This window comes from Poecilia latipinna, unplaced genomic scaffold, assembly GCF_001443285.1.
Source record: "Poecilia latipinna isolate Pla-1442-1.1 unplaced genomic scaffold, P_latipinna-1.0 Scaffold3141, whole genome shotgun sequence".
In the NCBI taxonomy this organism is placed as follows: Eukaryota; Metazoa; Chordata; class Actinopteri; order Cyprinodontiformes; family Poeciliidae; genus Poecilia; species Poecilia latipinna.
Window position 1 is genome coordinate 1 of NW_015115757.1, and position 58,162 is coordinate 58,162.

Consider the following 58,162-nt stretch of genomic DNA (forward strand, 5'->3'; position numbering starts at 1 on the left):
CTGAGATTAGCATCCAGCCTGTTGGTAGGAGGCTTATTCCTATAATGTCACAGAAATTAGCATTCTGAGACATTCTGAGAAAAACATCAGGCTGTTGCTAGGAAAAGTGCAGAGAAATATCAAAAAGTTAAAAATTGTGAAAAAACAAAGCAATTCTACGAGGTTTTATCAACCTTCAGCCATTCAATCATCTCTCAGTTTTCAAAGACAATGAACAAATATTGGTGCATTTAAGCTGAAGTAACAGAGATGGCCAAGCAGAGACCTCCCCAACACGTGCACTTCAAATATCCAACACAAAGCTTCAGACCCCCAGGCCTGTCGCCATAAGACATAAAAATAAACTCAATAATTACATTTGAATGATTTATATTTATTCCTCTTTTCTCTCTTTCTGCCAAAAACTAGATGATAAAAGTCTTCAGGTTGGTCTCAACGAGCCTTTTTCTTAAAGGATAATTTTGTTTACAGACTTCATAATTATTACATAACAAGATTAAAATTTATCGCAATAAATTCTGGGATAAATTTATTGTCCACTGAAATTTGCTATTGTGAGTGGCCTTTTGTTTCTATTACAAATGTCTGCAAAACTTTGACAATATTCCCCTCATGATGAAAAATCATAATACATTTTGCTGGATGATAAAATGTCTTAGAAGTTATTGCGATTAATGATAATATTGTTGTTCTGATATTTTCAAGTAATATAATGGCATCATAATGTAAGAAAACATTCTTAAAAATCAGTAAACTTTAAATTCTAATGAATATTTAACACTGGAGCTGAAAAACTCTTTAAACATCCAAAATAATAAACAAACCATCAGAAACAACAAATGAAATGAATCAACAAGTCCTTCAAATTGTCAAAAAAAAGGACCTGCGAACCAAACTGAAGACTTTTATCATTCAGATTTCGCTAAAAAGAAATCATGCAATTGGAAATGACTGGGCTTGTTTTAATTTATCATGCGATTAATTGATTAATTGATTATTATGACAGGTCTCACGATGGCTGCGGAGTCTGGTCAGTATGTGAACACAAAGACGGAGGTCAGGTGTGTTTTTGTTTTTATTCACCGTAACTCCATAACTTCAGCAAATAAAGACACAAATATAATATATATTTATATTATAATAATTATATTATAATATAATATAAACAGAAAAAGCATCAAAAAATTTGTACGAAACAACTGGAGTGCAAAAAGATTATATACATTTACCCATTTGTCTTTTTTTAAGACTTTATAGTTGGCGTTTAGGAATTAATAATAATGTTTTTTATATGAATTTTCCTGTCAGGTTTAAACATTTTTAACTCAAATAATGTGTGATTCCTGCCGCAGAGCCTCTACCATCAGGCTTTTCTGGGGGAAATCATGAATTTCTGCTCAAAATATAATTTTTTTGTTAACATGATGTATTTTTCTGAGGCATCAAATTGTGAGTTTTCATTCTCTGTACAAGAGACAAAGACTTTGAATATTTCACTCAGTGTTTGATAAATGAAACGAGAGACAAAAATATAGATTTTTTTTACACAATCATGTATTTTGGATGTTTCTGTAAATGTCTGACAGTTGGAGGTTCCTCTCTTCTGTCTTTTATTTTGATGTATTTTTCCAGCCTTATATAAACTTCTGAGCAACTCGCTTTGGAAACGAGATTTGCACTTGAAACAAACGCATGAAAATGGGTAAAAGTCCCGCAGAGAGTCAGCAGTTTGTTCTTCAGAGAAACAGAGAGGGAGAAAGTAAGGGTAAAATCTGTGAGAAACGGAGGAGATAATGCACTAAGCTGAGGGAAATGGATGTAAACACACACACACACACACACACACACACACAGAGAGAGAGTCAGGTCTGCTTCAGTAATCCTGAGCACAAAGATGAGCAGAGTTCTGACATCAGCACCTCTTAAAGGACGCTGTGTGTGCTTCAGTGTGTGTTTCAGCGTATGTTTGTGTTAAAACCATTTTCTCTGCTTCTTAGTCAAAAAGCTTAAAACGGGAGGATGATGTCATGCTCCGACACACGCGGTGGCTCCGCCGTTCCGCTCAGAACATCCTCCCGCGCTTCATTTACTCAGCCGCTCCCCAAGCTTTCAGCCGCAACGCCAACACAAGCTGGGTTTACCCAGCTGGTGCCGACGGTCCAGACTGAACGGCAGAACCAGACCTGACAGCAGATACTCAAAAATAAATAAAAACTATATACATTAACACTAAGGTAGATAAAAATGAAAGAAACGGATGGATGGATGGATGGATGGATGGATGGATGGATGGATGGATGGATGGATGGATGGATGGATGATCAGAGAATATTGATTACTGACCATATAATCCATATTAATATCAGATATTGATATCGGCCCAAATGTTGCTTCCCCAGAAAGGAACCAAGGACTTAAAATGGTCTAGTCAAAGTTCATACTTCAACCAAGCTGTTGAACATGAGAAACACAGACGATCATTAACTGTTAGAAAAATAAACATTTATGTCCAGAAATCCTCTTTAGGCTCCGTTTTCTGAGTCGCTCTAATCCATCAACTTCTAAGAAATCAGGCTAACAAAACGACCCCAGAGAGTAAACAGAGCTTCCCTTCTAATAAAACCTGAGAAAAACACAGAATGGAACAAAAACAGAATCACTGTTACAAAGTGATGGAGAGCAGCAGGAAGATCATGTGAAGTGGGAACAGAAAAGAAGCAAACAGACTTAATCCTCAGAATATTTATCGTCTTATTTGAATTCCCGACCCAAACTCAGGGGATAAATTCGACTAATTAACATGACAAAACTCTTGTTCCAACATCTGCAGCTGCCATTTTGTCTCTGCTTTGAATTCCCTCTTTTCGTTTAACTCGTGTTCAGCCTGAATTCCTCATCAGCTGTGCAGTAAACCCCGCTGAGAGGACGGCCGACATGAGGCGGGACAAATAAAGCTCATTTCAAACATGCTGCTGCTCTGCTGTTTTCGCTTCCTGATGAATTAATAATAAAAAGTACATATACACATATAACAAATGCTAAATTCCTCATAAAACTATAAAGTAAATACAAAATAACAGATGGACGGATGGCTAAATCATTGGTAAAATGGATGGATGGATGAACTAGTGGATTTTAACTTCAGTTGAATTCCTCATCAGCTGAATTGCAAAATACTCAGTTGATATCAGCTAGCATCAGGCTAATATTATACTGACATCAGGCTAACACAAGGCTAGCATCATGCTAACATCAGGCTAAAATCAGGCTGACACCAGGTTGACATCATGGTAACATGAGGCTAACATACCGCTGACATCAGGGTGACATCAAACTGACATCAGGCTAACATAACGCTAACATCAGGCTAACACCAAGCTAACATAAAGCTGACATCAGGCTAACACCAAGCTAACATAATGCTGACATCAGGCTGACACCAGACCAATATAACGCTGACATCATGCTAACATCAGGCTAACATAACGCTAACATCAGGCTAACACCAAGCTAACATAATGCTGACATCAGGCTAACATCAGGCTGACAACAGGGTGACATTAGCATAACATCAGGCTGACATAATGTTAACATCAGGCTAACACCAGGCTAACATAACGCTGACATCAGACTAACATAAGGCTGACATCAGGGTGACATTAGCTTAACACCGGGCTAATATCTGGCTGACCTCATGCTAACACCAGGCTAACATAACGCTGACATCAGACTAACATAAGGCTGACATCAGGGTGACATTAGCGTAACACCAGGCTAACATCAGGCTGTACAGATGACTCTGATTTCCTACATGCTCCGGCTCCGTAGCGCAGCACTTCACCGGCTCTCTTGGTTTCCTGATCAATTATTTACCCATTCTCTATTTTTACTCTCCTGCTCGTGGCTGGAGGTTCCAGCTTTTGTTTTTGTGTCTCTGGCTGTTGGGGAGTGAAGTGGCTGGAAGGTAAACACATCCAGAGTGCATCATCACCTCCGCAGGATCTCCACACACAGGTTTAACAACGCTACAGTAAATCTGAGCTGTATCTCCGTCTGGAGGCTCAAACTGGGCCGGGCCAGCGCTCGACCCCATGATGGATCATCTGCTAACTATTTCTGGAGCTAATTAGGCTGAAACTTTTATGTGAAAAGTCTGGATCTGATAGAAGAGGAGACAAATTCTCATCTTCATCTGGTAAAAAACAAACAAATTGGCATTTTCTGTTTAATAAATGATTAACTAAAACGGGATTTATGTGATTTTTGAATCAAATAAATAAAAGCTATGAAAAACGGTTGTGAAACAAGATGGCCGTCATGGGTGTGCCATAGTTTCCATTGAAGTTTGGTGAAAAAAATTCCAGTTTTTCCAAAAAATGAATTCTTCACAAACCACAAATTCAGTTAATCAATAAAACTGATTTATCTCTGGCAGTTCCAGGCTCATTACTGCAAGAAAACTCCAGGTATTAAACCCCAAAATGCATCTGCAGTGTGTAAAAACGACGGCCTTCACTGCACCACAGCTTCACATTCTTCTCACACTTCCTGCGCTCCGTTTTCTTTCAGTCTGTAGATAACATCTCTCAGCCTTGCAACTGTAATCCAATCTTCTGTCGTAAACTCTGCAGCTTTAATCAACCGATCGATAAAAAGAAGCAAAGCAAATTAATCTTTTATTGGCGGTCAGATAAAATAAAACATTGAATCTGTCATGTTTGGTTCTGAATGACTCAAGGTTGGCTCCCTTCCTGACATTTCTCACTCTGACGAAAGTCATAATCCATACCCGAGACTCTCTCCTCAGACACTCTGAAAATAAACTGCTTTTCCTGCCACTTAATGCACAATCAAGACGTTCATTATTAATTATCTTTGTTGAGTTTTATGGTGTTGAGATGAACTCAATACAATTTAAAACCACATTTTCTTCAGCAGCTGTGATGACCAGTCTGTGGGGTTCAGACCTCATTAAAAATAGTTTGCTGAATCTGACAAGTGGAATAAATTACATCCGTGTTTTTGGTTTGACCACAATGTGACATCCATCAGGATGAAGGACGACTTGTTTTCTGCTTCATCTGAACATATTTAACGAGCATTAATGAATCATAAAGTGGGCGTACTCAGATGGACTTTACTTCAATAGCAGAATTTTTTTTTCTAAAAGTAAGAAAATATTACTTACTTTTAGTAAGTAATGTAACATTAGTAGTAGTAACATTTTACTAAACATTTTAGTAAAATGTTTACTAAAAGTGAACATTTTAGTAAAATTTATGTTTTTAAGAAAACATTACTTAGCTAGCTCAGTCAAAAACTGAAATAAAACAACAGCTTTCATATTAAAGATTTTTCACGTTACGCTTTATATGATACGTGGGTTAAAATTTAAAAACGTGTAGGTGAAAATTCAGAAAATGGGGGTTGAATTTGGAAATGTGGGTTATATTTTAAAAAGATGGGTACAAATTTGTAAAGGTGGGATAAAATTTAGAAACTTGTGGATTAAAATTTAGATACCGTATTTTCCGCACTATAGGGTGCACCGGATTATAAGGCGCACCTTCAATGAATGGCCTATTTTAAAACTTTTTTCATTTAAAAGGCGCACCGCATTATAAGGCGCATAGAATAGACGCTACAGTAGAGGCGGGAGTTATGTTATGCATCCACTAGATGGAGCTGCACTAAAGTGAATGTCAACAAAACAGTCTGACTCAGTCAGCGAGGACAGGGGCCGGGGCGTGGCCGATTGGGCCGGGCGTGGCCGGACTTCACCCTTCTCCATTCATGCACAGCATGTTCCTGGAGAACATGGTGCTAAATGACCTGCAGATGACCTGATTCTAGGCGGTCGGTAGGTAGATAGGTTAGTCAAACTTTATTAATAGATTACAAACCAGCGTTCTGACAACTATCACAGCATGCACCGCACACTTATAGTGCACCTTATAGTGCGGAAAATATGGTACATGAGTAAAAAATTTGGAAATTGAGTTAAAATTTAGAAATGTCACTTAAAATGAGGAGACTTGAGGGTTAAAATGTAGAAACTTGTGGATTAAAATGTGGAAACTTGTGGGTTAAAATGCGGATGGCTGTGTGTTAAAATGTGGAAACTTGTGGGTCTCCCAATATTTGTGGGCAATGCTTACTGCTCAGGTTAAGAAGAAACCAACCAACTTCATGAAACTCCACCACTTCTGGCAAGAAGTCTGGTCCAAAATTCAGAATTGCAACAGACGCTTGTTGTCGGCTACCAAGTGTCCACCATAAATTCAAATTTGTGCACCTAACTCTTGATTGCGGCTATACATCAATCAGGCATAACATTATGACCACTGAGGAGTGAAGCTCACTTATCATCTCCTTCTCTCTGCATCCGTTTTTGCTTTCAGATCATTTACAACTCTTTGGAACATTTTGTTTACATGCCTACTATTAGTAACTTTTTGCCTTTATAAGCTCACACAGGAAGAATGCTGACACGGTTAAAGACGGAAAACCGATGATCTTTTCCAAAACTAAAGCGTGTTAAACATTACGGCTTCTTCTGTCAATATTTAATTCAAATCAACAGATTTCACCTCCGGGCGAACCTACGCTGAAAAGGCTGCCGACTGCCGCCCTCACCCCGGTGAAGGTGGTCGTTACACGGACACCAAGGGCAGTCTCTCCGGCTGACCCACCGGTGGTCCAGAACGGGCTGGCTAGTTAGCAGCCGTGCTAACCCGCCAGCTCGTTAACCGGTCACCGGTGATCACTAACACGTTATGGCATACAGCGTAAAAAAAATAATAACAAAAAAAAAATCACGGGGACGTCACTGCGCGTGAGATTAGCACGAGATATCTCAGAGGCACGCGCACACATTCACGGTATCAAGTTTCACTAATTAAAAAAAAAACAAACACACACCCAGCCAATACCAAGCTGCACGAGAGATTCTACTGATAATTACCGCACGCGCGCGCAGCACCACAAACACACACGCGCCAAGAGACGCACGCTCACCGGTCCGTGTGGCTGTGAACCCGCACGGTCCAGTCCCGGTCCGCTCTTACCTCCTTCCTGGTCCGGTTGGAGACAGGCCGGAATGTTCTTCTTCCAGCCGGGCATGATGCACCTCAGGGCGGTTAGGGAGTCCAGGGCGGCCCGCTAGCAGTCACACACCAGCAGCAGCGGCGGCAGGGACAGCAACATGGCTAGTTAGCAGTAGCTTCAGCTGCTTCACCTCCCTCTCTCTCCTCCTCCCACTCCTCCTCTAGGTCTCTCTACCCCCTCCCTCTCTTGTAACTCTACCCCTCGAGCCGCTGTGGTCTCCGGGGGAGCACGAGAGAGAGGGTGACGTGATGACCGTGAAGGAGAGCGGGGCGGACGGTTTGTGAAGCCGCCAGCTCCGCGGTCTGCTCCGTTATCTCCACAGATGGAGCTCGGACTGGTCCAAATTAACGCTCCATTTACCGGGCTGTCAACTGGTTTCCCAACACCGCCGTGCACGCGCATCATTCATTCGTGGCAGGATAAGGAGAGAGGATGGAGATCGATGCAAAGATAGACGAAGCACGAACCTGCCCTTTAACTCCTATAAAACAAACTTACACACTGTGTAAAATGTACATATTATTCGCCAAAGCAGTTCGCTCTACTTTTATTATGATAATGTAATGATCAATAATTTTCCAGGTGTTTTCTTTTGACTTTTCACTGTTTCAGTTAACTCTTTGCTCCAGACAGTAGCATAAAACGTGACTCTGCGTTATATGCGAGGCATAGGGGTGCTGAGCTTGAAGGGGCACCAGAAATGGAGGAAAAGTTATTTCTAGGTGGCATTTTATGTATTTTACAGCACCCAGAAAGTATGTAGTTGCTCCCCTAGCTCCAAACCGATAGGGTCTGTTCTGAGCTGTTTATTATCATTCAGCATAAAAAAGACTCCTAATCTCAAGGGATGAGCCAGTGTTGTTGTGTCTACACTGCAGTAGGTTTCTGTCCTATTTAAAGCATCAAATGGAAACAGTAACTGCTCCCCAGAATCTTGTGGGTACATAAATCTCTTTAACACCTTAGCAACAACAATTTCCTTACCAAGACTGAGTTAAATTTAATCAGGGTTAGGACAAACAGTTGTCTGTCTGGACTAGGAGTGGACTTTACATTAAAGCAAATGGAAAAGTTTGATATTATGCATTCAAGACATGGAATAGACTCATACAGATCTAACAACATAAAAAAAACAATACCTTTTCAGCACATTCATGGATGAGAAATTTAATATTATAAATATTTGTAAAAGTTGCCATCTCGGCCCACTGGGAAATGTCCCGGTGCTGCCAACAGCCAGTCCGCCCCTGGATGGATGGATGGTTGGCTTCTGTGTATTTAAATATTCGATCTGTTTTAACATCTTTAACTTAGCCGTTAATTACATGTAAATTATGAGAATTTTTGGAGCAAAACTTGTAATCCCCCAAACAATGTCCTACCTATTTCAGCAACTGAAACAAGTTTGTGTTTTCCACCAGGTAAACCAGTGTATGTCTTTAAGTTTTTATTATTTGATTGGTAATATCATATGTAACATGTGTTTAACTCTAAATCTGGGTTACTGTTGGCTAATGTTGTTATGAAAAGCATTATAGAAATATTGTTACATCCTAAAATATTTTTCCCTCAGTAATTTTTGCCAAAAGACATTTTGGCAAAAGAAAATCACCACCTCTTTCTTTCCAAAAGATGTTTTAGGCAACAAAACAATCACTTTTAGTAAAAAATGACCTTTGCTATTAACTTAGGGAGGTGATGATGTGACTTTCATTCCTTTATAAACCTGTTTTCATGCAGCTTAATGGAAAAAAAATACTAATTATGCAGACACGTTCACACTCATCTCTGCTAATAACCATAATTGTGTGTTTATTCACTTATGAAAGCATGAGCAGAATTATATCAGTGATTTATATCTCAGAATTTATGAAATTTCTCACTAATGTGTCATTATAAAGCTTTAGGAAAGAAACAAAACTTGCATGCAAATATCAGCTGTTTGTAATAATAATCATCATATTAGCACTTTAAGGCAGCTTAAGCTTTTAAAACTAAACAGTGACTAAAATATTTATTTCACAAAATACTTGCAGCAGTTTTCTCGCTCTGTTTTATTCCACCCAGCTGAGGCTGTTTTGATAAAATACAGTATAAATTAGATTAAATGTCAGTATCTGTTACAACTCAGCGTGTGTTTTCCACACATGATGCAGGGAGATAAAATACGCAGATCCAAGAAGACACAATGCTGTTTGAAGATGCGACGCTAATGAATCTGCAGAGACCACACACACAGAGCTGCACAGCGGCATTTGAAGTCTGGATCCTGTCCGGACTCGCCTCTGAGGAATTCAGCCTCCAGCTCCACTCAGCTGGGAAGTAAAGGGCCATTCTGCCAAAAACGACGCCTCTTAAAGGCAAGGTATGGAAGAAATGAAAATAAGGATGGAAGACGAAGTGAATCACAGCATTGTTTCTATTTTAGGTTCAAATTTCGTTATGCTGAAAAAAGAAAACAGGTGATCCAATTTAATTAAAACAAGTTAAAAGTAATGAAACTAAGTTTATTCAAGTAAATATATAAAAAATTTAATAAGTTGTCATGTTAAATAAACACTGCAAAAACAAATTATCTTACGAAGTATTTTTGGTCTCGTTTCTGCTGAACATTTGAGATAAGACAAAACTAACTTACAAGTAACTTTTAAGCAAAATATATGAACTTGTCAAAAATCCTTAATATTGATGAAAAAGAGCATGTTCCACTGGCAGATTATTTCACTTATAACATTGGAAAAATGTCTTGTTATAAGTGAAATAATCAGCCAATGGAACAAGCACTATTTGTTAATAATAAAATAAATAATTATAGTGATAATTAAGGTTATGTTAATTTTTAGTGAACTCATTAGATTTCCTGTGTTTCTGAAGGTCAAAATCCAGAAAATAGTTAAATATTTACAACAAAAGAGTTTGTTATACTTTAAAAAAAAAACTATTTTGAAGTGTGTTGTAGAGATAAAGCAAAGCTGAAGCCTGCATGAGTAATCAAACTAAAGATTAATTAATAATTAGACTCGCTGTCAGAGCTACTAACTAGATATTCAGCATATAAATTAATAAACATGAAAACCTGCTCACTGTATTAATCTGAAGAGAAATCCTGTTGATGCTCTGGTTCCTCAGAGAGGTATTCCAATCTTTAGTAAGCAGATTTAAGGTTTGATTGTGAAACACTGAATGTATAAAGTCGGTTTTAATACGTTTTCTGTAGAAAACTTATTTAGTTTAGAAGAAGAAAATGATCCGCTAACTCAAGTTTTGTTGATAAATAAAATTCGACATAATCAGCGTAACAAGTTCTCCATCATTCCAGATGATACTTCCCAAAGAATGGATGTGGTCCTAATCTAAACCCCTGTGGAACACCATAAGGAATTTGAATAAGCTTGGAAAACATGTTTTTGATTTACAGTAATTGGGATCTGTCCAATAAATAAAACTTAAACCAATGTGAGCATCTTTAGTTCAGATTTGTTAAAATCTTTGCATTAAGAGCTTGCCTTCATTGAGTCACTAATTAAGTTTTTACAGATAAAAGAGTAATTTTTTTCATTTCATATAACAAAATACTGGGGTTGTTTAAATCCTCCATCATGTAAATTATGATCTTCAGCTCATAATTAGCTAAAATAAGTTTCTTAAAGCAGAAAAAGTCACCATTGTGTCTGCAGTGGACTGGATCTGATGGTTTGACAGGAGGAAGAAACCAAAACCCCCACTGGATCAAAACAAACAAATAAAAACACCATATTGTTCGCAACGACAGCAGTGATTAACTGACAGCCTTCACTGTGACAAGCATCCATCTTTGCTCCCAGCAGAGTTTTCCAGAGATGGATGGGGGGAGAGAGAGCAGGAAAAGACCCAGTGAAGTGGAAGAATGGGTCTCTGCAGGCTACGAGACAAAAAGCAGAGAATGACCTCAATATGAATAGAAATACAGACAGAGACATGTGACTGTCTCACAGGGAATCCATGCGATTTTACTGCCCTTCAGAATAAGAGTGGAATTAATGGCAGGCAAATCCTCCCAGTCAGTAAAACACAGGTGGGTTCACCTTAAACTGGGACGTGTGTTCTTGTGACCGCATTAAATAAACTGGACTCTCTGGTTTAGTGATCTATTGGTTCCAAACTAACAAGCTCAGAGGGATTCTTTGAGTCAATAGGTAACAGAAGTCATACATGGCGTACCTCAAGGTTTGATCCTGGGGTCCCTTTTATTTAAGAGCTCCCGGCTAGCTCAAGTTATGAAAAGTAAAACGATTAGTAACCATATGATACTCAGCTCTACAGTACAATGTCACAGGGTGACTCCAAACCCGTCTAAACAGTGAACAGGAAGTGCCATAACTTTCTCTGGATGAACAGAAACTGAAGTCATTATTGTTCAACCAAAAGAGGAACGATCAAGAGTCAGCACAGCTTCAGTTGTTATTACAGCTGGAAACTAGAGATCAGGCCCAAAATCTGGGTGTAGTGATGAACTACTGGACCTTTAGAGTCACATAAAGACGGTTGCAAAGTCAGCCTTCTATCACCTGAAAACTGAGTTGTTTTAAGTCAACACTAAAAACCTACCTATTTGAAGTTGCCTTTGATTATTGGTAACTGGAAAGCTGATCATCATATCTGATGTTTATCTGCTGATGATAGCATTTGACTAACTGTAATGTGTATTGATTATTTCATACTGTATTATGTTTCTATGTTATAAAGATCTTTGAACTGCCTTGTTGCTGAAATATGCTATACAAATAAACTGACTTGATTTTAAATATCTGCTGGATTTTCCATTACCATGGTTAGCATGAAGCCTCTTTTCTGCACAGTAAAGTCTGTAAGAGTAACTCTGTCTCTTGATTTGGACCATCAGCTGGTGATGGATGACTTTTCTGGATGTTCTTGATGTTTAGCCTCAGGCCTTCTTCTTGACATTTCTCCAGATTCCCTGAGTGGATTAATAAGATTTGACAAAATAGGAGAATATCCAAATCCTTTTCCTTCTGTTTCTGAGCAGTCGCCAAAAAGCCAAATTAAGTATGGCTGATGAAATAAAACCTAAAATATTTATTAGTTTTTAGATTTTAGCTCCCTTAAATCTCTTGGTATTTTATTTTATTTTTTCTTAATAGTGCTGATTTTAAGCTTTGTATGTTTTATCCAAAATGCATTGAAACCTAATCAGGGTGTTTACTGGAGAAATTATTTTCTTTTGTTTGAGTCTTTTATGAGTTTGTTTAACTAAATAGAATAATTTATTTTTTCTGCAGTTTTGAACATGCTACTATTACAATTTGATTCAATTTATAATTATATAAATCTATTGTGTTGAAAATCTTTAAAGATTTCAAAGGTTTTCCATTATAAATGCATTTTGAGATTTATAATGGAAAGAAAATTTACTTTAACTTTACACAAAGAATAAAAATGGAACAGAATCACTTTTGCTGCTAATTTCTGACTTTCCCATAGTTTTAAGTAGTAACAGATACAGGGAGAAAATCAATAAAGAAAACAAAACATAGACAGTAACTAATAAAGCTGACATTTAAGGTGTAAAGATTTATAACATTTGTAAAGATTTGTTATTTTTGGTGAGGATTGAAGTCAGTAAAAACATAAAAATTTTGAAGAAAATCTGCTGAAATCTTTAAACAAGCTTTTTGTGTCGAAGAGAACCAGAAATCTCTTGCGTCCAGTTTCTCCATCTTCCCCCTGAACATTTTGACTCATTAGATGACATCCTTTTGTGTATGGTTACCATGGTTTCAGGTGTTATTCTCGTCCATGGCGAGGGAAACGGAAAGGACTCGGTGTCAGTGTCCTTCTGGTCTGTGGTGACACGACAGACGCTTCATGTCTCGGCAAATATCCACCCGCGGTTCTCATCTCCAAACTCCGCCACGTCCAACAAAATCCTGTTTAATGTCTGGGAAGATAATTACAGTGACTCATCCCAGCTTGATTTTCCCCTCGTCTTCATCAAACAACTAATGAGAGCAGAATGACAGAAAAATAATCCTCTTCTTTACACCTTCATCATATTATTTAGCATCTTAATTTCGTTCCTGACATGAATCTGAGGGAGTGTTTGTGATGCAGCTGCAGCCAAATTTCAGAGATTATTGCCAGCTGCTGTTGAAGCCTTAACACAAAGTCATGTGCAAACATTAGCATACATATAGTAGATGGATACACCTACACTGGAATCACAGCCTGCATATGTCAGCAGCTGCATTATGTGTCAACATAGAGAGCGCCCGGGGTTCGTAAGCATCCCACGCCGCTGATCTGTGACTCATCACATGTTTAAACTTTTGTCCTTTCTGAGGAGCCTCATTCACATAAAGCCAAACTTAACCTCAAACCGAACCAACGTCCACATCCAGTCTAATCCTTTTGTAATTTCAGTTTCATTTCATCTGAACACAAAACTTAAAACCAACCATAAGCAAACAATCTAAACTTTCTTTATCACAACCAGTTTAGATCTCATCTGAAAACCAGAACATTTCTTAGGAATGTTCTGCTGAGTCATTGGTTGCTATGGTGATTCAGGGCATTACTGGGGAAAAAGAGGGAGGGGCAGAACACACATCATTACCATGGTAACCGCTAACTGAAAGCACTAACCCTAAAAGCACTACACCAACACGGTATTTAGCAGAAGCTAATGCTAATATGCTAACTTCAATTCAAACTCTGCTCTTGAAAGACTGTAACCGTCAACAACCAATTAAAATTTTAGATTGTATTTAACGTATTCTATAATGGTCTTAGATGTTGTATTTATATTTATATTTTGTTCTCTACTATCTGAGTTTTATTTTAATATGAATATGAAGAGAGGAAATGGAATCACTTCAAAATAAGAGCATGAATATAAATGTTTAATAGTGTGTTGAAAATGTTCTGAAATGTGATTTTTGTCAACAATTACACCTTTAGTGACAATTTGAAGCAAACTTATGCTGAATGTAAACCTTAAATCCATTCATAAACAAGAAAACCTCAAAGTCACCATGATTTAACAACCAGGATCATAATTAACACAAACAAATCCATTCCTAAATCTAACCTAATAAAATGTTTAACAAAACTTTCCCTGAGTCTTATGTGGATCAAATTTTTGAGAAAGATTTTTTACATCACAGATTTAAGCAAGAGAACTACTGCTTGATTACACCTACATCTTAATTTAGACTTTAATAAATTATATTAAAAACATAGGCTTCACTTTCACTAGATCTGACCTGAAATATTGTCCCAAATTAATTTTAAACCAAACTTTAAACCTGATATAAACAAAAACTTCCATATATACACCTTCTCAAGGTAAGTGAAACTTTTCCTCCTCCAAACCTAAACCAGAGGTCTATGAAATGTTAAGATGTTCCTTTTTTTAGGGTTTTATTTCCCTCTGCAACGGGAACATGACTGTCCAAAGGAATTTATGTCTCTGCAACATGACTAATACAGGTGCACACTAACACCCACAGCATGAACAGCATCCCTAATTTGTCTCCTGCAGCTACAAACCCACTGTGGATGTGTGTTTGTGATGAATCATTTGTGAGCCGAGGATAATGTCCTAAATAAATAAATCTGCACACACAGAAAGCTGCAGCATCTCTCTGCAGCTGTATTTGATTTTCTTTCTGTTTACTGATCCGGTGCGCGACAGACGCTCTCATTGATGACATTTTCTATGACTACACCTGCTGCAGAGAGGTTAGAGGCTCTGATTGGCTGCGCTAAACAGTGGATTAATAAAGCAGAAAACTGCATTCAAACAGCTGCAGATTAAGGTCATATAATAAATGGTATCATTCTGGTGCTTAAACCAGAACCCCCCACTTAATCATTAAAACACGTTTGGTTCTTCATGCACAATGTGTGACAGCTTACGGTACAGCATTGGTGCCCAAAGTCAGTCCTGGAGGGCCGGCATCCTGCATGTTTTAGTTCTCTCCTTGGTTTAATGCACCTGAATGAAATGACGGCTCATTAGAGGCCTAAGGAGAACATTGACATGCTGAAATGGTTGTTACTACCACCAGGGAGAGAACTAAAACATGCAGGATGCCGGGCATCCAAGACCGACTTTGGGCACCACTGGGGTACAGAGAGAATCAGATAATAAAAAATTACAAATGATCAAATGTGTAAGGAGATGATGTTCTCAAAAAGCAGAGAAAGTTAATTGCTTCATCAACTCAAAGAGTGAGGCATATATTATTTAAATCCATTATCCACAGAATTATTTATTTCAGGGGATCCACAGAATTATTTATTTCAGGGGTGATTTTCTGTTAATTTTAATGATTTTGTCAAAATTCAGCTTCTTAGAAACAGAGAATATAACATTAGACAGATAAAAATGGTTTGATTTTATTCAAAAATGTTACATTATGGCTTACACAACTATGTGATCTATTCAAGCATGTGAATGAAAATGAAGTGGAAGGTAGAAAAAATGTTTTTCATCCACGAGAACAGCAGCCTGGTGAAGGAAATGACAGTAAAGAGTTTGAGGGAGTGAAATCTTGTATTTGGCAAGTGTTTTCTGTTGAAAGTGAAGGAAATACTTTGAATTTTGATTTCAGTGAAAACATTGTGGAGTGTTCTCTATTCTAGAATATGTTGCACTTTGTCCATCACCCAGCACAATGCAACACATTTTTGGCAACACTGGTATCCCGTACATTGTTGCTACAATGTACGGGATACCAACACTTTATCTGGTTTCAAAATATTGCTAAACATCTTTTAACAGATATGTTCAAAACTATGCCGCATGAGATTTTTTTTAATAGCACAATGTATTTGTAAAAACAAAACAAAAAAAACTGTTAAAAGAAGAACTGATGGTTATATTCTTTATCTAGGGTTTGTGTATGATTTCACATTCCAGCCAAAACAACTGGGAACTTATTAAGAAATAACTACAGTGCTTACATTAATCAAAAAAGCAAATAGCTATGCACCATCTCAACTAATAAATGGTGGTTGTAATTTCGAAACACGCTCCTTGGATTTTTGACAGGAATATAACGCCATACTTTATGCTTCACTTTCTCTAATGCCACTCTGAGCAACTGGCACTATTATTGTCCACATCAAAAGCCACCACCAGTGTGAAAGTCCAAGTCTTTTGATTTATTCACTCAAGTTTAAACTCAATAAACTTGCGAATTGAGTTTGACTCGATTCCAAGTCCTTAGCTCTGCCTCTAATATTAGTAATCAGGTTAAAACAATCCGATTAATTATATTTTTGCTAAAAATAGAAAAACCAGGTAAGAAAACCATCGTCAATCCTGCCTCCTGCAAATACAGCACTGTTTTTAACAGCAACAAAATGTGGGAGCCGTGACCTTCGACCCCGCTGCGTCCATCCCTGATCACTCCGCCCCTCTGCAGAGAGAAACGGCTGCTCCATTCAAACAAACTCCGCGCCCCGGGATGCGACAGTCGCTGTAGACGGAGAGGACGGTGGCTTCAGCAGCAACAACACACCCTTTTAGTCCTAAAAAAAATCACGCACACACAGAAACACGCAGAGACACGCAGCGGGGCTCGCAGGAACTCTCACTGAGCGCAGTGTGCTAGCGGGAGGCTAACAGCTAACAGCACCGACATGGCGAGCGCCTCGTACCACATCTCCAACCTGCTGGAGAAAATGACATCCAGCGACAAAGATTTCAGGTAAAATCGGCACAAGTGGTTCCGCCTTATGGGTCGGTTCTAGGTTCCTGTTAAACCCGCTGCTGTTGTTGGTTAAACGCAGTGCAGCCTTAGTAAGGCCCGAGGCTAATGTGCTAGCTGCTAGCTTCCACCTGTCTGATCATCGTCACCCGTTAGCCTGGTAGTTAGGCCTGATCCTCGGGTTAGATTTGATGTGACAGCCGGTGTTTTGCTGCCAGCTGCTGGTTATCAGGGTAACGATCGGGTCGTTAAGGTTTTAACCAGCTGCAGATACTGGTTAACAGACAGCTGAACTGCTGGTTAACGGCCGTTGGTTAGCAGCTAGCCCGCCTGCTAGATGGTTGCCACCAACTTCAGTCATGCAGCAGAACTGAGGTTCTGCTGCACTACAGCTGGGTCTGAACCCCGAACTCAGGTCCGGGGATGACGTCACCTCCAACGAAACCGTGTTCCGACCCGAAGCCGGTTGGATTTAACCGTGAAGTTGTGATCAGAAGCGATGCTAACTACCATTAGCAACACAGTAAACATGGCTTGTGTTGGTTTGGGGCATTCAGACGCTGTCCAGCTTGTTTTCTGACAGAGGTGGAACAGTTTTGTCTATGGATGACGGATTTAATGAGAGAGAGGTCCACTAGGGTTCAGATAAGATATTTGTTTCTGCAGCAGTCACTGTGTCACATACAGGAGGTGGCCATATTGTATTTAGTATCCAGTGTTGCTCAGGGACCTGACATCTGGGGTATTCCAACTCATTTTCTGACACTTCTGTCACACTTACTCCTCTGAACACTTACCTGACTAGCTCACCGGGAATCCCTGAAGACATCATCACACAGGGATGCATTATGGGTAGTTGGTAGCTTCCTGGCAACTTCTCAGGTGCTGTATAGAGGAGGAGAGAAATTTATAGTCTGGAGTTTATGACACAAAACAAGGATTTTAAACTTGGTAGAGCTGTGTGAGAAAAGTGGGAAGTCCCAACCATCCCTTCCATTGATCGTAAAGGATCTTATCCCCTACTCTAACATCTTTCTAACTATATGACCAGACAGAGATTTAAACAGGAGCGGATAAAGCTTTTGACATGCTAATGTAGAATATCGTCAATTAGATGTTATCATAACCGTTACTAGGCTGTTACATTCTTCAGTCAGAGGCCTATTCAGGTTTGTTCCAAGACTGACTGTTACTGGAGATTCATTGCTCTGTTGGATACTAAATCGCAGTTGTTATCACATGCTAATCAGAGCATGCTGGTAGAGAATATTTAGTTGGATAGAGCTGCACGACGTATCATAGTTGGCGTATTGAAATTGCAGGTCAATACAGGGATGCAACATCTGAATGGATATGGGATTTCAAGTTCAGAAAATCAGACGCTGAATACATTTGACCAGGACGGACTCTTAATTGGCTTTAACATGTAGATTTTTAGTGGCTAAGATTCTAAAACTCAAAGTGGATGAGATGTCATGAAATGGTAAAAAATACACAAGTGTTCAGTTTTCAGTAATAATATCATAACACATTTTTGTGCAGTCCTTGTTGTTTGATATTTATGATGGGTTTATATTAGGGATGCTCCGATCAGGTTTTTTCTGCCGATTCCGATACCGATCATCCATGAGGCCGATCTCTGCCGATCATCGATCTCTACCGATCACCTGGGTTGACTGTTAATTTTTTGCTTTAGGTATAAATGATACTAAGTGATCTGGCAAAATAAAAAAAAATGGTCTAGCAATAAATTCACATAATTTAGACATAAAACATGCAAAATACTAGCAGGCACAATATAGCAGCCATTCAGTCAAAATACAACTGAAAAACTTGCAATCAGTAAAACAATATTTAACAGTGAGGTTCTTAACAGCCTAAATTATACATGAGTCAAATAAATCTCTCAGCACTGCCTATATCAAATAGTGTCAAGTAAAAAAGGAAACATTCATTTAAAGTCAAATGCAGGTTGCATCAAAATAAACAATCTTGAGTTACTAAATCAAAACTTCCTGAGAGCATGACATTGTTTTGTTCTGGCTCTGATCTTTCTGAGTGAGCAGAGTAATTCTGCAGAATCCCAGGAGGAGGCAGAGGAGATCGATTTTTTTTTCAGAGAAAAAAAAATCTCTGAAACGCTTTTAATACATATGCAAAATATGTTTTTATTTGTTACCTGCTGCAGCTTTAAGCAGAGTGAGAGTTCACTGCAGGTGGAACAGAAACGGCGCTACGTCTGTAAAATATGACTACCAGCAGCGCGTAGCGGCGGTCCAACAGCGGGAGCAGAACCGGCTGTTGGACCGCCAGATCGTTGACTTAAATTGTTTTTCAGGTTATTTGCTTAGCTTTCTGACCGTCATACTGATCCGGGTGAATATTTTGCGTTGCTTTACCCGCTTTCTGATCGCTCCGGATCGCTGCTTTGAGCTTCAATGTAGCCAAACTCCGTTTAAAAAAACAAACTCGTTTTTTAAATGTCATATTAGATTCGTTGTGTTGATGCATTTTGACGTGCTTCAACCTGATTTTTCCGCCGCAACACGCAAACGTCTCCGTTCACTCAGAGCGTTAAAGTTCCACACGACAGGACTTGTTGCCGCGCGCTTGCGCAGTGTGAAGGAAAGAGGAGATAGGCTGCGAAGCGATCACCGATCATACACTATTTCACAGAAAATAAAGATGTTAGGGTAGCTTTAGTCTGTCATTTATTATTATTGACTTGTTGGGCTGTCGGGTTCTCCTCAAATATCAAAATAAATAAAATAATTTAAATGTAATTTTTATGCTGTTAAAACAAGTCAACAGGTGTTAAAATGTATTTTATGTTTACCTTTTTAGGATCACGATTCAATTCAGAAACCAATTTTTCTATTTAAACAGTTTAAAATTTAATTGTTAATCATGTGATTGACAATAAGAAAAGACATGTAAATAGAATATTTTTAATACAATTCTATATTGTTTCATACTGCATCAAATTCCATCAGGTTATATTTTAACAAAAATATGTTTGTGCAGAAATTTATGTAACTTAAATTATTAGTTTGAAGTTAGCTCAGCTGCATGACTTTTTGTTAAATAAAAAAATCGAAGAATTATTCTAAATATAATTTTACAAGAAATTAAGCAAACCAAAGTCGATTTTTAAACATTTTGAGTCGATTGTGAATTCCTAGCAGTAAGAATTGTGATTTTCTGCAGAATAATTATTTCCTACGTTTGGACAAAAAGTTTTTGTGTGTTAGAAAATAAGTTGTTGCTAAATATTGACTATGTTGTTACACTGTGGTTCTTTTCTTCAGGGTTTCTTAAACAAATGGCTTTTTAAAATAAATAAAACAAAGAATTATTCTAAATATAGTTTTACAAAGACTTCAGCAGATTAAAGTTGATTATTAAGTATCTAGAAACAATTCAGAATTCCCAAGAATTGTGATAGTCTATAAAATAAATTTCTTATAATTGGACAAAAAGTTGTTTTGTGTGATATAAGATGAGTTTGTTGGTAATTAGTTGACTTTGTTGTGGTTCATTTGCTTGATGTTTCAGCTGAAACATTAAACAGACGCAGTTGCAGCAGTGAAACTCCTAAAATCTCATCAAACTCTGGGAGCAAAGCCGCTTGTTTGGTGAGAAGCTCCAAGGCGACGTTATCGGCTCCATCGCTTCGACAGCAGCCGCTTCTGTCCCATAAATCTGTGAAGAAATGCGCCTCGGCCGCGCTCGCTGTGGAAATTGCTCGTGACCTCGGCTGAGCGGAGCTGAAGAGTCGTTCTTATCGGAGCGCTTTAATACCAAATCAGCGGATGCTCAGCAGGAGAGGAAATGTCTTTTTTTAGGTGGAGTGTCGCTGCTGGAGTCTTCACAAATGATCTTCTTAAAGCTTTGCTGCGTCGCTGTCAAACATATGCAAATGAGTCGCCATGCATGCAGGATGTGGCGCAGAGGGAAGCGTGATTATTGGATTGGACTCGCTGTCAGCAGATCTCATTTAGCATTAAAGGATTTGGATTAATAGCAAAAAAAAAAAAAAGGAAGGAGGCTCCAATGAAGAAGTTAATAAAAAACCAACTTTAGATTTCTTTGATCTGGATTTGAAGCAGACAGAGGAGATCTGTCATCATTTTTGTTGGTGTTTTATGTTTTTCTTAAGGTTTCTGCATAAAGACTGATTGTTTTCCCGATGCCACCGAGTTCATTCCTGGAGCTAAAAAGAAAAATAATTTGAGTTCTGAATCTCCAGCTGCCCTGATCAGGTTTTCCTCTCAGCGTTCAAAACGTTGGTGCAGAAAACAGAAACTTAATCTCATTCATTTAATTCTTTACCAAGATAAATAAAAAATAAAAAGCTTGGAAGAGTGATGGATCAACACAAAGTAGAGCAAAACAGAAAATAAGAGAAGATCTGAAAAGTGTGGCATGCTTTTGTTTTTGCTGAAGGTCCATCTGAAAATCCTTTGTAACATGTTTGGACATCTAGAGTATGACTATTATAATGATTGATTAATCAATCAACTAACTACTGTATTCAGACTCCAAAAACCCAATTTGCTTATAAAATAACTTATTCAAAGCAACTCCTCAAGTGGCAGTTTTAGCTTCATCCAGTTCAAATTCACTAAAGGAATTAAGCAAATAAAATGTTTATTTTCTTATTTAAAAGAGGAGTTTAATTATGTATTTGTACCTTTTAATATATTTCTAAAATTGCATGTAAAAGTTTCAGAGGTTAAATAAAAAATCTGCAGAATGTGCACATTTTTAACTGTTTTATTGTCAGTGAAATTGTTGCTCGTTCTTTATAAAGCAGCTCAAGTTTAGTCAGATTGGATGGCAAACAGCTGTAAACATTAATTCTGGCCTCAGATGTGTGTTTGGACTTTGACTAGGCCATCCTAACACCCGAATCAGCAGGCTGTAACAGGTTTTAGCTTTTTGACTCCATTTATCTTACTTTATTTTTAGATTTTGTGTAAAAAATTTGAATCTTTGACCTTTGAACCCTGGGAATAAACAATTGAACTTGTTTTTGGTTTTAGGTTTATGGCCACAAACGACCTGATGTCAGAACTTCAGAAAGACTCGATCAAACTGGACGACGACAGCGAGAGGAAGGTCAGTTCGTACGGTTGAAATCCTCTGTGAACGCTTTAGTTTCTGGACTAATCGATCTATTAATTGTGATTAATGACAGGTGGTGAGAATGATCTTGAAACTGTTGGAAGACAAAAACGGAGAAGTTCAGAACCTGGCTGTCAAATGGTAAAAAAAAAAAAAAAAGCATCTGTTTTTTTTAATTGCTGTGGGTAACTGTGGGTGCGTTTGATTCGCCAGCCTGGGGCCGCTGGTCAGCAAAGTGAAGGAGTATCAGGTGGAGACGATCGTGGACACTCTGTGCACAAACATGCTGTCAGACAAAGAACAGCTGCGAGACATTTCCTCCATCGGCCTCAAAACCGTCATCGGAGAGTTACCGCCGGCCTCCAGCGGTAAACATGACGCTAAAACTATTCCTAATAATAATAATAATAATAATCTTCATTTTCTGTCTTTTGCCAATAAAATGATATAATTTACTTTAATACGAGTCTTGTTTACCTTGTCCGTGTTCCAGGCTCTGCTTTAGCTGCCAGTGTTTGTAAGAAGATAACGGGCCGCCTGACGAGCGCCATCGCCAAACAGGAAGACGTGTCGGTGCAGCTGGAGGCGCTGGACATCATGGCGGACATGTTGTGCAGGTAAGGAAACACCTGGATGCAGCTCAGAGCCGCAGGAACGTAAAGGAACCAGAATCCACTGAGAAGGTTCTTGATGATGTCATCAAAATCAATCAAATAAACAAACAATCAAGTTTATTTGTATATTTGAGCAATAAGACGGTTCAGAAAAATACAAAAATAAAGAGTATAAAAACAAGCTAATTTATTTCAGTAAAGTTAAAATTAAAAACATTTCAGCTTTCAATTTAAAATGAGATAATTTCACCAGATCAATAAAAAAATATATTTTAAAGATAAAAGTGACTTTATGGCCAATGTACTACTGTAAATTAGTGAATTAAAAACTGTCTTTTTTTTAGTTAATTTGTATGTTTGAAAATTTTTTGAAAACTTACCTTAAAAATGTTTGAATTTACTGTGAGATTAATGTGCATTATGCTCATATTACAGAACATCAACATCCTTTTCACCATGTCCACATTTTTGTGTTAAAAATATGTTTTTATTTGTCTAATTTCCTGTGTGTTGATTGGCTGTGCGCCGTAATAATCAAAGTGAATGGCAGAAATGTGCCCCTGATGTTGCTTTAGGTGATCAAACTTGTTGTTTTTCCAGACAAGGCGGTCTGCTGGTGAATTTCCATCCCTCCATCCTCAGCTGCTTGCTGCCTCAGCTCACTTCTCCCCGGCTGGCGGTCAGAAAGGTGCATTCAGGAACCTCACGTTAAATCCGCTGCCATGAATTCCTCTTGACCGTGTTTTCTTCCTGTTTCCAGAGGACCATCATGGCTCTGGGCCACCTGGTGATGTCGTGCGGGAACCTGGTCTTCATCGACCTGATCGAGCATCTGCTGACGGAGCTGGGCCGGAACGACAACATGTCCACCACGCGCACCTATATCCAGTGCACGGCTGCCATCAGCCGGCAGGCGGGACACCGCATCGGTGAGACGCAGCCCGGAGAGTCCGACCGTTCTGACCGGACGCAGAGCTGACCTTTGACCTGTCTGTTCAGGGGAGTACCTGGAGAAGATCATCCCTCTGGTGGTGAAGTTCTGCAACGTCGACGACGACGAGCTGAGAGAGTACTGCATCCAGGCCTTCGAGTCCTTCGTCAGGAGGTAGAGCGCGGCGCGGCAGCTCTTCTTCTTCTTCTGTTGGCTTAACTCGTCTCTCTGCAGGTGTCCCAAAGAAGTTTATCCCCACGTTCCAACCATCATCTCCATCTGCCTCCGCTACTTGACCTACGACCCCAACTACAACTTTGACGATGAAGACGAGGACGATAACGCCATGGACGCTGAGCAGAACGATGAAGACTACCAGGGTAACGAATGTTTTCATCGCCGCCGCCATGTTGGAACCAACCTGGAGAAACTGGAGCGGTTTCAGTAGAACTGGACGATACGGCTTAAAATACAATCTGATTTCTTTTCTAAAACACAAATTACAAATGATAGAAAATATTTTCAAAAAGAGGCCTGTAAGTTATACGACTGCGGGAGCATATTAGAGGAATTATCAATAAAAATAAAGGGTAAAGGGTGCAAATTTCTGCCAAAATTTTTAGATTAATTTCAGAAAATTTCCAGAAAAAACTTGGGAAATTGCTGTACTTGAAAAGTCTAAAATTTGCTAGAAAAACAGACATTTTCTAGAAAAAACTTGGACATTTCTGAGTTTGTTGAAAAATCAAAAATGTTCTTTAAAAAATCTCATAAATTTTCTAGATTGATCTCAAAGTTTCAAAAGTAAAAATATTTTCTTTTAAATGTTTTAGATTAATTTTAAAATTTGAGATTTTTCCAGGCCATGCCAGGAGAATTTTTGAGAAAATCTGGATTTTCTTTTCCGTCAATGCGTTCCTTGGGTTTCCGTAGCTCATCTATCGAAACCCAATGAATGCAGTGGTGAGAAAAAAACAAATCCAGATTTTCAGAAAGTTAAATCTTCAAAAACCAAAAATTTGATCAATCAATAAAATAAATTTTTCGCCCAGCTCTGGGCTTTAGTTGAGCTTGTTTTTCCTCATGCCTGTCCAGGTAGTGATGATGAATACAGCGACGACGACGACATGAGCTGGAAGGTCCGCAGGGCGGCGGCCAAATGTCTGGACGCCGTCGTTTCAACGCGCCACGAGATGCTGCCGGAGTTTTACCGCTCCGTTTCGCCTGCACTCGTCTGCCGCTTCAAGGTAACTTCAAACATCCCGTTACTGCCGCTGAACCTTTCTGACATGAACATTTATCACTGGACAGGACAGCAGCTATTAGCCACTAGCGCTAGCAACGCAGGCCTGCAGACGCCATTACTACACAGAGTCATGTTCACAAAACCAGCCACTTCTAACGCAGGACGAGCTGGAACCTGTTACAAAAACCATTATAATGTCCTTATTTCTTATCAGATTTCTGTAAAATTAAAGCTGAGAAAATTGCTAATGTTTTGCGTGTAAAATATATATTCTCCATAAAATAAATCTATAAACTGTTTTTTGTCGAGATGAAAGATGGAACTAAGCAGATTTCTCTTTTATATTGGACAGTTAAATTTTACATAATTGCCCCTGTTGGAGACATAGTTTAAATACTTTATGAAATATTCTATCATATTTGATTGTTAAGCTAATATTAAGGAATTACTGACTTAAATCAATTTCCTAATCTTGCTGAAAGGTTATCTGTGAGTTTTGTCTTATTTAAAGTGTACTAAGATTTTGCATTAGAGCCAAGATCAAAAGTACTTTGTGGTAAATACATTTACTACACAGAACCGAACATTCGGTCCGTTACAGTTTTATGTTTTTAGCCCTGAGCTGAACAACTTGTCATGATATCAGCGTTTTGATATCAATAATTGATTAGTTATTTTATTTTAAATACCTGAAATGGCGTTACTTCCTGTTTTATCCAGTTTTTTTCTTCACATCGTTTTTTATTTTTAGGCAGTTACGAAGAATAGCAGTAAAACTTTCTCTGCTGTGGAAGTTACTCGTTGCTAGGTAACACAAGTTGGGGGGGAGGGGGGAGGGGGCGGAACTTGAAACTGCTTGTTACCCAGCAGGTTGTTGCTAGGCAACCGTAGAGCAAGTTGGTTAGTTTCCAGATTCTTTGCGTTATTGGATCTCTCTCCGGACTCGATGCGTAGCGGTGGCGCGTGTCGGGTCCAGTGATATTCGGTTCCCGGCGGTGACGGCCGTCTGCTTCCTGTGTGTTCAGGAGAGGGAGGAGAACGTGAAGGCGGACGTTTTCCATGCCTACCTGTCGCTGCTGAAACAGACCAGGCCGGCTCAGAGCTGGCTGGCCGACCCGGACGCCATGGAGCAGGGCGAGACGCCGCTAACGATGCTGCAGAGTCAGGTGGGAAAAACAAGGCAGGCGACTCGTTATGCTCGACTTTGTTGGCTGGTGCATGAAATCTCAATAAAATGCTTTGAAGTTTGTTGTTTTAACATGAGAAAATGTGTAAAAGGTCAGGATGCCTTTGAGAGGGACAGTAATCTATCATATAATTATTTCCTCTTCAGTGATGATTCCTAATTAAACTGGGAATTCAGTTTCTTCCCTCTAGATGGCGCCGTCAAGTTCAACTTTGTTTTAATTTTTATCATCTATCTGGACTGGGCCGTGTATCTACAACAGAACCATAGGGTCAAAATAAAGAGATTTTTTAAATTTCCTTTTTTATTTAAGAGTATAAAGTCAATATATTAGCAGAATAAACACAAAATAATAATTAGATGCTGATGTGTTAAAAGATGGAGTATTTTCTTATTTGTAAAATCAAAACCAAGTAAAATCTTCTAAAGTATAACGTTACAAGATATTATACTTTTTCATTTTAACTCATTTTTTTAATGAAAATTATTTTTTTGTCGTATGACTTTTATTATTATAACTTTAGTCTGGTGATATCATGACTTTATGACAACTTTGTCTCGTATTATTCCAAACTACTGTCGTACGACTTTTTTTCTTGCGATGCCATGACTTTATTCTTGTAATTTAAATTTGTTTTCTTAGCCTGGCCCTAATCCTCTGTTTGTTTTAAAGCTCTCTGCAAATAACACTGAAACATTCAACATCCACTTTAGTTTTGATTTCTTCATAATTTAGAATAAAATCTTAGTAAGAAAAAGTCTAGATTTTATGTTTTAACTGGACCACAATGTCTGCAGTGTGGTTTCTGTGCTGCAGGGGGCACTGTTGCTCACTTTGTGATGCTGCTTGGTTTTTCTCGCCCGTTCCCACGGTGACAGGAAACCATCAGCATCCTGCGCCCCCGAACAGACTGAAGCAGGTGACAGGAAATAGCACTCTCTCTCTCTCTCTGTTAATGTTGCTCGCCCTGTGCAGGTGCCCATGATCGTCAAAGCTCTTCACAAACAGCTGAAGGAGAAAAGTGTGAAAACCCGGCAGTGTTGCTTCAACATGTTGACCGAACTGGTCAACGTCCTCCCAGGAGCGCTGACGCAGCACATCCCAGTACTAATACCAGGTAATGCGGTGCCACAAGCAAACAGAAACCTTGTAGGTTTACAGTGAAATTAAAAAGTATTCACTCCCCAAACCTAATAAATGGTTCTGCCACCAATGGCAGCAAAATTTACCATCAGCATTTGCAACATGATCACTCGGGAGGATTTTTCAGAATAGAGTTTTTGAGAATAAACTGCATATTTAAAGTGATATCTTAGCTGGTAAATCTAATTTAGTTACGAAGCGACTCCATAAACTTCTTCTGGACGAGTCATTGATGAGGTTTTGGGTCATTTTCTTTCTGGAGTTCATTTGCATAGAAAGTCCAATTCGTTTGGTGAGGTCTGAATGCTAATCAGACCAAAACAGCAAACTGTGGTCTGCTTAAAAACCTCGGTCACTGTTCAGCTGCAAAGAACTCTGGAATGCAAATATGAACACCAAGCGGATTGGACACTCCTCTAAAAGCAGGAAGTGGACTACAACGCCAGGCATTCTGGGTAAATGCAACCAAAACAAACTTGCTAACTAGCACTATCAGGAGAAATGGCTGGTGTACAAAAAAGAAATTCTACAACTGCTAAAATCTGACGCCGCTCCATTTTTGTTTCTGTTTGGTGAAGAAGGAAGTTGTGCTCAGTGTCTTCAGAGGTTTTTGCATTTTCCTTCAGTGGTTCTTGGTACAGCGCCCCCCACAGGCCAGGAGGGGAATAGGTTGCTCAAAGGGACTCAGTCCAGTGAGAAAGAAAACAGCAGCAGCTGAAAATGTAACAGATGTTGCAATTTTGGTCCCGTCTACAGGACGATCAGGTGTGAAAACACCCCAAATCAATCAGGTTGGGTTAGTAAAACTGTAAATTTGTTTGATCGGACAAACTAAAAAAAGCTAATTCAAAAAAATCTGTAGGAAATACTTGGATGTATCAAAATAATAAAAAACATTCAGATCTAAAGTAGAACAAACATGTTTTCTGTCCATTCCAGCAGAAAATGCGTATTAAACCTGTGATGGTTTTTATGTCTCAGGTATCATCTTCTCTCTGAACGATAAATCCAGCAGCTCCAACCTGAAGATCGACGCTCTGTCTTGCCTCCATGTCATCATGGTGACGCACCCCGCTCACGCCTTCCACGCCCACGTCCCCGCCCTCGTGCCGCCCGTGGTGGCCTGCGTGGGAGACCCCTTTTACAAGATCACCTCAGAGGCTCTGCTAGTCACCCAGCAGCTCGTCAAGGTGGGATTCAAACCAGCGACTGTAACGGATTCGGTGGCTCAGATTTATTGACGTGTTTATGGTCTCCAGGTGATCAGACCTCTAGACAACCAATCAGAAGGCTCGGACAGCTTTGACCCCTCCCCCTACATCAACGACCTCTTCACCTGCACAATCAAACGCCTGAAAGCCGCCGACATTGACCAGGAGGTCAAAGAGCGAGCCATTTCCTGTATGGGGCAGATCATCTGTAACCTAGGTAACGGCCGCCTGTCAATCACATGATGTGACATGAGAAAAAAGAAAGAGATTTTTTTGCTCCTACCTGGTTTCGTTGTGCAGGTGAGCGTCTGCCCAGTGAGCTTCCAGGAACACTGCTGATCTTTCTGGAGCGTCTGAAGAACGAGATCACACGGCTGACAACGGTCAAAGGTCAGAGGGCATCAGCTAATTCACACATGAGCTAAAAGAAACACTTCAGTGATAATTCAAAAAATGCTCAACTCTAATTAGTACACAGTTTTCTACTGAATTATAATCTTTGAACTAAATTATGACGATTATTATTCATTGCAACATTATTGAGGAAATAGGTTATCTACCTTATAGCTAGCAGTGTTTTAAAATTCACATTTTACACGTTTTTGTGCTTCCATTTGGGTCCAATCTGAGTTCCACACATCTGGTCAGCTGGTTTTACCCCCATATGTGCTGCACAGTGGCTGCTGGAACAGACAAGAGTTTTGTTGTTCACTTACATCCAGAAACCAATTACTGCATTTCTGTTGGTGGTACGGACTGTGCAGCGTTACCACCAGGCGTAACGTTGACGTTTTGTTTGCAGCTCTGACGCTGATCGCCGGCTCTCCGTTGAAAATCGACCTTCGACCCGTTCTTCCTGACGCTGTTCCCATCCTCGCCTCCTTCCTCAGGAAGAACCAGCGGGCCCTGAAGCTCTGCACGCTGGCTGCTCTGGACATCCTGCTCAGAAACTACAGGTAGCCGCCACACCTGCGCGCCCCGCCCACCGCCGTGAGCTCCGCCCACCTCACAGCTTGTTTCTGCCCTGCAGCTCCGCGGTGACGCCCGTCATGGTGGACGCCGTCCTGGCCGAGCTGCCGCCTCTCATCTCGGAGAGTGACATGCACGTGTCTCAGATGGCGCTGAGCTTCCTGTCCACGCTGGCTGTGACGCACCCGTCCTCACTGGGCCAGCTGGCCGGCGGAAACATCCTGCAGCAGCTCATCGCGCTGGTCCGGTCGCCGCTGCTGCAGGGAGGAGCGCTCGCCGCCATGCTCGACTTCTACCAGGTTCACACTCATTTCTCTCACCTGGCCGTCCGGTGAGAACGGTACCAAAGTATCGTTCTCACCTGATACGGGACCAAAGTATTTGTGTTGGCTGTAAGTCAGAATAATGAAAATTAAGTGATAAATCCTGAACCAAATGAACCTTTTGACTGTAACTTAGTGATAATCACGGGTTTATTAACTCTGCTCAGGCTCTGGTCGCCACTAAAACCCCTGGTTTGGGTTACATGGACCTGCTGAGGATGCTGACGGGTCCAGTGTACAGTCAGAGCGCCGCCCTGCCTCACAAACAGGCGTACTGCTCCATCGCCAAATGCGTGGCGGCTCTGACCAGAGCCTGCCCCAACGAGGGGCCAGCTGTGGTGGGGCAGTTCATCCAGGTGAGACGATAAAACCTCATGGAGGAAGTTTAGATCATTCCACGTTCTGCTTGTGAAATCTGATTTCTGTCTTTCGGATTCCCAGGATGTGAAGAACAGTCGCTCCACTGACTCCATCAGGTTGCTAGCTCTGCTCTCATTGGGCGAGGTGGGACACCATGTGGACCTCAGCGGCCAACCAGAACTCAAGACCGTCATCCTGGATGCGTTCTCCTCCTCCAGTGAAGAGGTAAACACAACCAGTTTTCTGCTGGAACAGGCTAACAAGCTAACAGCTGGACGATTAATGGCCCCAGAATTTATCACGATAAACGATAATATTGTTTTGAGACCATTTTCAAGTTACATAATGGTAATAATGCAAAAACACCTGATTTTATTTTTTATGTTGGAGTTCTTTTAAAGTTTCTACTTTATTTTCCCAATATTATGATTTTATTATTGTTAAAAAAATTTAGCCTGACCATAATAAACAGAAGCTGTAAAACAAGATGGCTGCTCACATTTCCTTAAAATGATATTTATCGCCCAACCATACTTGTAATATTTGAGTGTGTGAAGTGAGTTGACCTCTGACCCGGGCTCGCTGTGTCTCAGGTGAAGTCTGCGGCGTCCTACGCGCTCGGCAGCATCGCGGTGGGGAATCTTCCGGAGTATCTGCCCTTTGTCCTGCAGGAGATCTCCTCCTCCAAGAGGCAGTACCTGCTGCTGCACTCCCTCAAAGAAATCATCAGTAAGAAACAGCGTCCGCTCACGCTCTGTGTGTATGGCAGGCCGGTTTATCGTATAATCAGATTCACCGCATTTAAATCCCAGCGATCTGATGCTGGTTTATCACTAGACGTATTAGTAAATTAAGACCTCTCTCCAGATTGTTCAGTCGCAAGTACAACCTTGTTACTTAGCAACCTCACCAGAGTTCCACTTGTTACCTAGCAACCCAAACTGAGTTCCAGAACATTTGTTCAGTAGGTTTTACTGCTATACAATGGCTGCTGGAAAAGACAAGTGTTTTGTTGTTGACTTACAGAAATAACTTGCTGCGTTCTTGTTGGTTATGCAGGAGGCTCCACTTCTGCTTTACAAATCTGTATTCTATGATGTTAGAAAGGCCTGTGGTAGTGTGTGTGTGTGTGTGTGTGTGTGTGTGTTTGGTTTTAACATGTGTGTGTCCAGGTTCGGCGTCGGTGTCGGGCCTGAAGCCCTACGTGGAGTCGGTTTGGTCTCTGCTGCTCAAACACTGCGAGTGTCAGGAGGAGGGGACCAGGAACGTCGTGGCTGAATGTCTGGGCAAACTGACGCTGATCGACTCGGAAACCCTGCTGCCCCGCCTCAAGGGATACCTGCTGTCAGGTCAGCAGAACTACAATCACCCTATAACCAACACCAGTAGCGTTGGAGTCAGACGTTCATCTGGTTGTGTCTGTAGGCTCATCGTATGCCAGGAGCTCCGTGGTAACAGCGGTAAAGTTCACCATCTCTGATCAGCCGCAGCCGATCGACCCGCTGCTCAAGAACTGCATAGGTAATTCCTGTTTTAATCCTAAATATGTGGGATTTTTATTCCTTTTGAAAGCAAATTTTAACAGTGTCAACACTGCAATACATTTTCATTTTCTTATTTAATAAAGAATGTAATTGTTTTTCATATTTAATGTATTTTTAATCTTTTAGCTTAAATGATTACATGTAAAATCTGCAGTATGTGCCAAAGTTTTTATCCGATTTAATCAGAATAATAGATTACTAAAATAATCGTTAGTTGCAACCCTAAACTCAACATTTCTTTATGTTTAAGCCATTTTTCTCATGAATTATTATTAAGACTTGAACTTTAAAGAAAGGAAGTTCCATAGTGTTTCTAGTAAATACATTATTTTATGGGATTTGTTGCATCTTAACCATGGAAACTGGTCAAGCCGCCATCTTGAAACACTTTGGCACCGTTTTAATTTCAGTGGTCATCTGTTTTTACTTGAGAAGTTGAACTGAATATTTTCAGTAGGTTAAGAGTCTTATCCCTCATTGGTTGCTTTTTCTCCCAGGTGATTTCCTGAAGACGCTGGAAGACCCGGACCTGAACGTGCGCCGCGTTGCCTTGGTAACCTTTAACTCCGCTGCCCACAACAAACCCAGCCTGATCCGAGAACTGCTGGATTCAGTTTTACCGCATCTTTACAACGAGACCAAAGTGAGGAAGGAGCTGATCCGAGAGGTGAGGACAGCCGGTGCTGGGCGGAGACCTGCAGGTGGGTGAGGCCCAGGTGGCTGACCAACTGTTGGCTGTGCGCAGGTGGAGATGGGTCCCTTCAAACACACGGTGGACGACGGGCTGGACCTGAGGAAGGCTGCGTTCGAGTGCATGTACACTCTGCTGGACAGCTGCTTGGACCGGCTGGACATCTTCACCTTCCTGAACCACGTAGAGGACGGGCTGAAGGACCACTATGACATCAAGGTGGGTCTGTCGACCCGAAACCACACCTGTCTGGGTTCAGTTGTTACTCAGGCCAATCAGTACTTTGGTTTGGTTTTTGAAGGTTTAATTTTTGAAAAATATGGATTTTTCCCCCCTGGGGTTTCCATAGTTCACAGTGATGTCAGTACACCTAGGGCGGCCATTTTGTTTTACAGCTTCTATTTATTGAATTCAGGTCAACTCCATGATGGAATATTAGGACCAGGCTATGATTTTTTTTTTTTATGTTTAATTATAAGAATAAAGTCATAAAATTTACAAGAATAAACTCTTACAACAATAAAATCAAAATAAAACGAGAATGCCACAATATTAACAGAATAAAGTGGTAATGTCAGGAGAATAAATTGGTAATTTTATGAGAACTCCAACACGAAAAATACAAAATAAAAATGTTGGGATGTTGAGCATCTTGTGAAGTTATACTTTGGTGTCAGTTTTAAAAAATAAGGAAATACTTCATCATTTAATCCCTCATTAACCAGAGCAAAGGGTTTTCATCCTGTTTGTGTTTTTTCTTATTTGTGGTCGGTTCCAGTAAGTGATGGTTGAATTCTCGTTGGTTCTGATAGATGCTGACCTTCCTGATGCTGGCTAGACTGTCGTCACTTTGTCCCAGTGCTGTGCTGCAGAGACTGGACAGACTGGTGGAGCCGCTCAGAGCCACCTGCACTACAAAGGTACAGCTACTAACACACCTGGGTTCTTCTCAAATTGAACCTCATCCATCCTGTCTGTAGTCGATGCTACATTGATTCTTGGATTTGATTCAGTTGAGATGTTTTGGACCAGAGGTGTCTGGCAAATTTAAATTCATCAAATTAAAAATGCAAAAATTAGTTTACTCCAATTTTTGTTGTTTTTACTTTCTCAACAACAAACAAACTTTTATGAAATCTGTATATAACTGCATACAATTTCCAAATTTTTGGGGGGTCATCAGTTGTTTTCTGTTTTGTTGGCCAAATTTTTACCACTTAAGGTCCAAATAATAATTTCAAGAGCCACAAATTGGCCCCTGTGCCACACTTTGAACATCCCTGATTTGGACTGTATTCAACTTAAACATAAAATAATTAAACATATTTTCAACAGGAATGGACTACACTGTTTATGACTATTTGTTGAACTTTTACATTGGAGAATTTTAGCTAACTACATTGATAAATTATTAATTTCCACGTCAATTTAAATGTCTGCGACATAAACAGAAAGTGAATTGGGCTGTGTTGGATGAGATGAGCTGCCGCCTACCAGCAGAATAAAAATGGCGTCCCTCTGCAGGTAAAGGCAAACTCGGTGAAACAGGAGTTTGAGAAGCAGGACGAGCTGAAGCGGTCGGCGATGCGAGCGGTCGTCGCACTGCTGACGATCCCAGAGGCCGAGAAGTCGCCACTGATGTCAGAGTTCCAGTCCCAGATCTCGTCCAATCAGGAGCTAGCGGCCATCTTTGACTCCATCCAGAGAGACTCCAGCTCCGCCAACATGGAGTCCATGGACACCAGCTAAACACACGAACAGAACAAATTAACACGATGCACCATCCCGCTGCTGGAGCGCTAACCCCGCAGCATGTTTCCATACCAACATAACACACACACACACACACAAAGTTGTAGTGATACACCCTCTCCTAGCGATCGATTGTTTCCATGATGCATTGCACTGATTTTTGCGTTTGGAAAAATGGACGGAGACTGACGGACGGCTCACACGGACAAAAAACGAAGATTAAAAAAATGAAACCTAGAAAAAAAAAAAATTTGGAAGCTCCTCCCATGAGTTGAAATGATTGGCTGATCTCCCTGTGCATCGTTTTTTTTTCTTTTCTCTCTTTTCTACATAATTCCAGAAAGTTCTGCAGGTACTGTAACCTGATTGGCCGCTGCTGAGTGACTGACAGTTGGCGAGTTATTTGAATGGACCAATAGGAGGAAAATATACGAGAAACGGCCTTTTCTGCCTCAGGCTGTGGTGACCAATGGGAGAAAGGCCCGCCCTAATCCTTGCAAATGATATAGGCAACCAATAGGAGGGGGAGACAGAAATGATGGGCGGGGCTTCACTGTTTGTGGACCAATCAGCTTCTCCGTTGTTCTTCTGATTAAGTAGACGTGCCCTTGACTTCTTCAATCCAAGGAGGGAAGGAAGCAAGAAAGAGGAGAGATTACTGGACCAGGTTACTTCTGACCAGACCCGACTGGACCATGCTGGCTGTTGCCATGGTTACATAGAGTAAAACAAAGTATCGATTTTCTGTTGGCTGTTCTGGGAGTTCAGCTGCCTTGGACCGGTTCCGGCCGGTTCGATCTGGTAAGCTGTGGTTGGACTTTGGTTCTACTGTGTCTCGCTTATTTTAGTCTGGCCTAGACCGGTTTAATCCGGTTTGGTCTGGTCAGGACAATCCACTGTTGTTTATCACCCGAGAAAAATAAAAAAAAGGTCCATTTCTGCCTGCCTACGTACTCCGACTGTTTTATTTGTGTTTGAATCAGATTACGTAAACAAACACGCATTAATGAGCCACTTATGTAGCAATAAAACACTGGTGGCTGCATTACATGTAGGGAAAAAGGAGCCTAAGAAATCTTATTTGGCTTTTTTATTTTTTAGCAATCTGTTACTTTATCAAATAAAAAGCATTCCAAATATTAATTTCTAAACACCTCGGAAAGAATATCTGATTAAAATAGCAGCGAGACGTCGGTGTTTGAAGATAAACATTTATTTTAGCTCCATAGAGGGCAAAAAGCAAAGTGAGTTTATAAATAAAAATATTCATGTCAGTACTGTTAGCAGGTCAAAATTATTAGAGCTTACAAGTGAAAAATTAAAATATTTACAGTTTTTTTTTCATATTTCATTCCTGAAATATTTTTTTAAACGCAGCTTGGGAAGCTAAATATGTAACCGCAATGCTACATGACATGCTAATAGCTGATATGCTAAGAAGCTAATTTATTTTCCTCAACGCTGATTGGCTGAACCCCAAAGAATGTTTATATAAATAAATGCCTTAAGTTCAGTAGTAAAAAATTGCTTATATCCACAAAAGTAACTTTTTTTTGAATGAATCATTTGATTATTGCAGGAAGCTAATTCAAAAAACGTGTAGCTTGTAACCTATCAACCAAAAAGCAATTTTTGTGGAAATATTGCATGTGTATTTCATGAAAATGCATTTCTATGACTTTGCATTTCAAAACATTGATCAAAAGTTGGATATAAAGTGTATTCTAGATAATTATTAAACTTAAAATGCACATTTTGAGTTGTGTACAACATTAACAGCACTGTGATCTAGTTCTGCTTTAGGGAGGAACTAATGTCTTCACACAGGATTCATTTCTGACCTGAGGTGAACATCGAGGGAGAAGATATTGGGAAATGTTTTCATGTTGAAACTGGAAGTCATCCTGCTTCACTGAGGTGAGGAAATCCCAGCGTGTGTCAGCATGAGCTGCTAAATTAGGTCATTTCCTTCGTTTTTGTTTTGTTTTTGTAAAGTTTCCACTGAACTGCTAGTCACAAACAGGATTCAGGCAAATCTGAAAATGATCCTGGAAACTTAATACAAAGTTGAGAAATTAACAATTCGGTCACACATTTGTTAAGTAAGGGTGTTCAATGTGGGGTCAGGGGGCCGATTGAGGGCACCAGAATTAATCAGCACAAAACTACAACTTTTAAATAAAAAATACTCCTTTCTGCAGATCAATACCAAGCAAATCAAACTAGACTGAAATATGTTATTGTCCTCCACAAAGCAATGAACCTACTGTAACAGTGAGCCGAGGTTAGTGCCCTGAGGAACTCCGGAACATCAAAATTTGATGGCTGTTTTTTCAGAAGAAAGCAATATTTTGTTGTTTTAAAGGTAAAATAGTAGCATCCAAAACACACAAAGTAATAAACTTTTCCAAGCTTTTTGGTTTTCTTCTACTCTCCACATCTGTCCACTGACTTGTACTCTAAAGTAAACCTGATGACTCATCAAGATCTTGATATAAATTTGTTATAAAAGTATTACTGATTGCACTTTAAAAATTAGGTAACTTTATGTTATTAAAGGTAAAGTTAAAACAGTAATGATTTCCTGGTTAATGTCAAGTTGTCATAACAAAGACTTTTTGAATAATGTCAACTTTGTATTAAAAGTGTCATAATTTACTAAATGACACTTTATGACAAGTCATAAATATTCATGAAGGCTCATTCATGTTCATGACAGGTGTTATGTCAGTCTTATTCAACCCCCTTCAAATAAAGTGTTACCACAAAATCTGATAATTTATTTAGTTAAAATAGATTATGCTGAGTTTATTGTTGAGTAGATAAAAAATAACCTTTTTGGTGATTTTAATTTGTATTCTTTAATCTGGACACATGGCGTTCTTTCTGCTCCGTTTCCACAGCAGCAGAGGGAGCCAAACTTCACTTCAGTGCTGAGTTTAATCTGAGACATTTCCTGAGAATAAAACTCAGCTTCTTACCTGGCGCAACGTTCACCTGAAGATGGATTTTTCCATCAAATGACTTTCTTCTCGTTTGGCTGCTTGCGCCTCTGATTGGCTGCTTAAATGAGGCAGAAACTCGTTAGAGTAAACAAACCCAGTGATGCTCATTCATCTGGTCTCTTAGCAACATGTGAATATCGGTGAGCCCGGATCATTGACATGCTGATGATTTTACCTCTTTGAAGCTCGGTAATTTATTCTGCTCTGATGGGCCGCCTGTAGAAAAGGTGAGAGCTGTGTGGGAGGGAGCAGAATAATTTAATTTGGGGAAAAAAACAAGATCAAAATGACCAAATGTCACAATTTAACAGCAAGGAGTTGAAATCTCCTCTATTGTTGCGTCCAGGTTGTTTATTTTTTGTAGTTTTGGGTGAAAAATGAGCAGAACTTTACATGAAGCAAACAAACAGACTTAGAGGAAGTGTGTGTCAGTGAAAGGGAAGCTGGTTGGGTGGAGGGCCACTCTATTCTCGGTGACTCCTTCCTGTTTGGGTGTGGCTTCACAGCAGAAAACGCCTCGTCCTGCGGGGCTTCGGCTGGCTGGACATCCTGCAGATCTGCTGGGTTTTTGAAGATCAGTTTCAGTAACTGAGAAGCATGTGGGGCCGTCGAGGCGTTAGCATCACGGCTACGCTGTGACGCCCACACACAATCGCCACGTCATTTTCGGTTCTTTTTGTTGTCACTTTGACACAAACTGCAAACAGGAAGGACAATTAACAGGAAGGACAATTATTTCACAGTTTCTGCCCAGTCATCTCAGAATGGAGAGGAAAAATAGATATTTAAATAAAACACAATTTTTAATTGCCATAACTGTTCAGAGAAATGACAGTTTGCATTATTTTGTTGCGTTAATAAGCTTTAATTACAACTTTTGTCAAAACATTTCAGATTTTTAATTTATCTTTTATATGTGTTTCTATGTGTTGAGTGAAAAATTAGTGATCAGAATCACAATTAAGACTTTATCTGTGCTGTAGAAACATTTTTGCAATAGAGGGGAAAATGGGTAAATTTAAACTATTTGTGAGGGACAACATTTATTAAATTTAAACTGCAAAAATGAATTTGATGTGGTATTTTATTTTTTAATTTTAACTGCTCAGTAATAAACAATTTTTAATAAAGTTCTACATTTTTGTTATGTAACTTCACAGTTTCTGCCAGCCATCACCATCGGAAAAGAAAACAATTTTTTATAGCTGTAACTGTTTAGAGAAACATTTGTTATTGTATCTTTATTTTGTTTGTTTAACTTGACAAAAGATTTTGCATTGTCAGTAGATTTGTTAAATTCTTGAAATTATTCAATGTATCGTCTTTTTTGCATGTGTTGAGTGAAAGTTTAACAATCAAAATCATAATTAAGACTTTAGCTGATAGGAGTAGAACATACCAAACACTGAAATATAACAGTGAGCCGAGATTACCGCCCTGAGGAACTCCACTAAGTAAACTCGCTCAACCAGTGAACTACTGAAAGATTCATGATCAAAATCACAATTAAGACTTGAACTGAATAAGACAAACATCAGACTGAAACATGTTATTGTGTCATCCACAAAGCAACGGATATCAAAGAGAGCCGAGAGTCGGGCCCTGAGGAACTCCAGAACATTAAATTGCAGAACCTGAATATTTGATAGATATTTTTTCTGAGTAAAAGTTTTAAAGTTACATGAAGCTGAATAATCAGCAACCAAGAGAGCAAACAACTCTGGTGTTGCTCTACGTTTCCTTAATTGTTAGTTTGGGAAAAGCCAAACCAGAGTTTTCTGCTGTTTATCATAATTAACCTGTTTATGTTTCACTGTAGATTCTGTGTTGCTCCACTGTGTTAATACTTAGGTTCATCGATGTGTACTCTGATGCAACTCACAGAGCAGCAACAACGTTTGCCAATATTTATTTTGGTTATGTTTTCTTCCTGAAAGACCTGGCAGGAAATACTCGGCCAGGTCAAAAAGGAGCCTGCAGTCATCTTGGAATATCCCCGTGTCATCAGAGAAGAAACAATCCATTTATGAAATTAATGAAATATATAAGGTTGTTTAGCACTTTCAGGTAGCCTGCTGACCTCATGATGTTGTTGAACTTTAACCTGACCAGCTGTAGACACCTCAGGTCATAGCGTTGACCCCACAGGCAGCTACAGTATCAGCCTTTCTTCTAATCCTGATGTGCCCATCAGAGTGGAAGAGGGTAAATCTGGATCACATGACTTTTTCCACTTTCTTGCAAACTGAAGCCATTTTATACACTTAGCATCACTGATTAGTGGTTTTCTTGTGGCTAAACTAACATCTTTTCCATGCCTACAGTGTATTTTGACAAGGAAATGTATTTATGTTTTGGATTTTTAAACATTGGTTGTGTTAATCTAATATTTGAAATTAAACTGAACCAGAATAAAAGTAATTTATGCTTCAGGAAGCGGGAACCAGCTGTAAAAGATTGAAAAAATATGTTACAAGACAGAATTAGAGCAAAACCGGAAATTAGACATTCTGCCTTCAAAATAAAGTGTTACCAAACGACAAAAACCAGCCAGAATAACTGAATCTATTGGTGTTGCATACAAAAGCAAATTTTATCAATGCTCATTTTAAAGCAAGATGCTAAGGATTTCCTGTTTTAGTTTTATAGATGTATTTTAAATAATAATAAATAAATAAAAAAAAAACTATGTTGTCATCCAAGCTAATTTCTGAAATGTACAAACAACAGAAGTATCTGGAATATAGCTAGTTGCTCCGTGATAAAATAAAATTATATAATATTTTAAACAGTTTTACTTTCATTTGATCTTACTAATTATGTTTCAAATTAATATGTCTTAATTTTGTCAAATAGACAAGTTTGTGGGTTAAAACTATTTAGTCTGGGTTTTGAACGGCAGACTTTATTGCAATAAAGTAATAATGCCATTACTTTATCTACCAAGCAGTCTACTAATAATTTTAAAATGTAAATATGTCAAAAAATACAATTGACCTATCGTCAATTGTATTAGTTAAATATTCTTGTATAATTTCAATGTAAAGTTTCTTTCTAAATTACTTTCTGAACACATCACCTGTCCATCACACTCATACTTAAGAATAATTTAGAAACTAATCAAACTGCAAATAGAATATTCAAAGCAACTGAATTTAAAATAAGCTCAAAATTATTTTTATTGGTATTTTACTGCTAATTTTATTGTCACTTTTTTCAATCAATGTTAATTTTATTTATTTTATCTTGTATCTACCTCTGTTGATGTGATTATTGTGAAGCGCTTTGTTGTAAATGTGCTATATTAATGAACTTTTGTGGCTTTGAGGACACGTTTTCCTCCCTGGAATATGTTCTGGTTCGTTGATGGTTTTATTTTGAAAATATTTTCCGGAAGCTGTCACGTTTACGGCGTCTAGCTTAACGTCAGCGCACAGGAGCGGCAGGAGGGAGCGGCTCTGGTCGAGAGAGCTTCACAGAAAGCGGGAGAGAGAGCGACGCGCAGCACATCGGACGGGTGGATGACTGTAAGTACTGTCGCTGCTGATTTCCTCGTTTTTCTGCCTTTTCTTCTAATTCCATCCTCATTTAATGGATGGAGGTTAACCTCCGGTCGTATGAGAGCTAGTTTAGACAGACAGGAGCGGTCAGGGAGGTGGACAGGCCGGTGCCGAGGCGAACCGAGCTGGGCTGGGTTTGCGGAAGCGACCGACCGGCGGACAGACCGACGGACAGCTAACGGATGTTAGACAGCTGGGTGGCATCAGGGCGGCTGTCTCCCCGGCTCTGTATCCGATCGCTAGCGGAATGTTGGGGCTCTAGCTTATACTTTGCATCAGGTTCTCCAGGGGAGCGGGGCCTGCCGCATGAGCAGCCCAGGCAGGGAGCGCTGTGGGGCGGCCGCGGCACGGAGGAACCCCCGCTGCTCTGCTGGAGGATAAAGAAAGGAAGTGAAGTGAGACTGAGTGGAGGAGTTCAGAGGATCCTGTCTGCCTCACACTGGGTCTGTTATTTCCACACAAAGCTCGGGTTTATTCCCTTGCTTGTTGTAATGTCAGCAGCAAACAGAGGAGTATTGACAGGCCCCACCTAGTTCTGCTGGACTCAGGGGTCTGTGGCGGTTCGGCCCAACTTCACTCCAGCAGATTAACCTGTAGTCAGGAAACAGGAAAAAAGGCAGGTTGTTTAATAAAGCTGCACGGTGATGAAATAAAACAACAGGTTCTGATGAAGTTCTGATTAATCAGTGGTACTTTCACTAACTGGGCCTCTTGTGTCACATATAAACAAACTGCAGATGCTGGTTCAGAAACAACAAACAACACAAATAAAGTCTGGTACCAACATGTGTGGGTATGCAGGCGAAGAAATGCTCTGTGTTAAGATACAAGTCTTTTTATATTCATATCACAGCAGCTTAAACTGGATTTAATCTGAAACAGTAATAAAATTAACAAATAATCAAATCTTAGGGTGTAAAAATAGAAAATTCTGCTGTAATTTATGTCTGTCAACAATATTTACAGAAAATAATCCCAATAAATCCTGAATTTAATTTTAAATGTTAAGCAAAAGTATTCACGATGAAGTTTGTCCAGTTAGAAAATCACATTTAAGATGGCGACAAAGTTATTTAACAAATAAATATTACAGTCAAGTCCTGAAAATGAGAATAAAAAACAATTTTAAGTTTAATTGATTAAGCAGAAATAGATGAGCATTTTAAAGTGTTTTTATTTAATACATTAATCAGCCATCAGGATCTTACGCTCCAGCTAAAGTTGAAGAAAAAATGTATCTACAAGATCTTATCTGAGCTTTTATTTATTTTAGCAAATTAAAAATGTTTCTTATGCAAGGACAGAGTTCAAATGTCAGAGTTGGGTAAAAAGATAGAAAATAAAGAGGAAGTTGTTGACTGAAAACATGAACTTATCACAGCTGAGCTGAGAAACTAAACAGTTTGAAACTAAACATTTGATAAATTAGTGAAGTTAAACTTTCTGAGCTGCAGAGAAGCAGAAGTTAAAAGTTTCCATCACTCCAGTGCAGCTCCAGGCCTTACTGGACTTACTGGTTTTCTGTTGCTTTAATTACAACTAAAAACACTTTACAGTCTGATATAAGAGACATTTTGTTTCAAACTACCCAGAAATCATACAAAAATACATTATCTTGATATATTAAGGTGATTATTACACTAAGTGGAACCAAACAGTTTAAAAAAGTTATTTATAGTAAACTTCACGTCTCAGATGCTGCTTTATCACATCGGATTAAAATAATTTATTTTTTTATAAACAAGGCCTTCCTTCTATCACTTGATCGCAGAAATGAACAAAAGACCGACAGACTTCCTCAGATCTCAGTGACTTTTCCAGCTGCTGGAGTCAAAATTCATTCTTTAATCAACTTATTTTATTGTTTTTCAGCTTTAGAGAGTTAAAGTTGATCATTTTTCTGAGACTTCTGGTGTTTGTGGAGCAAAGAAAACTAAAAACTATTAATTAGTGAAGAGTTCTGGTTCCGACTGGGAGACATTCTGATTGATTGATTTATTTTTTAACAAAGAAATTACAGGATTATCCCCACCTCTGGATTATACTGATATAGTTTATTATGTTATTAAACTCACATTGCATGCTGCTGTTTGATTTTAGGTTAAAAATGGTGACAATTCTCAGTTTTGATGCATTTACTGACTTAAAAAGAAAATCAGGAATTTCATTACCTTGAGGGAAAACTGGCTGATTCTGATATGGAGTCTCTATTTGGTCTTCTTTTTAACTAAATTTAAATGATTACTTCATGTTTTACCCTTTTTATTAAAAACTAAAAATTATATTGGGGCTAAACTAAAAACAAAAACCTGTTTACTTATTTACCTGTGTAAATATTTGCTTTTCTTTTGACTTATTTCTGTAATTTCTTCTACTTCTGTCTATATTTTTGGGAGAAAACGGCATGAATTAAACATTTATATTCAAACGAATGATGAACAGCAGCAGCAGCTGGTGTTTCAGACTCGACTGAAAACTTAATGTAGGTTTTTGATTGGATTTAAATCACAATTTAAATGGCAGCAAACATCGACGTAGCGCCTCATCTCCTGTTGTGTTTATTGTAATTTAGTGGTAAAATGAGGCGTTTGGAACCTTACCTCTGATCTTTAACTTGCCTCCTGTTGTGACGTGTTCAAGGTTTCGTGTTTTAGTCGTGATGTTCTGGGAAACTTCAGATTCCTGAGTCCTGACTCGTCTTGACTTGCAGCATCGATATGCGGCGCGCCATCGAGAAACAAGCCCTTTTTACAGAGCCTGAGGCTACAAAATCTGCCTCTGCCGATGCGTTCAGGAGCAGTCCGAACATTGAAACTCAGAGTCATGGATGTCTAGTTCGGGCTTGCTCGCTGAGATTCCTATAACAATCTGCAGATGGAGAAATCTGCAGATTTATTTGAGTTTTTTAATGATTTATTTTTTCCTTACGATCTCCTGAACGTCTCTGCTCCACAAATAAACGTCTTCAGGAACAAATCAGGATTAAAATCTGTTCCTGCTTCATTTCGTGTGGATATGTTGGAGCCTGAAAGGCAGGAATAACTCTAGGAATACAACTAACGATTATTTTTATGATTAATTGAAAACATTTCTTACACATTCTGCTGAATATTCATTTACACAACATTAGAAATGCATTAAAGGATCCAAATAAACGATTGTTTCTTATTTAAGTAAGAAAATAAACATTTTATTGCTGAAAATGCAATATTATAGAATTCAAACCAGATGAAGCTAAAACATTGACAGACAAAGAAGGTTTTTGTCTTAAATGTAAATATATTTTATGCAGTTTTGGTTGTTTTTTTTCACCCATTTTTCAGAATCTGTATGATCCAGTTAGTGATTAATTGATTGCTAAATTGGTTGACGATTATTTCCATATTTGTTTCATCACGATTAATCGACCCAGGCCTACTAATTTTATTACTAATTTGAATTGGTGAGAATCATCAGGATTAATCGGATTAGTCATGACGGCTCAGCGTCCATAACTCTGGTTACGATTTTCTCCAATTAAGTTAATGTGACAATTATCGTAATTTTTTGTTCAAGTCAGCATTTTTAAACTTTTACTAATTTCTCTCATTTTAGGGTTTGGAAAATCTAGTTTCTAGATTAAAAATCCAGATTAAATCTCCCAAATTTAACCTTGCAACAGCAGAGTAGGTTGCAGTTCAGCCTTCGCACCACTAGATGTCACTTTATCCCCTAATATTGACCTTTAAAAATGTAAAAACATTTTAAATCGGCTGTTTTTCTCTGATTCTCCGCTGGTACTAAATTTAAACATCAGAGCAACACAAACAAGGTTTAAATGGGATGTTGTTGCTATGCAGCAGTGCAGGAGTTTCTGGGTAATTTGAGAATGTTTTCAAACAGTTGCCTGGTTACCGTTGCTAGGGGATTAGATGAAGATATGAGTAGCCAACAGCTAATCAGCGAAGTATCACTTCACAGCTGGACTCTGTTGTGTTTTTAAAGTAATCCTACAAGAGTTACATTTAAGTTTTGGAGTGGTCTAGTCAAAGTTTAGAGTTAATGTCACCCCACAGTGGTGAAAATGACCACTAAATGTAAAAAAATGAGAGGGAATGGAAATGATTTCTGAGTTTATTTATAATAAGCGAGAAAAATCAGATTTTTTTTCTTAGTGTTTGATCGGTTTGTCTCTTAGATGTGAGAGGTAAACATGGTTACCTCATCGCCATGGCAACCTCAGTGGCCCTCGTTAACTGATTGTGAGAGTTTGTCTATCCGTGTGAGGACGGTGAGGCCGTTTCTTATTTTAGATCTAAGCTGAACACTTTAATTGATCCCGAAAAGGCGACAGATTTTCAGTTTGTCTTCACTTTATTTTTACATTTACTTTAAAAAAGCAGCAGAAATACTGACAGTATTAATGCCAGGTGATCAGTTCCTCTCAGTTTCTGCACCTTTTATGAACTTTGTGTCTAAATTCAGCCAAATAAAATTCAACCAGAGTATTATGGGCTGTCAGAATGATCTGCACTGCATGTTTTAAGTGTTAAAAAGCTCATCCTCCTGCTGTTAAAGTGACTTCTTTCACATATCTTCTGTTAAAACAGCTGATCATCGTAGTATTGTAGTTATTAATGTTGGTAAAAGTAGGACATTGTTTTAATAACAAAATTACACAATTTACAAGCATAAAATCTTTGTCAATTACCTGTAAACATGCTAAAAATAATTTTTTAAAGTATTTAAAGTTGAGTTAACAGCCAAACTCAGCTCTGAGAAAAGATTAAATATCTTACACAAAAAGCTCTTTAAAAATGTTACTTTAGTAAATATAAATCCTCTAATTCTACTCAACTATTAGCATTAAAATAATAAATATATATTACAGGATGTTAAATAGATGTAGTTTTTAATTAAAAGTAATGAGGTGTTTTTGGTTTAAAGTTTACTGAGTACTCTGAAACTATCAAGAGGCAGAAACATTTCATTTTAATTTTAACAGCTTCCTTTTAAAAATATATTTAATATATATTTCATGTTTATGGATTCAGAGTTTTTTAAAAGAATAGTCCAGATTTAGTTGTTTTAATTAAATAAAAACATCTAAAGGTTCAAAACATTTTAAACCACATTAAAACTTTTATTTTTTTCAGCCTTTTGTCATGGTCAGATCTGTTTCGACCTGCTTCTGCCTGCGTTGCCGTGACGACGCTGGGCACTCACATGCCTGCGCATAGCAACCGTAACCAGGAAGGGGAGAATTCTGCCAGCTGTGTGATCACATGACCTGAAGCTGTTCTGAGTTTACCTGAGGGCTCAGCTGCAGGTGGTGTGAGCTGCGCTCTGATTGGCTGCTCTAACGCTCCTCTCTCTCTCTCTCTCTCTCTCTCTCTCCCCGTCTCTCGCCCAGCAGACAGACAGACAGCCAGGATGCGTGAATATAAACTGGTTGTTTTAGGATCAGGAGGCGTCGGGAAGTCAGCGCTGGTAAGTCCTGCTAACACTTCCTGGTTGTTTTCCTGACAGTAAACATCTCAGAGCTGCTCTGCAAACAAAAACACACATTTAAATCAACATTTTACTGTTTAAAATTCATTACTTTCCCCAGATTAAATTCAAAACATTGTTATGGACATTTGAGTAAAATAAAAATTGGGTGATATGGCTTAAAAATAATGTGTTTTCAGAGTTTAGTACTTTTTTTGGCTTATTGTCTCGCTCACTTTCTGTGAATTATTTGATGAAGTTCTACAAAAATTTCTGTTTTATTACAGAAAATAGTCATAATATTAGAAAATAATTAAATTACGATAAAAACTTTGTTTTAATGAGAGAAAAGTGACCAACGCTGTCCTGATACTTTTATGCTAATGTGATTAAAGAAAGATTATATGCTTGTATTGAGTATTAAGTATTATTTTAAAACTTATACCAAAGTATAATTTCACAAGTTGTTCAACAAATCAAAATTTATTTTAAATTTATTTTAAAAAGTATTTAAATGTTGCAATTATTGTAACATTAAGATTTTATTCTGCTGATATAATTACTTTGTTTTTATAACAATAATAATATTAAACATTATCCTAGCTTTAATGCTCCATGGTAGAGTTGACGTGTAAATAAACAGAAGCTGTAAAACAAGATGGCCGCCTGGCTGACATCGCGTTGGTGACAAAAAATCCCAATTTTCCAAAAATCAAATTCATCTGATCCAACGATGTTGAAGTTGGGTTTTAACCCAGTAAAAGCCTGTGGTTTATTATTTACTTCACAAAGTTGACAAAGATTTAAGACTAAATGGTCTAAATTACATACAAATCAGAGTAAAACTCATTTTATTGCTTAGAAATTCAGATTTCACCTTTTGATAAAGGACTAGTTGTTAACCAGACCTGGAAAATGAAGCATAAATACCTGTAAACATTTGGAAATGATGTTTTTTAATCAGTTTCCATGCTGATGAAGCTGCTCTTCATCTCCTCCTCTTCCTCTCTCTGTGCAGACGGTCCAGTTTGTTCAGGGAATCTTTGTGGAGAAATACGACCCGACGATAGAGGACTCGTACAGGAAGGTAGGAGCCAGATTGTTTCTGATTGGCTGAAAGCAGAGACACTGATATTATGGGATGTCCTGATGCAAGACCAATGCATGGCTTAATTTGTTTTATTCATGTATTTTATTTAGAAATAAAATGTCTAAATGTCTTTCAGTTATAATTATTTTCATACTAATTTGTATTAAATTAAACATTTTATATTCTATTTATCAAATTCTATTGATTTATTATATTTACACATTACTGAATAATTTCTTTGCTATACATATATTTATGCCCTTGTTTTTTAGTTTTTCTACATTTGTATTTTCTTTGTTTTTATTATGTTAAGCTAAACATATTTCAATTTATAGATTTTTAAGAAAACAATAAAATGTAAAATTGGGTGTTAAGCTACGTAAGTTTATGTAAAACGTTGGAGAATAACGTTGAGTTTTGACTTCCTGTCCCTGCAGCAAGTGGAGGTGGACGGGCAGCAGTGCATGCTGGAGATCCTGGACACGGCTGGAACAGTAAGAGCTGGTCAGAGGTCAGAGGTCAGCCGTACGTTTGAGCGTCTCCTCACCTCCACCGGTGTTTCCACAGGAGCAGTTCACGGCCATGAGGGACCTGTACATGAAGAACGGCCAGGGCTTCGCTCTGGTTTACTCCATCACCGCTCAGTCCACCTTCAACGACCTGCAGGATCTGAGAGAGCAGATCCTCAGAGTGAAGGACACCGAGGACGTACGACACACACACACACACACACACACACACACGCATCACTTCAACACGAGCCCACAAACCAGGATGGTCACAAATATTCAGCTGTCAGAAAGTACTAAAGTATTCCTGAAATAAATAAAAAAACTACTTCCTGTGAAATATTTAAAGCTACAAATGTCAAATTATAATCCATTTATAAATAATTAATGGAAGATTTAGGAAATATGGCGAGAAACAAAATCTAATTTCAGTCTTAAAAGTCTGAATTTATGCAGCTTTAATTTTTTTAACTCTGTGTAAAAACAAATTTTAAAGGTTAAAGGAAAAAAAAAGATGTTAAAAATAACTGACCTTTAACTGTGCTGCCCCCCGCTGGTCAGTTTTCCCTCTTCCTGTTTCCTTTTACCTGTAAATGATTTAAAGGATTTATTTGGGATAATTAACATGGAGTCTTTGAAGTAATAAATGACCTCAATTAAAACATCTACCATATGTATTTATTTATTTTGTAAGACTGTAAGAAAATAATTTGCTATAAAGTTTTAGAATTAGGTTTTATATATATATATATTTTTTTAAAAACATGATTTAAACATTTAGTATTTTATTGACGAAAACACACAATTTTATCAAATAATAAGTGTTTATAATACATTTTTGTAAGATTATAATAAATAATTAGGATTTAAATGTAAAATAAGCCAGGGTAGTCTTAATAGTTTTTTTAATAATTAGATTTAAACGTTTTGATTTTTTTTTAAACTTTAAATAAAATAAATTCCTGCACAAACAATTTTAAGAAATATTAAACTCCAGCTTTACTAAATAATATTTTTATTTGCTAATAGTAAAAAAAACAAACAAATATTTTTAGTTATTTCATTTTTGTCAGATTATGGGAAAATAATGTGATGTAAAAAAAATTAATAAAAAAAAAAGTCAAAATTGTCTAATAGTGTTTTGAAGAACTAGACTTTGATGTTCAATGAAATAAACTGAATTTTAAATGTTACATTCATTGTTTATATCTCACTGTCAGATTATTTGAAAGCAAAAGGAAAAGGTCAGGATGAAGTAATTAGAAATAAGGAGATTTAATCGTCTCTGCTGCAGGTTCCCATGATCCTGGTGGGGAACAAATGCGACCTGGAGGTGGAGCGCGTCGTGGCCAAAGAGTCGGGCGTCGGCCTCGCCCGCCAGTGGAACTCCTGCGCCTTCCTGGAAACGTCGGCCAAGAGCAAGATTAACGTCAACGAGGTGAGCGCACCTTTACCAAAAACCAAACGGCGTCTTCGCCCTCCAGAAACCGACAACGCGACGTTTGTTTCCGCAGATCTTCTACGACCTCGTTCGGCAGATCAACAGGAAGACTCCCGTTACAGGAAATACTCGCAAAAAGTCCATCTGCCAACTTCTCTAATGACAGGTGAGTCAGAAACGCTTTCCACGCCAAAATGTTTCAGACCAAACAGCTTTTAGTGCCAATCAACGGGAAGGAAAAAAGCTGTTTTCATTTATTAACCCGGCAGGAAGTCAATTTGCCTCTCATCGTTTTCAATTTTCTAACTGTCCTAGTTAAAGCCCCCCATGGTTTAAACTTAGCAGCTCTTCGTTTGCAGGATAACTGAATTAAAATGGCAAAGAAGAGAAACAAAGACGAAGCCTAGGAGTTTGTTTCTGCCTGGTTTGAAATGTTTTGACACTAAATATATATAATATGTAACTGTATTTACAAATTTCAGCTAAAATTTTCATTGTTGGCTGTAATTAAATATTTTAAAGAAACATTTCTATCCTGTTCAGACTCATTTTTGTGAATTTTGTTGACCGTTTTAGAGTGGAATTTATTAACTTTATATTTATTTCAGAAATAATTTATTTGTATCGATCACAATTAATCGATTATTGAAATAATCAACTAATTAATTAAACATTAATACCCAAAGATTTGTAATATTAACATTAGTTTGATATTTAAATGTTCATCTGTCACTTCCTGTTTACATTCTGTCTCTTTTACTGTCTTTTAGTTCCGACTTGACCGACAACCTTCAAGCCAACCAATCACAGAGCATCTTCCAGCTGGCCACGCCTCTTTAACACAACCACGGCATCATCGATATCAGCTAAACCCTCTGTTACCGTGACGACCATGTCCCATCCCCTCAGCGGAGACTGTTGCCTTGGAAACATTAAAAAATCCCTCAAAAAAAATCTGATGATGATGACGGTGATGGAGGAGGGCGGGCTTTTCCAAAAAACTTCCCAGATTAAAACTCCAGTTCCCATCATGCTCTCTGCTGAGGCTCTGCTCCGGGCTGGGGGAGCCGCCTACAACTGTTTTTATTTTTATTTTTTTGTTCCTTATCATTTATTTTTCTTTCACTTTTTGTTTTCCAGCATTTTTTTATTTTTTTTTTCAAATTCAACCGCATGCAGTTTGACCGTCAGCCATCTTGGCACTGCGGTTGCCACGGTGACGGCTGTCTGTGTGTACCACTCTGGTTAAACCTGTGGACCCTTACAGTGGTTATTATTATTATTATAATTATGGCAGTGCTTATTATTATTATAATTCTGTGTAAAAAGAAAAAGAAAAAAAAATTTAAGTCCGTTGATGTTTTTTAGTTCTAATTTCCGGGTGGGCGGGGCTAACTGTGTGCAGCAGGTCAAAGGTCAGCTCACTGTGTTGCTAAAGTTCAAACCGGTTCAGTTCAAAACTAAAAGTTAGCAGCAGTTTAAAATCCAGGTTTCAATAAAGCTGAGGAAATTTTCAGAGTGAATCATGTTCCACACAGGACAAACGTCAATATCAACAAAAATAAATAAATTTATAAACTTAAAGTAAATGTCTCGAAGTAGATCAGCTGTCATTTATGGTTCTACTGGGATTTATTGGAAACTGAAAAGAGAAATAGGAAAATGTGTGAATTATGGAAGATTTGTTGGTGAATTCAGATTTTTTGTTTTTGATGGCATCTTAGCTTTAGCATTATTCCAAAGAAATAATTGATTTAGCTAGAAGGTATGCTAACAGCATTCTTCTAATTCAATGTACTGTAATTTTAAGAATAATTATAATATATAAAATAATTAATATCTATAAACACTAATGGTCCACTATTTGGAGGTATTAGCTTCATAAAATAAAACAAAATTAAATGCTACCTGGCTAGCCTACAACATTAGTGCTACCTTTAGCTTTTAGCTAAATTAATGCGAAATTATCTTTAAGCTCTTGAAGCTACATAACTTTTAAGCTCTTGTTGCTAAAGTTACTACCTACTGCCACTTAAAGCTAATTGCTAATGTTATCATTAGTGCTAATACTAGCTTTAATTACTAACATTACGCTCTTGAAGCTACTTAATGATAACTTTTAAGCTCTAGTTGCTAAAGCTACTAGCTACTGCCACTTAAAGCCAATAGCTAATGTTAGCATTAATGCTAATACTAGCTTTAATTAACTTTAGGCTCTTGTAGGTTAGGTTATAGGTAAAAGGATATACTACCAACGAAACTATTAGTTAAAGTAATACTAGCTTTAGCTGTTAGCTTGAAGTGCCTGTAGTTGAAGCTAATTCTAAAATTAGTTGCTAGTAAGTTAGCATTTGTAACCGTTCTGTGTTTATTTTTGAAAGCTTTTCTTTTTTTGAGTAATAAATATTTGTACGTTGCTGTAAACCTGTGGATAAATATCAGTTGAGGAAGAGACAACTTTGATGAAAGGGCGAAGCTAGTGAGTTAGCGAACGTGTTAGCAGCACAGTGAGCTCAGTGAGAACCTGCAGTGATGGGCGAACATGTTGCCTTCAGACAGCAGACTCACACTGGTCCAGAATATTTATTTGGGAAAAATAACTGAGATGGAGTTACAGAAAACAGAAAAAGTATTTGTAGTTTGGGTTTAAAATTCATTCCCCAGGTGAGGATTTAGCCTGTGGAGCTGCACAAAGTTGGTGATCAGCGGATTATTTTTGTTTTTAATGAGTGTGGTGGCGTTACAGAACCAGTACGTCGGACCTCTGTGAGTTCTGCTGCGGTGTTGTACTGTGGTACGGCGCGGTACTGCTGCCAGTATTCTGCTTCTCCTCCAGTACGTTCAGTCATGTAGCATGTTGATGTTCAGTAAGTACTCGGTCTGACCTCCAGGAGATGCTGTGACGTTTGCATGCCGGTCAGAAGAGACGGAGGGTCTGTTTGCAGCCGCAGTGATCGGACCGCTATGTTTCTGCCAGCAGGGGGCGTCAGCGTGCTTAAACAGAATCTAACGCATTAATGTCTCGTTTTTTCAGTGCTTGATAATTTAATTTCCCCAGCTTTCTAAGAATGTTTTATAAATGCCTATGAATGTCCTTTTACCTCTTTGCAGCTACTTTTACACTGATTTCCTCGGATGTTTCAGTTAGTTGGTGTGTTTTGTGGGAGCCGCGGCTGCAGGCGGACCTTTCCGGCCTCCAAACATCGGGCTGCAGGGGCTTTCGTCATTTGCCAAACTCAGATTCTGGATGTCAGTTTGGAAATCTCTTTGTTTTAAAGAATATTGAGGCCTTAACAGTAGTAGTTGTACTAATAATTAGCATTTTTCAGTTGTGGGGTTTGTAAAAAAAAAAAATGTAATAAATGGAATAAAACTTTGTGATGTAGCTATAAGCAGATATGTTTGTGTGATGCTTTCAAAGGAAATGTAACAAAAGTTCAAATGGTGTGCAATAATAAACTTCTCCTGTCCTTTTATCTGCTTACACCCACATTACAGTGTTTTATGAACCATTTAATTTCATTTAATTTAAATTGTTGGAATCCCCTAAAACTCCCAACTTTACGCTGAAGTGATAATTGCAACTGCAGCTAAATGCAAAGTGGAAAAAGTTCCCCATGATTGAAATAACGCCTTTTTTTTTATTTTTACACTGTATGGCACAGTGACCAGTGAAATGTAAAAGAAACCAGTTCAGCCAGTGAGGCGCCGGGCTAGACCTGGTATGGAGGTCGTCTGAACTGGTTTCTTCGTTCCAGAAACCCGCAGCAGCAGGAGAGGCAGCAGAGTGGAGGGGGGCGAAGCCAAATGTAAAAACAAAACAAAACTAAGAAGCCTTAAATGAATAAAACTGGTGCAATTTTGTAACAGAAACACGTGTTGGTCGGTTATTCCTCTTATTGATGGATAAGGATGTATTTCAAAGTTTCATATTATCCTATAAACTCTGATTTTTATTGGGGACAAGTTGACAAAATAATATACTAGGTGGTAAGAAAAGGATGCATAATTCTCCAAAGGTTTTAAAAATAAAAATCTGTATTTAGCCCCTCAGAGTCCATGAGTTTCCTGAATTCTCATTAATTACAAAATGATTAAATTTGATGGGATGGGGGAAGAAAAAAAAGGAAAACGACGTCATAACGCGCTTCCGCGTAACGTCTCGCTGCCATGGCAACGCCGGTGTTGAGTCGGGAAAAGTTCCACCATAAAGATGTGATTTCCCACTTGGTCTGTCCGGCTGTTCCGATTTTGCGATTCTACACTGTCCTTTACGGTTAAGGGTGATCTCACGGTGCATTCAAGTACACCTCGTACATTGGAACATCTACATTAAGATGAATCTACACATCAATACCGTAATTTAATTTTATTGTAAGTTTTTATTAAAGGGTTATGACGGCGTAATTGGGTTGTTGTAGACAGAAAAGAATGAGTAAATTTCAGCCAAGAATTTTGAGATTTTGAGAATAATCACAGGAAAAAAAAAACATTTCTGAATATGAAAAGTTACAATTTTGCTAGGAAAAACTCAGACATTTTGAGGTTAATCTCAGACATTTCTGAATTTCAAAAGTCAAAAATTTGAAACTAAGTTTTTTCCCCCTTTTAGAGAAGTTTTGAGATTAATCTAAAAATTTCTGAGTTTTTTGGCAGATTTTTTTTTTCTACAATGGTCATAATAAAAGTAAAAAGTTAAATCTGGCCAAACAATGGGAAAAAAAAAAACAGTAATTTCTTTACATTTCACAACTAAAAATATTTGAAAAATATAATGAAATCATTATTGTTTAACAACAAAACGCACAACATGGAACATTTGAAAAATAATCACAGATGATGTTTTTTATATATATAAAATATTGATTAACACCTCAGTGCTATCTGATAGTAATAAAATACATTTATTCATTTTAGAGTCATTTCAGTATAGATTTTCTAATGTACGATTTGACTTGAATGCACCATATTATCAACCGCGGCCGTAGCTCTAAGTGTAGAGACGCAAATGTTAGGGAAGTGATTATCGAGAGGGTAACACAGCTCGACACAACACCTATAGCTTGACGCTTGAAGGTAGCTCGTAGCTCCGGGTGAATCAGCGGTAAACCGAACTAAAAGGGCCCGTTAGGACGCGAAGTTTGGGGTTTTGTTTCGGGGGAGCGACTTTTCCCGGTGTTACCTCAACAAGCAGGAGCGCCATGACGGTCCGCTTCAAGGTAAACAACAGGTGATGTAAACAGATTGATGCTAGCTGTCGCAGCTGCTGCTAATCACGATTAAAACCTGCTGGGAATCAGATTAAAGACTGCTGTGAAATAATAAAATGCATTATATTAAGGTTGAGATGTCGTGAAGCGTCGTTTCGGTTTACAGTTCAGCAGAAACGGGATCAATAAGGTTTTAATCTGTTATGATAATCCAGTTTATCAGGTTTGGATTCCCTCTGATTAATTTTTTTTTTTTTTTACCCGTCTAGACCATTTTGGAAAGTTAAATGTTGACTTCACTGTACTTTATTCTAATCTGAACTGATTTTTACAGGGACAGAGGTCGCCTGTTTAAGTTTGTAGTCTAACAGTCCGAACAGGGCCGGTCCGAACCTTTTTGGGGCCCTAGGCGGATTTTTATTTTGGGCCCCCCATTAAAATTTAAACTGAGACATTTTTGAATTTGAATTGATCCCAAAGGGAAATTAAATAAGTACAAACAGGTCAACACCAGATACTTCATTTCAAGACTACTCTAAGTGTGTAATATACCTGCTATCATTACTTATTTTTTAAACATAATTTATGATTAAATTAGTCATTTTCCTCCAGTATGGAAATAAGGACAACCTTATTTCCACAATCAATTGCAAAAGCCAAGGAGCTCGATTAGCAGAACTTTTTCACCAGGACAATGAATTCATTTTATTATTTCAACTTTAGAGAAACTAAATTCCTTCGATATATTTGCTTGTCTTTGGTCTGAGATGTTGGTCATTTTTACTTTATTATAGTTCAGAGCTAAACTGTTTCTGTTTCAGAGTCAGAGTGAATACCAGAAGAGCTACGGTGTCCCTCGCTCCAGGAGTGTGTCGCCTCAGCGCTGCCGCCCGCTGGCTGGACTTCGCCCTGATCAGAACCGTAAGAACCTCTTATGACGTTTTTATATAAAAACAACAAAAATTCAACTAGAAGCAACAGAGATATTTTAAGAATCAGTATCTTCCTGCTGTGTGTGTTTGCAGGGATCAGCAGACCTCCAGGTCTCCAACGACTGAAGAGACCCGGTCCACCCGAGTCCGGTAACTTCCTGCCTGGTTCTCCAGCAGATCCAGTTTGCAGAGCAACGCCCTCTACTGGCAGGAAAGGTGAGTGTCTGCAGGGGAACAGGAGAAGATCGTTTCAGTCTGGACAAAATTATTTTACTGTTGTTTTTTTTTTAAACAATTTCTTCTTAAAAATTATGAAAGCATAAAAAGGAGTAAAAGGGGGGAAAAAAAGTAAATTTCTAGAAATTTTGGAAATAATCTCTTCAATTTTCTAGAAAAGAAGGGATTGTTTTTTTTTTTCCTCTGGCAAAGCATCTTTAAAATCTCAAAAAGCCCCAAAAAAAAAAAATTTTGCCATTATTACTATTATTCATTTTTTACATTTTAAGTCAAAAATTTGCTTGAAAAAACTAAAAGAAAAATTAAAAGATTTTCAGATTCGTCTAAAATTTTGCTTCTAAACTTTTCCCACAGTAAAATTTTAATTTTCAAGTTTTCAAACTTTCTCTGCATCACACTTTGGCAATAATAATAAAAAAACAAGTTGACTAAAAAAGACAGTTTCATTTCACTATAATATAATTTATTAATGCTATTAATAACCTGTTGTGGTAGGACTCTAGGTAAAATAAAATATTTTATGTTTTGAGTTATCTGAGAACCAAACACAAAATTTAACAAAAAAATCCCCCAATTTCAATAACGCTTAATTATTTCATATAAACAGATCAGATCAATAATTCACTGAAAAATTAGGAATAATAAATATTCATTACATTCAAGCAAATCATGATAAAGTAAATTACCTTCCTGCTCAAATTAAATGTTTAAATTAAAACACTAAAAAATATTCTCGCTAAGTTTTTTAGCAAATAAAAATAATTTTATTAATTCTGACTAAACTAAAACAAGAAGTTTAATCTGATTTAACTCCAGATGATCTGGTTTCAACTGTAAACATTGTTTACAAATTTCCAAATGTTTTTATTAAAGTGTCAGATTAGATTTTATTACAAAACTGTGCAGTTTGAAAACCAAGAACTCTCCAAATTCAAGGATTTTCCAGGTTCTTAATAATCTGGATGAGGCTGTTTCACATGATTCTCTGCCTTAAATCACAGATTCTCCAGTTTCTAAACCACCAAATGTTTCTGGATCGGAACCAGAACCTGGATTCAGACCAGCAGCTGATGGAAAATCCGGTAAATGTGCTGAACTTTGAGGTTCTGTCGTCCCAGATTGCCGCTGGTCTCACATCTGCTCTGTGTCCCCAGTGAAGCTCCGCCCCTCTGAGCCCGGCGGGCCTGCAGAACCCGAGCAGCAGCCGGGAAACCAGGTGAGACCATCTGGAACGCTGAACCGGAAGCAGCAGGATGTGACTGGTTTGTGTTGCAGGTCGACAAGGCGTGGGGTCAGAGGTCAGAGTACCACAGGCAGTTCGGCTGGAAGAAGCCCGTATCTGCAGCGTCGCCATTACTGACAGCAGAGCAGGTGAGAAAGACGTCTAAGCACGACGACTTCCTGTTTTCCATCAGGAAGCATGGGGAGGCATGAATGCTAACCGACATGAATGACTGTTTCGATTGGTTTCCTTCTGTGGTTGTTAATGCAGCGCCCCCGCAGGCGAGGAGGGGAACAGGTTTTTCAAAGAGAACCACAGCAGCTGAGTAACAAATGTTCTCCAAATCTCACCGGAGGGATTATTAATCCCATCAGACCTTAGAATGAGCTGAATGGGATGAATGAATATTAATTAATCAGTTAATTTCACAAAAAAGCTCACAGCATTGTGGTTATTTTATTATGAATATCATTAGGATTCATTTCTGATTTATTAAAGGAAACAAAACAGTCAAACTATGACAGAATGACGACCTCAGCGGTTTAGTAAAACTAGAAATTTAAACTACAAACAGTAAACACAGAAATACAAATATCAAAATAATTGTGATAAAATGTAAAATAATGTCCAACAAAATACAGCTAACTGAATTTAGATAAAATGTAGAATAATGAAATATTAAATGTAGAACAGAAATTATGGCTGAATTCAGGAGGTTTTAATTAGCTTTTATTGCATCACAGAAACTTTCTCTTTATTTAAAAGCAAAATTCTGATTTTAATCAGATTAATTCAGTTCAGGTATCACGATGGGGTAATAAAGCAACTTCAGTTGCTGTCACCATTTTGCCATGTGTTTCCTGAAGCTGCTTTTTATCTCAATCAGATTTTGTAGATAAAAAAGCAGCAAATGTTTTACCTAAACATTCTCACCAGGGGGCAGCGTTTTTAAAATCAGACATTTTTTAAAATTATTTTTCACCAAAATGAATCAAAATCATATAAGAGAACCTTAAACACATTCAGTAGGGAAATAGTTGTTTTTATAAAGGCAGATGTTTGTTACTGACTAAATGAAATAAAGTTGTATTTTAAAATTGTAATTTAAATGCAAGTTTGATTTATCACATTCTGATTCAGTTTTTATGTGAAATGTTGCCCTTAAACATCAAATAAAAGTTAGTCATTTTAAAATTGCATTCTGGGTAAAAAAGAAAAAAACAATAGACAAACTGATAGAGTTCAATTGATTATCAGTGAACAATAACTGTAATTCTCCTGTTTGTCCACCAGATGGCGGCGCACCAGCCTCATCCAAACCGATTAGATCGCAGCTCTCTGGAGGTTTTCTCAGTGGTTGTTCAGGTGCTGACCTTTGACCCCATCTTGCAGGTGTTGCACTCCACCAGCAGGTCCATCCCACCCTTTAAGAACATCCCCGTTCCCATGGAAACGGAGTACCGCCGGAGCTTCCAGGGTCTGGTTCCGCCATCCGGTCCGCGCCTTCGGAGAAATCTGGGACATCCGGTGTTTCACACATACAGAGTAGGTAACACACACACACAC

At 38.4% G+C, this 58,162-nt stretch overlaps 3 protein-coding genes across 5 annotated transcripts; all 3 read left to right on the top strand.

Annotated features, from left to right (window-relative positions):
- Positions 1 to 16,503: 16,503 nt before the first annotated feature.
- Positions 16,504 to 33,924, top strand: cand1 (cullin-associated and neddylation-dissociated 1). Of its 2 annotated transcripts, none has more exons than XM_015022918.1 (26): positions 16,504 to 16,823; positions 21,869 to 21,944; positions 22,024 to 22,091; positions 22,164 to 22,318; positions 22,444 to 22,567; positions 23,165 to 23,252; positions 23,325 to 23,493; positions 23,564 to 23,669; positions 23,730 to 23,875; positions 24,591 to 24,742; positions 25,767 to 25,907; positions 26,904 to 27,045; positions 28,053 to 28,261; positions 28,331 to 28,499; positions 28,583 to 28,672; positions 29,085 to 29,238; positions 29,313 to 29,550; positions 29,742 to 29,930; positions 30,016 to 30,159; positions 30,528 to 30,663; positions 31,107 to 31,283; positions 31,360 to 31,455; positions 31,976 to 32,145; positions 32,224 to 32,388; positions 32,982 to 33,089; positions 33,694 to 33,924. In XM_015022918.1, exons 1-26 carry the CDS (start codon positions 16,756 to 16,758, stop codon positions 33,916 to 33,918), a joined length of 3,705 nt encoding a protein of 1,234 aa, XP_014878404.1. In that variant the 5' UTR covers positions 16,504 to 16,755; the 3' UTR covers positions 33,919 to 33,924. The 2 variants fall into 2 exon arrangements, with proteins under 2 accessions (XP_014878404.1, XP_014878405.1); XM_015022919.1 differs by lacking the exon at positions 16,504 to 16,823 and adding an exon at positions 17,297 to 17,468.
- A 6,424-nt stretch (positions 33,925 to 40,348) lies between these two features.
- On the top strand, positions 40,349 to 49,928 carry LOC106940239 (ras-related protein Rap-1b). 2 transcript variants are annotated; one of them, XM_015022922.1, is made up of 8 exons: positions 40,349 to 40,453; positions 45,882 to 45,955; positions 46,974 to 47,042; positions 47,483 to 47,539; positions 47,613 to 47,753; positions 48,849 to 48,992; positions 49,069 to 49,161; positions 49,766 to 49,928. In XM_015022922.1, the coding sequence occupies exons 2-7, from the start codon at positions 45,899 to 45,901 to the stop codon at positions 49,153 to 49,155; spliced, it is 555 nt and encodes a 184-aa protein (XP_014878408.1). In that variant the 5' UTR covers positions 40,349 to 40,453; positions 45,882 to 45,898; the 3' UTR covers positions 49,156 to 49,161; positions 49,766 to 49,928. The 2 variants fall into 2 exon arrangements, with proteins under 2 accessions (XP_014878408.1, XP_014878409.1); XM_015022923.1 differs by having other exon boundaries at positions 40,356 to 40,453; positions 45,879 to 45,955.
- A 4,062-nt stretch (positions 49,929 to 53,990) lies between these two features.
- LOC106940237 (nuclear protein MDM1-like) lies at positions 53,991 to 58,153 on the top strand (the record flags this gene model as incomplete). The annotated part of the gene is made up of 7 exons (XM_015022917.1): positions 53,991 to 54,214; positions 55,027 to 55,126; positions 55,231 to 55,353; positions 56,376 to 56,456; positions 56,529 to 56,590; positions 56,650 to 56,745; positions 57,989 to 58,153. Coding segments are annotated over exons 1-7 (645 nt in total), but the record flags the coding sequence as incomplete, so codon positions are not given.
- Between the last annotated feature and the right edge of the window lie 9 nt (positions 58,154 to 58,162).

Bases quoted from the DNA above. Each gene is read 5' to 3' on its own strand.
- cand1 (XM_015022918.1), top strand. From the start codon at position 16,756: ATGGCGAGCGCCTCGTACCACATCTCCAACCTGCTGGAGAAAATGACA. The intron at 24,743-25,766 runs GTAACTTCAAAC...CTGTGTGTTCAG, and splicing joins CACTCGTCTGCCGCTTCAAG to GAGAGGGAGGAGAACGTGAA. The intron at 31,456-31,975 runs GTAATTCCTGTT...TTTTTCTCCCAG, and splicing joins GCTGCTCAAGAACTGCATAG to GTGATTTCCTGAAGACGCTG.
- LOC106940239 (XM_015022922.1), top strand. From the start codon at position 45,899: ATGCGTGAATATAAACTGGTTGTTTTAGGATCAGGAGGCGTCGGGAAG. The intron at 45,956-46,973 runs GTAAGTCCTGCT...CTCTCTGTGCAG, and splicing joins GCGTCGGGAAGTCAGCGCTG to ACGGTCCAGTTTGTTCAGGG. The intron at 47,540-47,612 runs GTAAGAGCTGGT...GTGTTTCCACAG, and splicing joins TCCTGGACACGGCTGGAACA to GAGCAGTTCACGGCCATGAG.